The sequence below is a fragment of the Carex rostrata genome, chromosome 24 (genome assembly GCF_964058835.1).
Source record: "Carex rostrata chromosome 24, lpCarRost1.2, whole genome shotgun sequence".
In the NCBI taxonomy this organism is placed as follows: Eukaryota; Viridiplantae; Streptophyta; class Magnoliopsida; order Poales; family Cyperaceae; genus Carex; species Carex rostrata.
The window spans coordinates 2,340,394-2,412,482 of record NC_135941.1 but is presented as its reverse complement, the minus strand read 5'-3'; the positions used below and the strand labels follow the sequence as shown (position 1 = coordinate 2,412,482).

The 72,089-nt window shown below is 34.9% G+C and overlaps 3 protein-coding genes, 1 non-coding gene and 2 pseudogenes across 6 annotated transcripts; 1 reads left to right on the top strand and 5 right to left on the bottom strand.

Annotated features, from left to right (window-relative positions):
* Positions 1–28,156: 28,156 nt before the first annotated feature.
* Positions 28,157–31,012, bottom strand: LOC144575825 (hemerythrin HHE cation-binding domain protein). Its single transcript, XM_078326070.1, has 3 exons — positions 30,236–31,012; positions 29,395–29,549; positions 28,157–28,682 (listed from the first exon to the last, which is right to left on the bottom strand). Exons 1-3 carry the CDS (start codon positions 30,876–30,878, stop codon positions 28,347–28,349), a joined length of 1,134 nt encoding a protein of 377 aa, XP_078182196.1. The 5' UTR covers positions 30,879–31,012; the 3' UTR covers positions 28,157–28,346.
* A 5,829-nt stretch (positions 31,013–36,841) lies between these two features.
* Positions 36,842–36,913, bottom strand: TRNAQ-UUG (transfer RNA glutamine (anticodon UUG)). Its single transcript has one exon. It is a non-coding gene; the product is annotated as a tRNA-Gln (tRNA).
* A 4,176-nt stretch (positions 36,914–41,089) lies between these two features.
* LOC144575906 (transcription termination factor MTERF8, chloroplastic-like) lies at positions 41,090–42,507 on the bottom strand. The gene has a single exon (XM_078326164.1). The coding sequence runs from the start codon at positions 42,437–42,439 to the stop codon at positions 41,288–41,290; it is 1,152 nt and encodes a 383-aa protein (XP_078182290.1). The 5' UTR covers positions 42,440–42,507; the 3' UTR covers positions 41,090–41,287.
* A 7,576-nt stretch (positions 42,508–50,083) lies between these two features.
* LOC144575267 (polygalacturonase inhibitor 2-like) lies at positions 50,084–50,923 on the top strand (annotated as a pseudogene).
* A 2,504-nt stretch (positions 50,924–53,427) lies between these two features.
* Positions 53,428–56,806, bottom strand: LOC144575910 (putative pre-mRNA-splicing factor ATP-dependent RNA helicase DEAH5; annotated as a pseudogene). The gene is made up of 2 exons (XR_013518554.1): positions 53,980–56,806; positions 53,428–53,888 (listed from the first exon to the last, which is right to left on the bottom strand). The product of XR_013518554.1 is annotated as a putative pre-mRNA-splicing factor ATP-dependent RNA helicase DEAH5 (transcript).
* Positions 56,807–67,505: 10,699 nt separating this feature from the next.
* LOC144575676 (F-box protein At4g22280-like) lies at positions 67,506–70,467 on the bottom strand. Of its 2 annotated transcripts, none has more exons than XM_078325895.1 (4): positions 70,360–70,467; positions 68,998–69,776; positions 68,556–68,720; positions 67,506–67,784 (listed from the first exon to the last, which is right to left on the bottom strand). In XM_078325895.1, exons 2-4 carry the CDS (start codon positions 69,763–69,765, stop codon positions 67,683–67,685), a joined length of 1,035 nt encoding a protein of 344 aa, XP_078182021.1. In that variant the 5' UTR covers positions 69,766–69,776; positions 70,360–70,467; the 3' UTR covers positions 67,506–67,682. The 2 variants fall into 2 exon arrangements, with proteins under 2 accessions (XP_078182021.1, XP_078182019.1); XM_078325893.1 differs by having other exon boundaries at positions 67,507–67,784; positions 68,836–69,776.
* Positions 70,468–72,089: the final 1,622 nt, after the last annotated feature.

Below are 72,089 nucleotides of genomic sequence, written 5' to 3'. Positions count from 1 at the left end.
ATTTTATGGTATGTATTTTTCTTATAAACATTCATATTTTGTGAGAATCATATTGGCCCTATTAGTGACAGCCTGAGTTTCTAACGACTCGTAAAATTAACCATAATAACAAAATTGTGATCAAATTTTTTATTAATATTAAAAAAAACTTTAAATTTTAGAAACTACCTAGGTTTTATCCAAACCGCAATTTTAGACTGAATTACCGTAATTTTTTTTGTGATTTTGGAATTTCAAAATCGCAAAAAAAATTGCGGTTTCAAAATAGAAATTCTAAAACCTCAAAAAAAAAAACATTCGGTTATTAATTTTTCATATTTTTTAAAATTAAATAAAAATATTAGAAATATTTTATATATATCTTTAAAAGTAGATGAAATACTATATAATTTGATTTATTAGAAAGACTGCCACAAATAATCCAGATCAACATTTTTTAGGTCGGATTTTTTGCGGCTGTAAGAAAATTTTAAAATATTGAGTTGTCTATTATTGAAAAAAATAAAAAATATTTTGAATCTGAGTTATTAATCCTGGTTCAAAAATCACTTCTAAATAAATATATAAAATATTGTGATTCTTCTTTTTTTGAAAAAACAAAAAGTTTGTCCGGCACATCTTTGACAAAAAAATCTCATTGAACTTTTTTTATAGATTTTTTTTTTTTTTTCTGAAAATAGAAGAATCCAAATATTTTTTTATTATTTACTTAGAAGTGAGTTTTTAATCAGAATCAATAACTCAGATTTAAAATAATTTTATTTTTTTCCATAACATACAAAGAAATATTTTAATTTTTCTTATAACCGTAAAAAATCCGGCATGAAAATGTTGATCCATGTTATTTGTGGCAATCTTTTTAATAAATCAAATTATATAGTATTTCATCTATTTTAAAAAAAAATATAAAATATTTCTAATATTTCAATACAAAAAATAAATAAATAATAAATATTTCTATTTAATTAAAAAATATGAAAAATGAATAATTGCAATTTTTTTTGAAGTTTTTGAATTTCTATTTTGAAACCGCAATTTTAGACTGAATTACCGCAAAAAAATTGCGATTTCGGTAGAATTCGAAAGAACACGAAAACATGGATAATTTCTGAAATTTCATATATTTTTTGGATATTAATAAAAAATTTCGGAAATTGTGAACTATAAGATATATTGCACTGTGAATAGGGGCGTAACTAGAAAATTTAAGCGAGGGGGGGGGGGGGGGGGGGGGCTAATCTATAAAAGTAATATGTGAAAAAGACAAAAATAAATTGTGGTTAGTGAGAATTGAACTCATGACCTTTCAAGTACCAACTAGAGCACAAACCACTTGTAACATTATGCAACAGTAATATGAAATTAGTAATTGGAAATAATATACAAAATAATTTGTGTATATTCTTTTCAGAAATATACGAAATATTCCAACAAAAAGGAATTTTTTTTTTTATAAATTAGCAAAAGGGTTAAACAAATTAAATTGTGACCAATATTAATTTAGGACGTATGATCTTGAAAATCAAGAATTAATATTAATTTACGACTTATTTACAATATTGAAAAAAATTAGAGGTGAACAATGTAAATATTTTAACATAAATGAAAAGAAAAGATGGAGGTGGCACTATTACCACGTGGCCAATACTAGTTGAAGCACTCACCTTAATTCTCAATTAATTGAAGGACATTCCTTCTTTCTCATGGAAGGAAACAAAAAAAAAAGAAGAAAAAAAGAAAAAAGAACCAAACAAAACTGAAGAAGAACAGAGAAAAGAAAGAATAGAAATAAAAAGGGTTTCTTTTATGTTTCTCGTTGGTTAGACTTGTGAGTAAATCACCGAATGGATGTGCTCTACTTCATTCAGCACATCTAGCTAGTGCAGTGTGTGGTATTTCTCTGTTTCTCGATTTTATTTTATTTTTCTATTTAATAAATATTGATTAAACGGATTTAAATATACAAACTTAATATGGGACAGTTCAATTGAAACTTGTTTAAATAATGTTTGCTAATGTATATATTTGACCGGAACCTTTATTTTTATTCTATGTGATATTTTAATTGAATATGAATTTGATAATTATAGTTGTGTTTTCTTAATTCTGTCTGTTTTGGTTCAAATTATCAGATACCTAGACCATATATTACAAGATTACATGGGTGATTTAACTCTTGGATTTTTGGTTTAGAACTCCAAACTATCCGTACCTTTTTGGTACCAAACTCCACTTGCCTTGAACCAGTTGTTTAATTGTTTTCTACTGCCTTGCTAAAGGGGTTTGTAGGGTATTTGATAATTATATGAAAACTAGTACCTATCTATATGAGTTTTAATTTGGTTACTGGTAAACTCATCTAAGCTTTAAAGAGTATGATTGTAAGAGAATAGTACAGGGAAGATGGAATTTGCAAAAGTATAATGAATTGGTAAATTAACCTTATCAGAGGGGTCTCGGTGCAAAGTTACATGTATACTAAAGATGACGATTGGATTTAAAGAATAAATTGTGAATTAAATTTATAAGCTTTCGGACTTGATTAACTAATCTATTAAAAGGAATAGGCTTTTGTGCCTTTGACTTAGAAGGCAGAAATTTAGGGAAAATAACGTGGACCTGATCGTTTAATTGGACTAAAATAGAAATGTAATAAAAGAAATTTATCAATATATAGATACTATCCATTAATACAAATACTTCTATTAATTAAGGTATAATTACAGAGGAGACTGACAAGGTGACATATTCAGAAAGACTAGATTGCTAGTGACCTCACCTATTGTCCTACGATATCAGGTGCGAGGTTATTGGATTAGTCTGAGATTCATGACTAGGAATTAAATCGTAACTCGCTGTGCATTTTGAATATTTGATTGACTGCATTAATTGATTGAACTGTTGCATCATATGCATAGCCCAATAAAATTGAAACTAAATTACAGGTAAGTCTATTGACTGTCATGTTGATATTGTGTATCGATTGGATGATTCTTATTGCAAATGATTGATTGAGACCACAATGATTGAATTGAATAAATATTAAACACTGTAATCCTTGAACCTCCATATAGTGGAGAAAAAAAGATTAATATATCGTATAATATAGCTAGCTACTAGATTTTACTCCAGGACCCTTGTGCGCATTTGGTAAATGGCCCCAACTGAATCCAGTACCGGTTGGATAGGGGATATTGGATAAATGTTAATTGTGACGGTAAGACTAATGAACTGTGGTAACTGTCTTATCATTGATTTTCTTTCCGATAATGACAGTATTATGATATTGATTTCGTATTGTTTTCGTTAATCAGGTGTCAGGATAGTTAGAACGGTATAAGCCCTGACACGACAGATACATGTTATAGTATCTATCAGTGTTACCAGACTAGAAATTGTAAAGTTAAGAAACCAAACATTACTAGACTTAGTGGTTGTAAAGATTAGGTTCCAAACATTACCAGACTTTATGATTTAAAAGACATTGACCCAAACCATCTATTATGATAAAATTTTTGGAGTTCTGATTTATTTATCTAAAATTTGTTGTTTAATTGGATACTATTATTGAGCATTTGCATTCGTCATTATATAATGAACTGTTTGTTTCTCGTGCGGTGATTTCATTCTGAATATGGATTTTCTTCGAATCCAATAATCTGAGTGGCAATCAGCACTGAGAAATAATTTATTATTTCTCATTCGTTTCCCCTTGTGGGTTACAGGTTTATTATATGAAGATAAAGAGCGCTTCCGGGTAATATTTGACAACAGGGCCACTTAAAGGTATGAGATTTGGGTTTATTATATCTGACAGGGTGCAGATAATATATCTCTAGCATCATCCATTATAAAATATCAGATAATTGTTGTAAATAAATTGGGATGTGGCAAAAATAATGGATGCTATTGACAATGCATAAAAAGATCCATGCCTTATGTTGTGTTAATTGAATGGTAAATAGACGTAGTTGAAATTGTCGCATGCAAGAAAAAACAAAAGAAACACTAGTCATGCTGCTGAGGGTATTTCACTAAATTAATACATGCATGAGGGCCTTTCACTAAAAAAAAATATATATATATATATACATATTAAGTTGTAAATAATAAAAACATGAAGGGCCGGATTTCAAAAATACCACAAATCAGACCCTTCGGCCTTCCTTCTCCTCCTGCGCGATTTTTCTTCTCCTCAGTCCACACACGATTTTCTCTCCTCTAGCGCCTTTCAATCTCAAATGGCTTGAGCGATTTTCCTTCTCCTCACATGATTGAAGCTCAAATGGCCTGCGCGATTTTCTCTCCTCTGGCACGATTGAAGCTCAAATGGTGCGATTTTCTCTTCCGCCTTGAATCGGCACAGGTTAGTGAAATTGAAAATATTTTTGCTTTAAATCTGCTTGAATCGGTGTAAATCGGACGGAAAATTGGCCGATTCCGTCACTGTTCATCCAATTTTTTTGGAATAAATCGCACAAACTTGAGAATTGGGAAAAAATTGGTCCGGTCCCGTCCGATTCCGAGTTGAATCGACCGATTTTTCGAACTATGATGATAGCATCTCCACCTTTCCCATCTCCTTTGCCACATCTACCATGTACCTTCTTGTTCAGCCTTTCCTTGTGCCTCGGGAACATATTGATGTACATCAGAGATGTACCACAAGAGATGCTATATACATTCAATCCCTTTTTCTTTCATCCAATCCAGCAGCTTGGCAATAGTCAGGTTTCCTATTATGGTCCAGCGGTCCCACATAGTCCATCTCATGGATTGGTGTTTCTTCGTCTTAGGTGCAGCTGGCTCGGCCATGGAAAAGAGGGGCAATGCCAGGTTGGCAAAGGTGTTGCAGTAGTCCTCAATCTTGTGGTTCCCTGCAAGGACTTTGTAGAGCTCAAGGCAGATGAGGCCTGTGGCCATGGCTGTGGAGGTAGCGATGGAAGGTATAATTCTGCCGGCAATGAACTTGGCCTTCAGCTTATCGACCTCAGCAATGCTATAGTTCCTTGCATGCATGTTTGCCAACCCAACAATCATGTCCATGTGGTAGTTTTATCATCATCCTGTAAAAAGAACCCGCTCAAATGCATACCATAGTAGAAATTAATCAATTAAATTAAGCACAATATTTTCCTAATACTGAGAACTCGTTAAATGATTCTCAATTCCTCACAGAACAAATATAGGAAACATGCCATTGGAAACGCTACTAGAGTAGTCCTAACACATTCAATTGAAGTATTTTATTAGAGCTGTAAATCTCCTATTATCTTACCATCTAAAGACACTATTAGAGTGCTTCAGACACCTTCAATTGGAGTGTTGTATTAGGGTTGTAAATGCCGAAGTATCTTGCCATACTGAGACACTACTAGAGTACTCCAAACACCTTCAATTGGATTGTCGTATTAGGGTTGTAAATGCCCTAGTATCTTGCCCTATAGAGACACTACTAGAGTGCTCCAAACACCTTCAATTGGAGTGTCGTATTAGGGTTGTAAATGCCCTATTATCTTGCCATATATAAGAGACCTACTAGAGTGCTCCAAACACCATCAATTGGAGTGTCGTATTAGGATTGTAAATGCCTCGTTATCTTACTGTATAGAGACACTACTAGAGTGCTCCAAACACCTTCAATTCGAGTGTCGTATTATGGTTGTAAATGTCCTATGATCTTGCTATTTAGAGACACTACTAGAGTGCTCCAAACACCATCAATTGGAGTGTCGTATTGTGGTTGTAAATGCCCTGGTATCTTGTCATGTAGAGACACTACTAGAGTGTTCCAAACACTTTTTGTTGGAGTGTCATATTAGTGTTGTAAATGCCCCATTATCTTGCCATATAGACACTACTAGAATACTCCAAACACCTTCAATTCGACTGTCGTATTAGGATTATAAAGGCCCTAATATATTGCTATCAGGAGACACTACTAGTGTCCTCCACACACATTCAATTGGAGAGTTGTATTTGGGTTGTACATGCTCTATTATCTTATGATATGGAGTCAATACTATAGTGCTCCAAACACCTTCAATTCTACTGTTGTATTAAGGTTGTAAATGATCTATTATCATGTCGTATAGAGACATTACTAGATTGATCCAAACACCTTCAATTGGAGTGTTTTATTTGGACTGTAAGTGCCATATTATCTTGCCATCTAGAGACACTACTAGAGTGCTCGAAACACCTTCAATTGGAGTGTTGTATTTGGGTTGCAAATGCCCTATTATCTTGTCATTTGGAGACACTACTAGAGTGCTCCAAACACCTACAATTGGAGTGTTGTATTAGAGGTGTAAATGCCCAATTATCTTGTCATATAGAGACATTACTAGAGTGCTCCAAACACCTTCAATTGGAGTGTTGTATTTGGGTTGTAAATGTCCTATTATATTGCCATTTGGAGACTCTACTAGAGTGCTCCAAACACCATTAATTGGAGTGTTGTATTGGGGTTGGAAATGCCCTATTATCTTGTCGTATAGAGACATTACTAGAGTGCTCCAAACATCTTCAATTGGAGTGTGATATTAGGGTTGTAAATGCCCTATTATCTTGGCATTTTGAGACACTGCTAAAGTGCTCCAAACACCTTCAATTGGAGTGTTGTATTTGGGTTGTAAATGTCCTATTATATTGCCATTTGGAGACTCTACTAGAGTGCTCCAAACACCATTAATTGGAGTGTTGTATTGGGGTTGGAAATGCCCTATTATCTTGTCGTATAGAGACATTACTAGAGTGCTCCAAACATCTTCAATTGGAGTGTGATATTAGGGTTGTAAATGCCCTATTATCTTGGCATTTTGAGACACTGCTAAAGTGCTCCAAACACCTTCAATTGGAGTGTTGTATTCGGGTTGGAAGTTCCCTTTTGTCTTGTCATATAGAGACATTAGTAGAGTGCTCGAAACACCTTCTATTGGAGTGTCGTATTAGGGTAGTAATTCTCTTATATCTTACCATCTAAAGAACTACTAGAGTTCTCCAGACACCTTCAATTGGAGTATTGTATTAGGGTTGTTAATGCCCAAGTATCTTGCCATACAGACACTACTAGAGTGCTCCAAACACCTTCAAATGGAGTGTCGTAATAGGGTTGTAAATGCTCTATTATCCTAGTCATCGGGAGACACTACTAGAGTGCTCCAAACACTTTCAATTCGATTGTTGTGTTAGGGTTGTAAATGCCCTATTATCTTGCCATTTGGAGACACTACTAGAGTGCTCCAAACATCTTTAATTGGAGTGTTGTATTATGATTGTAAATGCCCTAGTATCTTACTATATAGAGAAACTACAAGAGTGCTCCAAACACCTCAATTCGAGTATCGTATTAGGGTTGTAAATGCCCTACTGTCTTGCTATCTGGAGACACTACTAGAGTGCTCCAAACATCTTGAATTTGACTGTCGTATTAGGGTTGTAAATGCTCTATTATCTTGTAACCTGGAGACACAACTAGTGTGCTCCACACACTTTCAATTGGAGTGTTGTATTTGGGTTGTAAATGCTCTATTATCTTATCATATAGAGTCAATTCTAGAGTGCTCCAAACACTTTCAATTGGAGTGTTGTATTAGGGTTGTAAATGTCATATTACCTTGCTATATAGAGTCACTACTCCAGTGCTCCAAACACCTTCAACTGGAGTGTTGTATCAGGATAGTAAATGCCCTATTATCTTGTCATAGAGAGTCATTACTAGAGTTTTCCAAACACCTTCAATTGTAGTATTTTATTAGGGCTGTAAGTGCCATATTATCTTGCCATCTAGAGACACTACTAGAGTGCTCGAAACACCTACAATTGGAGTGTTGTATTAGAGGTTGAAATGCCCTATTATCTTCTCATATAGAGACATTACTAAAGTGCTCCAAACACCATTAATTGGAGTGTTGTATTGGGGTTTGAAATGCCCTATTATCTTGTTCTATAAAGACATTACTATAGTGCTCCAAACATCTTCAATTGGAGGGTGGTATTAGGGTTGTAAATGCCCTGTTATCTTGCCATTTGGAGACACTTCTAAAATGTTTCAAGCACCTTTAATTTGAGTGTTGTATTAGGGTTGGAAATGCCCTATTGTCATAGAGAGACATTATTAGTGTGCTCGAAACACCTTCTATTGGAGTGTCGTTTTAGGGTTGTAATTGTCCTTATATCTTGTTGTATGGAGATATTACTAGAGTGCTCGAAACACCTTCAATTGGAGTGTCAAATTTGGGTTGTAAATGCCCTATTATCTTTTCATCTGGAGACACTACTAGAATGCTCCATACACCTTCAATTGGAGTGTTGTATTCGGGTTGTGAATGTCATATTATATTGCTATATAGAGTCACTACTCGAGTGCTCCAAACACCTTCAATTGGAGTGTCGTAATAGGCTTGTAAATGCCCAAGTATCTTGCCCTATAGAGACACTACTAGAGTGCTCCAAACACCTTCAATTGGAGTGTTGTATTAGGGTTGTAAATGCCCAAGTATCTTGCCATACTGAGACACTACTAGAGTACTCCAAACACCTTCAATTGGATTGTCGTATTAGGGTTGTAAATGCCCTAGTATCTTGCCCTATAGAGACACTACTAGAGTGCTTCAGACACCTTCAATTGGAGTGTCGTATTAGGGTTGTCAATGCCTTATTATCTTGTCATTTGGAGACACTAATAGAGCGCTCCAAACGCCTTCAATTGGAGTGTTGTATTAGGGTTGTAAATGTCCTTTTTTCTTGTCAAGTCCAAACACCTTCAATTGGAGTGTCGTATTAGGGTTGTCAATGCCTTATTATCTTGTCATTTGAAGACACTAATAGAGCGCTCCAAACGCCTTCAATTGGAGTGTTGTATTAGGGTTGTAAATGTCTTTTTTTCTTGTCAAATAGAGACATTACTAGAGTGCTCCAAACACCTTTAATTGGAGTGTTGTATTTGAGTTGTAAATAACCTATTATCTTGCCATTTGGATACACTACCAGAATGCTCCAAACAACTTCAATTGGAGTGTTGTATTGGGTTTGGAAATGCCCTATTATCTTGTCCTATAGAGACACTACTAGAGTGCTCCAAACACCTTCAATTGGAGTGTTGTATTGGGATTGGAAATGCCCTATTATCTTGTCATATAGAGACATTACTAGAGTGCTCGATACACCTTCAATTGGAGTGTCGTATTAGGAATGTAAATGCCTTAGTATCTTTCCATATAGAGACATTACTAGAGTGTTCCAAACACCTTAGTGTGCTCCAAACACTTTCAATTGGAGTTTCGTATTAGGGTTGTAAATGCCCCATTACCTTGTCATATAGAGACATTACTAGATTGTTCAAAACAACTTCAATTGGAGTGTTTTATCAGGGCTGTGAGTGCCATATTATCTTGCCATCTAAATACGCTACTAGAGTGCTACAAAAAACATCAATTGGAGTGTTGTATCAGAGTTGTAAATGTCTCATTATCTTGCCATCTAGAAACACTACTAGTGTGCTCCAAACACCTTCGATTGGAGTGTCGTACTAGGATTGTAAATGCCCTAGTATCTTGCCATATACACTACTAGAGTGCTCCAAACACCTTCAATTGGAGTGTCTTATTAGAGTTGTAAATGCCCAATTATCGTGCCATAGACAATACTGGAGTGCTCCAAACACCTTCAATTGGAGTGTTGTATTATGGTTGTAAATGCCCTATTATCTTGTCATATAGAGACATTACTAGAGTGCTCCAAACACCTTAAATTGGAGTGTTGTATTTGGGTTGCAAATACCGTGTTATCTTGCCATTTGGGAACACTACTAGAGTGCTCTAAACACTTTCAATTGGAGTGTGGTATTTGGGTTGTAAATGCCCTATTTTCTTGTCATATAGAGACATTGCTAGAGTGCTCCAAACACCATCAATTGGAGTGTGGTATAAGGGTTGTAAATGCCCTATTATCTTGCCATTTAAAGACACTACAAGAGTGCCCCAAACACCTTCAATTGGAGTGTCGTATTAGTGTTGTAAATGCCCCCATTATCTTGCCATATAGAGACATTACTCGAATGCTCCAAACACCTTCAATTTGACTATCTGGAGACACTAGTTCCAGACACATTCAATTGGAATGTTGTAATTGGGTTGTAAATGCTATATTATAATACCATATAGAGTCATTACTAGAGTGCTCCAAACACCTTCCATTAGAGTGTTGTATTACAGTTGTAAATGTTATATTATCTTACTATATAGAGTCACTACTAGAGTGCTTCAAACACCTTCAATTGGATTGCTGTATCTGGGTGGTAAACGCCCTATTATCTTGCCATATGGAGGCACTACAACAGTGCTCCGAACACCTTCAATTGAAGTGTTGTATTAGGGTTGTAAGTGCCCTATTGTCTGGCCAGTTAGAGACACTACTAGTGTCCTCCAGATACCTTGAATTGGCGTGTTGTATTAGAGTTGTAAATGTCCTATTACCTTGTCATCTGGAGACACTACTAGAACGCTCCAAACATCTTCAATTGGAATATTTTATTAGGGCCGTAAATGCCATATTATCTAGCCATCTAGAGACACTACTAGAGTAATCTTAACACCTTCAATTGGAGTGTTGAATTAAGGTTGTAAATGCCCTAGTATCTAGCCATATAGAGACACAACTAGCAATATAGAGTGCTCCAAACACCTACAATTGGAATATCGTATTAGGGTTGTAAATGCCCTCTTCTCAGGCCATATAGTGTTCCAAACACCATCAATTGGAGTGTTGTATTAGGGATGTAATTGCCCTTTTTTCTTGCCGTATAGAGACACAACTAGAGTGCTCGAGACACCTTCAATTGGAGTGTCGTATTAGGGTTTTAAATGCCCCATTATCCTACCATCTAGAGACACTCTTAGAGTGCTCCAAACACCTTCAATTGGAGTGTCGTATTAGGGTTGTAAATGTCCTAGTATCATGCCATATAGAGACACTACTAGAGCGCTCCAAACACCTTCAATTCGAGTGTCATATTAGGCTTGTAAATCCCCTGTTATGTTGCCATATAGAGACAATAATGGAGTGCACCAAACACCTTCAATTGGAGTGTTGTATTAGGGTTGTAAATGCCCTATTATCTTGTCATATATTACTAGAGTGCTCCAAGCACTTTCAATTGCAGTTTGGTATTAGGGTTGTAAATGTCATATTTTCTTGTCATATAGAGACATTACTAGAGTGCTCCAAACACCACCAATTGGAGTGTGGTATAAGGGTTGTAAATGTCCTATTATCTTGCCATTTAAAGACACTACTAGAGTGCCCCAAACACTTTCAATTGGAGTGTCGTATTAGAGTTGTAAATGCCCTAGTATCTTGCCATATAGATATACTACTAGAGTGCTCGAAACACCTTCAATTAGGCTGTCGTATTAGGGTTGTAAATGCCCCATTATCTTGCCATCTGGAGACACTACTAGTGTGTTCCAAACACCTTCAGTTGGAGTGTCGTATTAGGATTCTAAATGCCCTAGTATCTTGCCATATAGAGACACTACTAGAGTGCTCCAAACACCTTCAATTGGAGTGCCGTATTAGGATTCTAAATGCCCTAGTATCTTGCCAAATAGAGACACTACTAGAGTGCTCCAAACATCTTCAATTGGAGTGTCTTATTAGGGTTGTAAATGCCCCATTATCATGCAATATAGAGACACTACTAAAGTGCTCCAAACACCTTCAATTGGAATGTCGTATTAGGGTTGTAAATGCCCCATTATCTTGCCATCTGGAGACACTACTAGTGTGCTCCAAACACCTTCAATTGGAGTGTCGTATTAGGATTCTAAATGCCCTAGTATCTTGCCATATACAGACACTACTATAGTGCTCCAAACACCTTCAATTGGAGTGTCTTATTAGGGTTGTAAATGCCCCATTATCATGCAATATAGACACACTACTAGAGTGCTCCAAACACCTTCAATTGGAATGTCGTATTAGGGTTGTAAATGCCCTGTTATATTGCCATCTGGAGCCACAACTAGAGTGCTCCAAACACTTTTAATTGGAGTGTCGTATATGGGTTGTAAATGTCCTAGTATCATGCCATATAGAGACACTATTAGAGTGTTCCAAACACCTTCAATTGGAATGTCGTATTAGGTTTGTTAATGCTCTATTATATTGCCATCTGGAGACACTACTAGTGTGTTCCAAACACCTTCAATTGGAGTGTCGTGTTAGGGTTGTAAATGCCCTAGTATCTTGCCATATAAAGACACTACTAGAGTGCTCCAAACACCTTCAATTGGAGTGTCTTATTAGGGTTGTAAATGCCCCATTATCGTGTCGTATAGAGACACTACTGGAGTGCTCCAAACACCTTCAATTGGAATGTCGTATTAGGGTTGTAAATGCCCTATTATATTGCCATATGGGGACACTACTAGAGTGCTCCAAATACCTTCCATTGGAGTGTTGTATTAGGGTGGTAAGCGCCCTATTATCTTGCTATATGGACATACTACTAGAGTGCTTCGAACACCTTCAATTGGAGTCTTGTATTAGGGTTGTAAATGCCCTATTATCCTGTGTTGTATTAGGGTGCTTCAAACACCTTCAACTGGAGTGTCGTATTAGGGTTTTAAATGACTTAGTATCTTGACATATAGAGAAACTATTACCTTGCCATATAGAGACACTACTAGATTGCTTCAAACACCTTCAATTGGAGTATTGTATTACGGTTGTAAATGCCCTATTATCCTATCATCTGGAGACACTACTAGAGTGCTCCAAATACATTCAATTGATGTATTTTATTAGGGCTGTAAATGTCCAGTTATCTTGCCATCTAAAGACACTACTAGACTGCTCCAAATACCTTCAACAGGAGTGTCGTATTAGGGTTTCAATTGACTTAGTATCTTGACTTATAGAGAAACTACTAGAGTGCTCAAAACACCTTCAATTGTAGTGTCGTATTAGGGTAGTAAATGCCCAATTACCTTGCCATATAGAGACACTACCACATTGCTCCAAACACCTTCAATTGGAGTGTGGTATTAGGGTTGTAAATGCTCATTTATCATGCAATATGGAGACAGTACTAGAGTTCTCCAGACACCTTCAATTGGAGTGTTTTATTAGGATTGTAAATGTCTTATTATTTTGCCATCTAAAGAGACTACTAGAGTGCTCCAAACACCTTCAATTGGAGTGTTATAGTAGGGTTAGAACTACTCTATTCTCAGGCCATATAGAGACATTACTATAGTGCTCCAAACACCTTCAATTTCGATGTGGTATGAAGATTGCAAATGCCCAATTATCTTGTCATCTGGAGATGTTACTAGAGTGCTCCAAACACCTTCAATTGGAGTGTTGTATTAGATTTGTAAGCGCCCTATTATCTTGCCATTTGGAGACACTACTAGAGTGCATCAAACACCTTCAAATGGAGTGTTGTACTGGGGTTGGAAATGCCCTATTATCTTGTCATCTGGAGACACTACTAGAGTGCTCTAGACACCTTCAATTGGAGTGTTGTATTAGGGTTGTAGATGCCCTAGTATCTTGTCATATAGCGACTGTACTAGAGTGCTCCAAACAACTTCAATTGGAGTGTCGTATTAGGGTTGTAAATAACCTATTGTCTTGCCATCTGAAGACACAACTAGAGTGCTCCAAATACCTTCAATAGGAGTGTCGTATTAGGGTTGTAAATGGCTTAGTATCTTGCCATATAGAGAAACAACTAGAGTGCTCCAAACACATTCAATTGGAGTGTCGTATTAGGGTAGTAAATGCCCTCTTACCTTGCTATATCGAGACACTACTAGAGTGCTCCGAACACCTTGAATTGGAGTGGCGTATTAGGGTCGAAAATGCTTTATTATCTTGTTGTTTGGAGACACTACTAGAGTGCTCCAAATACCTTCAATTGTAGTGTTGTATTAGGGTTGTAACTGCCCTATTATCTTGCCTTTTAGAGACACTACTAAATTGCTCCAAACTCTTTCAATTGGTGTGTTGTAGTAGGGTTATAACTTCCCTCTTCTCAGGCCATAGAGAGGCATTACTGGAGTGTTCCAAACACCTTCACTCGCAGTGTTGTATTAGGGTTGTAAATGCCATATTTATTATCTTGCCATCTATAGACATTAATAGAGGGCTACAAACACCTTCAATTCGAGTGTCGTATTAGGGTTTCAATTGCCCTATTATCTTGCCATTAGGAGACGCTACTATAGTGCTCTGAACACGTTCAATTGGAGTGGTATATTAGGGTTGTAATTGCCCTAGTAACTTGCCATATAGATATACTACTAGTGTGCTCGAAACACCTTCAATTGGAGTGTCGTATTAGAGTTGTAAATGCCCCCATTATCTTGTCATTTGGAGGCACGACTAGTGTGCTCCAAACACCTTCAATTGGAGTGTCGTATTAGGGTTCTAAATGCCCTAATATCTTTCCATATAAAGACACTACTAGAGTGCTCCAAACACCTTCAATTGGAGTGTCTTATTAGGGTTGTAAATGCCCCATTATCGTACCATATAGAGACACTACTAGAGTGCTCCAAACACCTTCAATTGGAATGTCATATTAGGGTTGTAAATGCCCCATTATCTTGTCATATAGAGACATTACTAGAGTGCTCCAAACACCTTCAATTGTAGTGTCGTATTAGGGTAGTAAATGCCCTATTACCTTGCCATATAGAGACACTACTACAGTGCTCCAACCACCTTCAATTGGAGTGTGGTTATTAGGGTTGTAAATGCCCAATTATCTTGCAATATGGAGACAATACTAGAGTTCTCCAGACACCTTCAATTGGAGTGTTTTATTAGGTTTGTAAATGTCTTATTATCTTGCCATCTAAAGACACTACTAGAGTGCTCCAAACACCTTCAATTGGAGTGTTGCAGTAGGGTTACAACTACCCTGTTCTCAGGCCATATAGAGACATTACTAGAGTGCTCCAAACACCTTCAATTTTAGTGTGGTATGAAGATTGCAAATGCCCAATTATCTTGTCATCTGGAGAAGTTACTAGAGTGCTCCAAACACCTTAAATTGGAGTGTTGTATTAGGTTTGTAAGCTCCTTATTATCTTGCTATTTGGAGACACTACTAGAGTGCATCAAATACCTTCAATACGAGTGTTGTAGTAGGGTTGTAGATGCCCTATTATCTTGTCAACTGGAGACAATACTAGAGTGCTCCATACACATTCAATTGAAGGATTTTATTTGGGCTGTAAATGCCCTCTTATCTTGCCATCTAAAGACACTACTAGAGTGCTCTAGAGACCTTCAATTGCAGTGTTGTATTAGGGTTGTAGATGCCCTAGTATCTTGTCATACAGCGACAGTACTAGAATGCTCCAAACACCATCAATTGCAGTGTCGTATTAGGGTTGTAAATGACATATTGTCTTGCCATTTGGAGACACTACTAGAGTGCTCCATATGCCTTCAATTAGAGTGTCGTATTAGGGTTGTAAATGACCTAGTATCATGCCATATAGAGATACTACTGGAGTGCCCGAAACACCTTCAATTTGATTGTCGTATTGGGGTTGTAAATGCCCTATTATCTTGCCATCTGGAGACACCACTAGTGTACTCCAAACACCTTCAACTGGAGTGTCGTATTACGGTTGTAAATGCCCTAGTATCTTGCCATATAGAGAGACAACTAGATTGCTCGAAACACCTTCAATTGGAGTGTCTTATTAGGGTTGTAAATGCCCCATTATCGTGCCATATAGAGACACTACTAGAGTGCTCCAAAGACCTTCCATTGGAGTGTTGTATTAGGGTTGTAAATTCCCTATTATATTGTCATTTGAAGACACTATTAGAGTGCTCCGAACACCTTCAATTGGAGTGTCGTATCAGGGTTGTAAATGCCCTATTATCTTGCCTTTTGGAGACACTACTATATTGTTCGAAACACCTTTAATTAGAGTATTGAATTAGGGTTGTAAATGCCATCTTCTCGGGCCATAAAGAGACATTACTAGAGTGCTCCAATCACCTTCAATTGGAGTGCTATATTAGGGTTGAAAATGCCCCATTATCTTGTCATATAGAGACATTACTATAGTGCTCCAAACACCTTCAATTGAAATGTTGTATTTGGGTAGTAATTGCCCTATTATATTACCATTTGGAGACACTACTAGAGTGCTCCAAACACCTTCAATTGGAGTGTTGTATTAGGATTGTAAATGTCATATTATATTGTCATATAGAGACATTACTAGAGTGCTCCAAACACCTTCAGTTGGAGTGTTGTATTAAAGTTGTAAATGCCCTATTATCATGTTATATAGAGTCACTACTCGGGTGCTCCAAACATCTTCAATTGGAGGGTTGTTTGAGGGTTGTAAATGATCAATTATCTTGTAATATGGAGACAGTACTAGAGTACTCTAGACACCTTCAATTGGAGTGTTTTATTAGGTTTGTAAATGCCTTATTATCTTTCTATCTGGAGAGAGCACTAGAGTGTTCCAAACACCTTCAATTGGAGTGTTGTAGTAGGGTTACAACTATCCTATTCTCAAGCCATATAGAGACATTACTAGAGTACTCCAAACATCTTCAATTTCCGTGACTAGAGTGCTCCAAACACCTTCAATTGGAGTATTGTATTAGGGTTGTAAGCGCCCTATTATCTTGTAATTTGGAGACACTACTAAAGTGCTCCAAACACCTTCAATTGGAGTGTTGTATTGGGGTTGTAAGTGCCCTATTATTTTGCCATGTGGAGACACTACTAGAGTGCTCCAAACACATTCAATTGAAGTATTCTATTAGGGCTGTAAATGTCCTATTATCTTGTCATCTAAAGACAGAGTGCTTCAGACACCTTCAATTGGAGTGTTGTATTAGGGTTGTAAATCCCTATTATCTTGTCATCTAGAGAAACTACTAGAGTGCTCCAAACATCTTCAATTGAAGTGTTGTATTAGGGTTGTAAATGCCCTATTATCTTGTCATATAGAGACATTACTAGAGTGCTCCACCTTCAATTTGATTGTTGAATTAGGGTTGTAAATGCCCTATTATCTTGTTGTTGGGATTTGGTGGTTATACCGGTAAAACCCTATACTGGCTTAAGTGCAAAAAAGGACCGAAAAACAAAATTTTACATCTAACTTAAGCCGAGGATCTATCTCCATGATTGATTTTTAAAACTAAATTTTTAAAAACAATTAATTAAATTAATATAACATTATACATTGGTTACAAATTCGAATTGGAACTGCCACTGGATTTGCCTCGTTACTGCTGCTGCCGCTATGAACAAGAGCACCAGACGCCCAGTGCATCTATCAGTAATCCTCCAGGAACAACCAGAGAGCAGATCTTGCCAGAAATACTCTACATGCAGCACTTAGCTTAAAATAGTTCTCTCGCGCTTTGCAGATACTATGATTCACAACTTATGTGTAAAAGCAGAGTTACTGCTAACTACACAAGATTACAACCGCTTACCACTCAAAATATATACGTCTATACGTATATATTTCTTTCCTCACTCAAACACTATTTTAGAGGAAGAACCGAGAAAGAAAGGAACCTGGCTTCTGCAGACGATCAATCAGCTTTCCAATCTTTCAATGGAAATGGTATATCATGAACTAACCCCTCCACCCCTATTTATAGCCTCACTAGGTCGGTTTTGGGGTGTGTGAAATGACCAAAATGCCTTCGGGCCCAAAAAGGCCCATAATGAATAGTACAAGGCCCAAAATGAATAGTTTTGGTCCTGATAAGGCCCAGAAAGGCCCAATATGGATGGTTATTGGACCCGGACATTTTAGGCTTTGATTTGGGCCCAATGTGAATAGTATTAGGCCCATAATGACCCATCATTAATATTATCAGACCTGGGCTTTTGGACTTCAACTCTTGGGCTTTCTTAATTATATTCTAAATATAATTAAGGCCCAAATATACAATTCCATATATATAATTGTTCTGAACAATTATATTTCATTTGCGGTTGTAACAATAATTACACAATGTGTCATACACGCTTATAATTTTAATATGTGTAAGCCTATCATCTTTATGATATTTCTATATTAATTATAACATTTATAATTAATGTTTTTCCATCTTATTTATTAATTATAACTGTTTATAATTAATAATAAGATTCTCTTATTCGGTTCCTATGCGGTGTGATCCGATATGATATGTGTTATGTTGGCAATAGAGTTAAAACTATTTTAACTTCTATAGATCATAGGTGGCACGTGGGAGTACAGTATGACCCCCAATTACACATATAATGTTGTCCATTACAATATCACGATCCTGCAGTAAACTTATTAATTTACTTGTGTTAATTCCATCGTCTCATAGCAACAGATTAGGTTCAAGGTAGGTATGTGTCATCCTTGCAAACTTAATCTTTTCTTGATCTGGAGTAGATTATCATATATGATTAATCTCCATTAATCATACCGTATACGGAATTAACAGTACATAACCCGTCCCCTCTCTCTCTAGCGAAGTCGCGCTGGCGCACGCAGTTGTTGCTACTCGCGAGCCTGCGATGTCCTCTCTGGCTCTCTCGAGTCTCATCCCCACCCACCCACCCTGTCAAATCGCCGAACCCCTCTCTCTCACGATTTCAACCACTCATATCAAATCGCTATGAGTCTGTGACTACGAGTCTACAATGTCCTCTCTCGCCGATGTCACATGCTTGATCGTTTCTTCAACTACTCAAGCTTTCTTATTATATAAGTTTTCTTCTCCTCTCTTACTTTGAAATAAGTTTGATTTTTCTTCTGATTTTTCTCAACCTCTGAATTCGAAGTAAGTTTGAAATTATTTACTCCCTAGCTTTTGGAAAAATATTGATTTATTGCAACTATTGATAGTATGGTGAATGCCTCTGATGCTCGTAACTCGGTCTCTTCTGTTTCCTGCTTCCAGTTCTCTTGTGCCATTTAATTTTTAGAAGCTAGTAGTACTAATAAATCAATATTTCCAGCTCTCTTGCTTCCAGCTCTCTTGAAAACTTCAATTTTCAGAAGTTTAAAATTATTTAAACATGTTCGAAGTATGACTTTAATTTCCAGCTCTCTTGAAAACTTTAATTATTTAAATCAATATTTCCAGCTCTCTTGAAAACTTTAATTTTTAGAAGTCTGAAAATTATTTAATTTTTAGAAGTCTGAAAATTATTTAATTTTCAGAAGTATGACTTACAAGATTTTTTTTTTAGTATATGCTTTGTGACCTTTGTCAGTGTATCATACCAATTACCAAAAGCAAGTCAAAGTGATCAGAAAGCCAAAGTGAGAGAAAATGACTTGAAGTTGCTTTAGGGTTTATATGTGCATATTCAGAGTAATATTTTATTAAGTTAAACTTGAATGCTAATGCCATTTATTTATCTTCAATATTGCTTCTCATATATTGTTTATTTTTTTTTCATAGATGTCTGAACAAGTAACTCAAGCTGAACAAGGGACTCCAGCTGCCCAAATTGAAAGCAGTACGTAGCCATCTTCGGTTGATGCAAGTCATGCAACTGAAATTGAGAGTTCTAACTGCACAAGAAAGAGAAAACCGATAGAACCAAGGTCTCAGGTATGGACAGAGTTCACAAAGTTTAAGAATCAAAAGGGTAATGAAAAGGCTAGATGTAATTTTTGTGGAAAAGAATTCTTTGCTGATACAAATAGAAATGGTACATCAAACTTGAAAGCTCACATGAAAAAATGTAAGGGAAAAGAAGAAAAGAAACAAGCTCTTATATCATTTGAGCAAGGGTCTATTAGTGAAAACACGGGTACAATTGGTAGTTGGAGGTTTGATTCATATGCTATTAGAAAAGGGCTTTCTTGTATGATAATCTTAGATGAACTTCCTTTCTCCTTTGTTGAAGGAGAAGGGCTTAAAAGGTTTGTGTCAATAGCTTGTCCTAAATTTCGCATACTGAGTCGATCCACTATTACTAGGGTATGTTTTGATGCTTTCATAAATGGGAGAACCAAATTGAAAAATTACTTGAGATTGAACCAACAAAGAGTGTGTCTTACCACAGATACATGGACCTCTTTGCAAAAAATAAACTACATGTGTCTCACGGCTCACTTTATCGATAATGATTGGAAATTGAATAAAAAAATTCTGAATTTTTGTCCAGTTTCGGGTCATAGTGGTAAAGAGATTGGAATAGCTATAGAGAAATGCTTGTTTGAGTGAGAAATTGATAAGGTTTTTACCGTTACTGTTGATAATGCAAGTTCAAATGATGTTGCAATTGATTGGTTAAAGAGAAAAATCACCAATTGGGGTACCGGTATCTTAAATGGGAAGCACCTACACATGAGGTGTATTGCCCATATCATTAATTTGGTAGTTCAAGATGGTTTGAAAGAAATGTCGGATTTGGTTGCTCGAATCCGAGCTGCTGTAAAATATGTGAAACAGTCCCCAAAACGGTTATATAAATTCAAAGAATGTGTGATAATGGAAAAGATTGATAGTAAGGCATTATTGTGTTTAGATATTCCCACTCGATGGAACTCTACATATTTGATGTTGGATGTAGTTCTAAAATTTCAGAAAGTATTTGAAACTTATGCAGAGCAAGATCATAATTATATTTGTGATCTTGCTAATGAGGGTGGGGAGATGGGGCAAAATGGAAAAGGTATCAGTGCACCTACTGAATCATATTGGAAAAATGCTGAAAAAATAGCAGTTTTTCTAAAACATTTTTATATTTTAACTAATCGAGTTTCTGGATCATTTTATGTAACTGCCAATGTTTTCTTCCGTGAAATCACTAATGTTGAATGCTTGTTACAAAGTTTGAGAGGAAGTAATGACAAGGAATTAAGTGCAATGGCTGAAAGAATGGCTGGAAAATACAATAAGTATTGGGGTAATATTGAGAAAGCTAATTATTTGATTTATGTTGCGGAGTGGGCTCTAGAAGATTTATGATCCTCGACACAAATTAGAATTCATGGAGTGGGCTCTAGAAGATTTATATGAGAAAGATAAGAGTGAAAAAATGATAAAGAAGATCAAAGATGATTTAGTTTTGTTATTTGATGAGTATAAGAGGTTATATGGCTCAATATTAAATAACAAAAGATGCAATAATGGCATTACATCATAATTGAATCACGGTAAGGAGGATACAGAAACACAAGTGATGGATTCGAGGTTTAAGAGGCACAAATCTGAAACAAATGCGGGAGAGAGCAAGAGTGAGTTGGAGAAATATCTTAAAGAAGATCTAGAAAATAATGTATCAGATTTTAATATTTTGGGATGGTGGAAGGTTAATGCCTCTAGATTTCCTATTTTGTCACACTTGGCACGCGATACTCTTGCTGTTCCTGTTTCAACAGTGGCTTCCGAGTCGACTTTTAGTACGAGTGGCCGCATACTTGATGCATTTAGAAATTCACTGACCTCAAGAATATCAGAAGCTCTCATATGTGCTCAAGATTGGTTTCATTCAACATTTCCGATCGGTGTTGAAGAAAATTTGGAGCTTCTTGATCAGCTTGAAGAAGGTAATTAAAATCATTTATTTACTAATTCAATTTATAGATACTCTCATATTTACTATTTTTTTGTATTTGTGTTTTCAGAATTTTCCAAAGTTGAATTGGAGAGTGTAGCTCCAACTAATAATTAGAAAGAATGGATTTATGGCTGGTCGCTATCTCACTGGTGGTAATTGATAAAATTTCTATTATTAGTCTATGTTTTTGTGCTAATTAAAAATGAAATTAGCTTCATGTGATTTGATGTTAGACTTGCTTTTGGTAATTGGTGTGATATGAAGTTAAACTTGTTTTTGGTAATTTGTGTAATATGAATTAAGTTAAACTTGCTTTTGGTAATTCGTATGATCTGAAGTTGGTAATTGTTCGTAATAGTCTATTTTCTTTCTTTGTAATTTTATTATTTTTATTTTCTACAATTTATATAAGAGATACTAACACAAGTTTTAACTCTGCCTATGTCGAATGATATAGTCGGTCCCAAGCCCGAATAAAAGATTAGAGTTATATAAAAACTTGAAGGTACAATTGAATTACTTATTAATCAGATTTTGGTCTCTTCTTTACCCAATTTTAGTCACTAATTATTAATTGTTAGATGTTTCCCTTTAATTGCATAGTAAATCACAATTCACAAATTTGGTATAGGCACTCTAATTATCCAATTTATTGTCAGGTGGATCTATTGATCAACTTTTTTAATAGATTATACCGTAGGCATCCTAATTATCTAATTTATCATCAGGTGGATCTATTGATCAACTTTTTATGGTATGTGCAGCTTAGCAACCCATTCCATTCTAGCTTATGAACTATGCCAATTTACTGACAATTCAGAGGTAATAGGGGTCGTTTTTGAAAATTGTTATGGGTCAATTATTTGGTTATGTAGTTGTGGGTTATTTGGGCGGAAATGAACAGGTGTTTTATCTAAGTTATACTTAGTAATAGAAGCTTAGAGCTACGAAAGGATTAATAATCTCTCTTAAACATTAATTAGGTATAGATAGTGATTGCAAGTGATGACAGGTGTATTTAGCAAAGCTGAGACAGAAGAGATGATTATGGTTCAAGGATGAAGTAACAATAGAAGCTGATATGGAGTGTTTAGGAGTTCTGTTCTTTTAAATATCTTAGTTTCAATCAATTTGGCTCTTTTGGTAATTTGGCATTGTAATATCTTGTTTCAATCAGTCACACCAATTATTCTTTTAAATATATTTTTTTATAGCTCTTTTGGCAATTTTGGCACTGTAATATTATTTGGAGACTATTTTAAAATAATAATTGGTGTATACAGTATACTTGTATTCTATGTTTGTACACCATAAACATGTAAAATGTGTTGTACCGAAATAAAGTTTTGTAATTGTCACTTTGTCAGTGTATGCAATTGAACATTTTTATGATTATAAAACAATTGAAAAAAAGTTCGGTTTGAACCGAACAAACCAAACTAAAAGTTTGGATCGGTTCAGTTCGGTTGTGTTTTTGAAACTGAAATACAAGTTTGGATTGCATAGTTCGGTTCGGTTTTAACTGAACCAAACTGATGAACACCCCTAGCTACACTAATACTATTCAAAATGTTTTGAAGTAGTGTGCAAGCATTCGAATTCGCAAAGGCACGAGGATTCGATCCACTAGCATTGATCTCCTCCTGCTCTCAACAACACCTTGGTGTACGAAGCTTGAGGTTTCATGTTTTTGAAGCTTCATCAAAGGAGACTAAGGCACAGGCAACCGTTTCATGCTTCACTTGTTTGGAGAGGTATGATTCATAACACTTTGCTAGATTATGTGCGTGACATGATCAATAAACTGCGTGTGATTGATTGCTTGTATATAGTAAAATCTGGTCTAGATCGCTATGAAAATTTTGAAATATACCTAGCAGCCTAGATCGAAATCCAACAAATACATCATCCTTGTGGATCGACACCCCGATCTATACTATAAGATAAGTTCGTGCGCTTGCGAATTAATAGTAAAGTAGACAATTAGAGTTCATAAATATTATTAGCTTTGATTTTGACCCATCAACCTCCAATACCAAAATCATTAAAGATTCGATCAATGTTTTAAAATACGGTTTATATGTGGTATGTGGAAGTTCACTTCATATCGCATATACGATATGCAGCCGCATATATGGATTTTAATGCGAATTTATATATGTAGATTTTAAAATTATAATTCTTAAAGAGTTAAAAGTATGGCTGAATTATCATGCTAGAAGCAGCTAGATAGTAGATACCATACTGAAATAACTATATGCGGACACACAGATCACTTTATTGAAATTTTCACTTAAGAATAAAAAGTAGCATGAGCTTTACATCTAAATGGAGCTTTCCAGTCAAAATATATCACGAAGATCTTTTAATAATTTGTTCAAAACCAATTGAAACTAGCAGTCTTAGTTAATAGACCCAAATCCTCCGGCCCAGTAATTATTGTCCTCTTATTCGAGTTATAAGTTATCGTGTTGGAGGTATACTAAAACTACTTTTGTAATTATCCAATTTCAGTAATATAAAATGAATTTTTGCCTTTTTTTTTAAAAATAAAAATAAATAAGTGATCTTTTAGTCTCACAACTTCAAAATAAAAGAAGAAAGCTCCTTACAAATCTATAAAAGAAGTCATAGACCGAGGAAACCACTCAACTGGATGGATGGATAGATCTAATTTTTGTTACTTAATAATTAATGAAATAATAATAAATAATAAATATTTGTGAGGAGGGTTCAAATGCACCCAAATTTTTGTGCACCCAAATGCATCATATCTTTCAAATTTTTTTTCTCCGTTTTCAAAGTCCGAATAGTTAATCCGAACCATTAGATGCGATATATATATTAAGATGTGCTTGGAGACCAAATTTTACATTTTTTGAAATTTTTTTACTATTTATTAAGCCACTTTGAAAATCGCTGATTTTACATTTTCTGGACCATTGGATTAGCGATTTTCAAAGTGGTTTAATAAATAGTAAAAAAATTCCAAAAAAATGTAAAATTTGGTCTCCAAGCACATCTTAATATGTAAATCGCATCTAATGGTTAGGATTGACTATTCGGACTTTGAAAACGGAGAAAAAAGATAGGATGCATTTGGGTGCACAAAAATTTGGATGCATTTGAACCCTCCTCAATATTTGTTGCATGGAGTATTATGTGGTTTGTTGAACTGCATATGCGGCCATATATGCAAAACCGCATAGAAGGGAATATATAATATTTTCTCATTTTCTATGTGGTGTCCAACTGCATATGTATATGCAGTTGCAAAAGCAATCACATAAACCACATTTTATTACACAATGTGACAGAGGATTTGGTGAATTTGAGTTTCTTCGAAGAACATTTCCTATGAGAGTAAAGTGTCTAATATGGTTATTCTTGAAATATCAGTATGCACATTTTTCTTTTTATTGAGGTGCTCGTAATATTTTAAATTTTGCTTTTAGTTAGGGCCTTTTCAGCTGACGCTATTTAGTAATCAATTAAAGCTTTTGTTGTTGTCCACTTGACATGATGTAGTATTTTCATATGTGATATTGATTTTTTTGGGCTAAACACAAAATGATAAGTAAAGCCTGTTAGTGTACTTGTAGTTTAAAAATAATGTCAGGCCCTATACAGAAAAAAAGATGGTGCGAAACATTTTCTTCAGATGTGAGCTGTTGTTCATTTTCGACTTTTTGTACTTTTGATATTAAATAGCATTTTGCTGAAACTAAATTAAATGACTATAGTTATTTGATCACAGTAGTTGTTAGATTTGAGATGGTATCCAATGACCAGGGGACCCGTTTTAACCCTATTTCGATCTGTAAACGTCAGATAAGATAAAGTAGGACTTTACTATTGAATTTCTGGTATAGAGAAAATAAATAGATACAAAGCCTAAATGAGCCATAAATTAAACGGATCCGTTTAAAGCAAACGACACACATTTATGTTTTGGAAATTGCACATATGTATTTAGAGGTATTACTATCTGATGTTTGCAAAATATTATCTAACATTATATAATACTTGTAAGATAATTATCGTAGTAATTTCTAAAGCATGTATCATTTTTTTATGCAAACAAAACCAATAATCAGTGGGAAAGTGTATCCTCTGTAGTATCTTAAGGTGGGGTCCACTACTTTACGGTTTCAGATTAACTTAAAACGGTGCCTATTTGAATAGCGCATAGGAAAGTATTATTTGGACTTTGAGATTCGCACAAAGTTAAAAGAACAGTTTGGATTATCTCACTTTACGTAACAGTGTAGTAATACAGAGGATACAAATTCTAATCAGGGGTAGGTTAAGTTTGAAGGGCATTTTTTTCATTTTTTTGTATTTATGTATTATTTTTATATAATTTAGAGTAAATGTTATGGATATTGTAAATTTTGATCACGTTCATAGCATGAAAATTTTATATAATTAATTCTCAATGTGTGTTTTGACCCTCATAATTTGGAAGTCTGACTCTGCCCTGACTATAATAACACATTTAAAAGAAAATGACATGCATATTAGATATATTTTTTTAATCTTGACACATTTGAAGTGATTAAATCATCAAAACTGAAAGTAATGATCCAAATATTATATATTACGTGTAAACTATTGTTAGAGCAACTTCTAAAGAATATAAATTATTACAAAGAAAATAAAAACTAGTTCTAATATATATTTACAGCAATTATATATTAGCGGTAAAATGATCAAAATGTACAGTTATACCTTAACTATTATCCGATAATTGCACAAAATAACTTAAAAGAATTTAGATAGAATACATCAACTTTTAACCAAAAAAAACTGCAGTATAACCTTTATTGAAATTTGAATGCATAATCGATGTTTTCGATTAATTTTGGTGTCCTTTTTAAGTGATTAAATTATCGAGATACACTGTTATACCTCGAATATTATCAAATATTCACAAATAATATAAGAGTAATTTTGAAGGCGCACATTCTTTTTTTATGCAAACAAAACTATAGTAATGCATTTACAACATATTATTAGATGTTTTCATTCAATTTTGGACGCATTGAAATTGATTAAATCACTAAAACTGACTGTTTTACTACAAATAATATCTAAAACATGCAAAAAAAAATATATATAATATTAAAATGATTTCAAGAAAGTTTATGAAATTTTACGCAAAAAATAGCAGCAGTGTTTGTTGGACGGCTCTCAAGTGAAAAATATTTATATTACGCAAAAAATAGCAGCACCATAAATGTTTTCTTAATTATGGAGTCCTTTCGTGCAATAAACTGATAAACCACCAAAAGTGACAATTATACCTTAAATATTATCTAATATTTGCACAAATTAATGATTAGATCTATTACGGACCCATACATTAAATTTTACGCAAACAAAAGCCATAATAAAACGTTTAAAGCAAATTAATGCACATTTGATGTTTTTGTTTACAGCAAATTGAATGCACATTGAAACTGACAGTTATGCTCTCAATAATATCTAAAACCTGAACAACTTCGAAAGTATATATCCGTTTTTTTAAACAAAAGGAACGGTTATTTTTGGGTCCATAGCAGGAGCAAATTTTAGATATTTTTTTAATAATATTTTTATCAAAATAATATGTGGAGAACCCCTATTGTATTTATCTTTAGAATAATTAATATTAGAATTTCTAATCGGCCAAATCGGATCGAAAACTCATATTTTATTAGCAAAAACTTGTTTTTCACTAAAATAATAGAAAAATTAGGTAAAATAAATAATTAATTAATATGAGACATTATTGCTGAAATTATTATTTTTCTTTTAGTGTTCAATAAGTTAAAATCAATTTCAAACCAATTTTAATAAAAATGACAAACTTCACAGCATGAACTGTCTTTATTTTTTTAATAAAAATAGCATGAACTGTCTTTATTTTTTTAATAAAATTAACGAGACAGTAAGCTTGTCTTCATTTCGTCTTAGTTGACTAGCGACCTCTTCAAATATAGCATGGATTGTCTCCATTTCTTATGTATTGATTTCTCTAGTACTACGATGTAGGTCGCATATTAATAATTTGGGCCCACCTACAGCGTCATTCTTTCTAATGTTTTTCTGCCCCGCACTTTACTGAAGAGTCTGAGAACCCTTCTTCTCCAATCAGCATTTTAACCCAATAAAAATTGCAAATTTCTCCCCCAAATCGGACGTGGGTGGTAAGTCGTAACACTTCACTTCTCCTCAAAAATTGCTTCAAATCATGAGAATCATCTCCAAACCGGCTCCAAACGTCAAGAATCGGTGAAGAATTGCTTGATTAAGCCAGTTTGATCCAGTTTTTCATTCTATGATTTTTAACATATAAATTTTTTTTTGGGGCCCCATTGGATTTTGGGGCCCGGGGCCATTGCCCTGGCTGCCCTGGGTCAGGGCCAGGCTTGGTTAAACCCATCCCCCGTATTATGTCAGGAAAATATCTTTGCATATTCCAAGTCTTATATTAGAAAAATATCTTGCCACATTAAGTTAATACATGAATCCTACCAGTCTAACTTTTAACGTCTCAAAAACAATAAAAGTTAAAACAAAAAGATACCAGTACAGCAAACACAAAGATTAAAGGAAAAATAAAACAGCCAGTTTCAATTTTATTTACAAGCATTTTCAAATCATTTCCAATTCCAAGTCGCATTTCAAAATAAATTCATGCCGTAGACACAGTTGCCAAATTTATCCTATTCCTAATATAGGTACAAACAAAGAAAAATGCACTCCAGCAATTCCACAGAACCATTAGATTTCACTTCCTGAGAAGGCTATCAAAAATAAATGAAGATTGGCAAGTCCCCTCCAACAGAGATGTAAGAGATTGCAACATAGAAGCCAGCTGTTGTGGGTCCCGAGTTGACCGGCAGATGAGGTCAACATATTCCATGGCCTCCTGAGGTAGGAGTCCGGCAATGAAAAAAGGAAAGAGACGAGAATGAGTTAATTCAGTCGCACTGACAACCTGGCCCACCCAGCCTGAGTTGGACCAGTTTGATATGTCACCTTCTATTCTCTGCATGCGGTAGACCGAGTCTATGAGTGGGAAAAGCTCCTTTTCTTCTTCTCTGAAGTGCTCCTTGCAGTGTTCCTGTACAATTTTAATAAACATTTCATTTTACCAGAATTTAAGTAATAAATGATTTTTCAATAAATATTTAACTGGACATGATAAGTCAATTGCCATATGTTAGGTGGCACATTGAGGTTGGAGTTTTGTTAACATCCTATAAGAGCATAAACCTACATTTCTCTTCTTACAAGCAAAGAATGGAGGAGGCTAGGTCATGCATACCTAAAGAAAGAAAGACTGCCAGTTTACAAGCTAAAGGGAACAGAAACACTTGTTTAACCAAGCATCTAACCAACTATTTCATGCAATTATCCAATATATCAATCAATTTGCTTTTTTTGCGGAGAATGAGGGGCCACACTTTTCTTCCATCATTCCATGGAGAAAGTGTACCAGACTACCAGTAGGTGAACACCTAATAAAGGTGAAAGGTGAAAGGTGAAATAGGCACCTTCTATGCAAATCCTCACTGCTTGAGGGTCCCCTCACCCTTTTCTTACTGGATGCACTTTCCTTTTATTTCTTTTTCTATTATACACCTTATCTGTATAGTGTTTTTCCCATAGCTTTTTAAGACAATGATGGAGAAGAATAAGGTACATTACTGAAAAATTGCATGCTGTGTTCAGATAAGCAACCCATATAAAAACAAATTATGGAAACTAATAATAATGGAATAGGAGTAAGCTGGTACTGCAGCGGGTTTAAAAAAAAAAAAACAGAAAAGAACCTGGAGGTTTTTAAGCCTCTGAGAGAGATTGAGAAGTGCTTCTTGGTGAAGGGAAGTCCCGGCTTCAAAGGACAGCAAGGATTTGATAAACTCCTTTATTCCATTTAACATGGGTAGGTCCCCTGCGTGTTGCTTATTTGCCTCTTTGCACACTCCTGGATTTCATGATTAAACGATCTCACTAAGATACCAACAAAGATTTCTGTCTCAGAACCTATTTGGGAAGTTCCCCCCAGCACTGGCATTAGAATAGGGAGTCTGGTCCCTTTTATGGTTACAATTTTGTATCTCAGGAAATAAAATATAGAGCTATACTTATTGAAAAGCCCTTTATTTTGCAACACCACATTCTTCAGTTAGAATTGGATAGGAATTATACACACTATGCTGGGCTATTACTTGAAAGTAATAAAGAACACCAGATAATAATATATAAAGTGCAAACAAGTCCACTATAAATTGATCAGTATAAATATTGATAATGATAATTAACTGCCCCAGAGTCTGATTTGTTTGGATACTTCCAACATTTCCTTTTTTTAATGCAATGCTTTTTTTTTGTTTGCCCAAGTCCAATAATTGAATTCAGCTGGTATAAAGACTGGATAAGGAAAAGTAAATGCCGGATAAGGGGTCAAAGAAACAAATTCAAAACCCTACTAAGTAATGCTGCAAACAAAATTATCGTTCAAAAAGCCCTTGAAAGTCAGATCAAGCTATGAATTGGGGATTCCTAACCCGAAAGAACCAAAATTGTACAAACCACAAGGAAAAGCACCAAGCTTTCATATACAAATTCCAACTAATTGTTGACAAAATTGGAAAAAAAGAAAGAACAGACCTTTATATGCTGCCCTTTCAAGCACAGGGAAAAGCAAGCTCTCCTCCATTCTGGCGTGCTCCAGCATCACCTCCATCAGTTCCCCATACCACCGGCTTATTCGTCTCCCCTCAGCCGCGGCACCAGTTTTCTTCCCCTTCTTCCCAGCTGCAGACATTTCCTTCACCGCCCGGCTTATCCCCTCCAAATGCCTCTCCATACTCCTGTGTTGCAACTCCACTGCCAACACCACCTCTTCAGCCGGCTCCAATCTCGACACAACCCCATTCGGCTCATTTGTAAATTTCTTGTCAATGCACTCCAACAACTCCTGCTCAGAGCCCGAGATTACATCTCCACCTAACCCGCCAAAACGCAACAGCGGGCCCGGTAGGATAGGGCTTTCTCGAGGGATGAATTGAGGAGAAATGCCCTTGTAAAGGAGAGTGAGCCGGAGGCGCAATGTCAGTGGGCAGGCTTCGGGCCCATAGAGACGAACAGGTGGGTCCTCGGTTGGGTCGACAGTTGGATCTGGTTTAGTAGCGGCTTTATTGGATTTGGCTTTGACGATTTCAGTTGGTGGCAGAGGCGGCGATGGGACACGTGGAGGAGAGATGGGGTGGCGGTGCGGCTGGCGGTGGGGTTCAGGGCAGCAGTTCCCCATTGTAATGTAGGAATGAGTTGTACTTGGAGCTTTATCTTTTATGCGTTCCTTCTCTCGCACTCTGTGTCAGTGGAGCAAGCGAGAAGAGCAAAGGGGTGAGAAAGGGTAAAGGTTGAGGCAATGAATATTTTATGGAGGGAGAGAGAAAGGAAAGCTAATAAATAAAAACTTGGAAGAAACCTATGGTTTCCCGGCTTCCCGCCTTAGCATGTGCTGTGTCACTGAAGCACTATTGGCACTGGGTGCGTGAATAGAATTCTAGATCCCCTGTAGTACCTCAAAATTTGAGTTCAGATCCTGACTGTTCGATCTGATCAGGCAAGAATGATAAAGGGGCTCGTGCATTCCATTTCGGGCCGGATTGGCACGAATATGATCGAACGGTCGTGATCTAAACTTAAAATTTGGGTTACTTTAGGGAATCTGGACCTGCGAGAACACGGGTTGAGACCAGAAGTGGATCTAGATTCCCCGAGTCTACAACTGATGTGATATATTGTGGGGCTTTACTCTGACAGATAAAGCATTGCCCTTATAAAAGTGGACCCGAAGTCAGAAATGCGCGGGACCACTGGTCGGGTGCTCCACACATGACGTAATCGTCATAACATTTTTACCAGAGATGGCAGGGGTTTTTTCCATTTTTTTTTTTTAATTTGGTGACAGGGATTTGGATCAAGGTTCCGGACCCGATGTGGTCGTGATCGGACTCTGACGAGATCATAACAACATGGTCGTAGGCACGTTATGGTTTTCTGCGGCTCTAGTTGTGTTACGTTTGGTGGTCTTACACGGTCGCAAAATAGGGATTAAAAATTGAGCGGATACAGCGTCTCCGTCTCTCAAATTGACTTGCAAAATCTTACGTGGCGCTTGCTTTTTTTCCTTTCATCGATGCATAACTCCTTTAGGATCTGTTTGACTGCAATGGGAATGAAAATAGTAATAGGAAAAATTTTCGAACTGAGATTTATTGTTTACGTGGAAAAAAAAAATTTCAATTTGAGTGAATTTTATTTTTTCCACGTGAACAGTATTTTGTGGAGAGCAGCCGAACATGTCCTTAATTTTTGAAAGCTTTCATTATTCGAAAGAGCATTTGAAAGCTTTCAAATGAACACGCTGAAAAAAAAGAACATTTTCTATTCGCTGCAAAATCATCCCCTCTCTTCCCTCCGACATTTTTATTTTTACCCAATTAAAAAAATAATTTAATAATAATAACCATGATTCAAGAACATTATTAAAACTACCCGACCCGTGGAATTTTTCCACGGTTCCAACCTTTTTTTTTTTTACAAAACAGAATTTTTTATTTATTTTTAATTTTTTTAATTGAAATATTAGAAATGTTGAATATATTTCTTTAAAAATAGATGAAATACAATATAATTTAATTTATTAGAAAGATTGTAACAAATAACTCGGATCAATATTTTTCAGGTCGGATTTTTCATGGTTGTAAGAAAAATTAATATATTTTCTTTATGTGTTATTGGAAAAAAATAAAAATACTTAGATTCTGAGTTATTGATCCCGGTTCAAAAGTCACTTCAAGCTAATCCAGAAAATATTGTGATCTTTCTAATACATTTAATTTATAAAAAGTTGTATCTATTTTTGAAAAAAAAAACTTTAATTTATTTAATAATTGTTTTTCAAAAATAATTCTCAAAATAGATATAACTTTTTATAAATTAAATTTATTAGAAAGATCACAATTTTTTCTGGATTACCTAGAAGTGACTTTTGAACCGGGATCAATAACTCAGAATTTAAGTATTTTTATTTTTTTCCAATAACACATAAAAAAATATATTAATTTTTCTTACAGCCGTGAAAAATCCGGCCTGAAAAATATTGATCCGAGTTATTTGTTACAGTCTTTCTAATAAATTAAATTATATTGTATTTCATCTATTTTTAAAAGAAATATATTCAATATTTCTAATATTTCAATTCAAAAAATAAAAAATTATGTTTTGTAAAAAAAAAAAAGAGGTTGGAACCGTGGAAATTCCACGGGTTGGATAGTTTTAATAATGTTCTTGGATCATGGTTATTATTATTAAATTTTCTTTTTATTTGAGTAAAAATAAAAATGTCGGCTCTTCCCTTCACTGCCAAAAGCCCAAAATCCACTTCCGAAAAAACTAGTTTGTCTCATTACCCTTCACAGCCTCTAACCAAGTTTTCAATAAAAAATAGAGAGAGTTTCAATAAAATAGGGAGAGAATGGTGGGAGAAATAAATGGAAGGTCCCCTCCTCTTTAAGATTCATGTAATATAAACTTTTGCAATTAGTGTTATTTCAAGAATGTAAGTATGTAACTGCTTTGCAATTAATTGCTCATTTCAAATTGACAGTTGTTTTGAAATTGATTTGCAATTTCAGCGTTGGAGATGCTCTAATAATTAAAGGTACCTACAGAGGAGACAGGATTATTTGTGCTTTGAGATGCATGCCAATCCATTTAACCATCCGATTCAATTCTACTCAGTCAGGTAAGCTGAGGGGATACAAATTTGTGATATAAAGTAACATGTTGTCATTTTTACTTTTAAGGGTCTGTACGACAGGACCTTTTCCCATGAGATTTGTCAGTAAAAATTTGAGTATCAATATACTAAATATAGTTTAATTTGAGTATTACATTAGTTATCAATATACTAATTATAATTAACTGTATAATTGTCTGTTCGGCAGCTGATCCCTGAGGCTAGGTTCATATCTAGCCTCCGGCGGTGGATCCCCGAGATATTCCCAACCCACAATCTCAATATAACATTCTTTCCATAGTGAGCTGTACGGTAAAATGGTGGAGTATGGGATGCGTTTTGGGTCAATACAGGTAAGGCTAGCGTTCAGTTCAGTACATTCATCTCCCCACAAGTTCTCCTCATTGATATGCATAGTTTGACCAAATTGTGCTATAACCATATCAATAAATAAAGGATTCGAAAATTCTGGTGGGAAGTGAGTGATTTTGATGAGTACCTTAAAGAGGTCGGGCTGATTGTTAGCTTGTTTAGCCATATCCCATGACCCATGGTTCCATTCGCCAACCTGATTCGTGACACATTGCCTCTCCTTCCGCCATTTATTATCATACATTAGTTACAGCCACTTACCATACATTAAAAGGAATTAATATTTTAACTGTATAATTAACTGTATAGGACAAAAGTACTTAAAAAACAAACAATACTCATATTTTGTAAGTGCTTAACTGTATAAGCATTATTTTCACACTTAATTGTAAATTAAATTTATTTATTTATGTTCACTTATTTAATATTTTTGAGAAACTCTATATACAAATATATTGATCATAATCAGTCATTAGTATCAATATACTAAATATAGTTTAATTTGAGTATTACATTTTCTATAAAAAATAATAATAATATTCTAACAAATTTCCTATGCATTTGCCGAACACCTATATTCTAAAATTTCTCATTAGTTAAATGGCTTTGGTTTTGACAAATTAAAATTTTCATTCTCATAAAAAAAATTCCCATAACCACAAGATTTCCTTGTTTCCGAAGAGGCCTTAATTAAATATAGTTTAATTTGAGTATTACCTTTTCTATAAAAAAAATAATAATAATAATATTCTAACAAATTTCTCATGCATTTGCCGAACACCTATATTCTAAAATTTCTTATAAGTTAAATGCAAGCTTCTAAATAGCGTTTATAGCGGTGTAGCGGGGAGACAAAAAAAAAAAGCTTTAGCGAATAGCGGAGCTATAGCGAAAGCTATTATAAATAGCATTTTTATATTTCAAAAATTATATTTTATATTTCTACTAATAGTAAAAAGAGTGATGCTTCTATGGACATAAGGGCCTATTTGTAAAATGAATATATTTTTATTTTCAAAGTTCAAACAGTCGATCCGAACCGTTCATCTTGTTCTCCATATTAATATATCTTTAGAGACCAAATTTTATATTTTTCTGAATTTATTTACTATTTATTAAGATGGGTATAAAAAATATCAAATTCAGACCATTGAATTTTGTACCCATCTTAATAAATAGTAAAAAAAAATCAGAAAAATGTAAAATTTGGTCTCCAAGCACATATTAATATGGAGAACAAGATGAACGGTTCAGATCGACTGTTTGAACTTTAAAAATAAAAATATGTTCATTTTACAAATAGGTCCTTATGTCCATAGAAGGCTTTGCCTAGTAAAAATGTCTCATCAAGAAAAAAAATATCAAATTAATTAAGAAGTTCTAATATTATTCATATTAAACCAATATAAAGTTCAAATTGTCATTCAAAATATTCCTAATTCAAAAACTATCGATATATTTTATATTCAAAATATACCACTACCATATATTAATGCATGATACAAAATTTAATTGATATAGCGGTATAGCCTGCACATGTTCCATTGTATTGATATAGCTTAATAAAGTAAAAAAAAAAAAACCAATCTAGATATTAAGGCCCATTAAAATTGCAAAATCATGTTTTCAGAAAAAAAAAAATTGCAAAATCATAACCCATGTAGCATAGCGGACCGCTATTGCCACTACGCGCTATAGCGGACCGCTATTACTGCTATAGCGGTCGTAGCTTGATTAGCGCAGTTTTAGCCCATAACTTAGCTTTCTGGGTCCAAAACCGCTATAGCTAGCTATTTAGAAGCTTGATTAAATGACTTTGGTTTTGATAAATTAAAATTCTCATTCTCATATTAAAAATTCCCATAACTACAAAATTTTCTTGTTGCGAACAGACCCTAAAGTATCAAAACTTTTTTTTGCTTTATGATATTTAATCTGTACCAATCTGTCATACCTTAAATATCCATTGAAAAATTAGGTCCATCTATTGTAGTGTCATCTTATATGACAACAATTAATTATAATATTGCATTAATTATCATATAGAATTAATGATATTTGTGTAAAAGAAACTCCAGTATATTACTTTATAGTCAGGTTTTCTCGCCTACAAATTAACAATTAGTCACTAAAAGAGACATAATTGGACGAGAAATTGACAACTGATTTCACTAAAAAGACATTCTGAACAAAAAAAAGACAATTAATTTTCTAATAAATTGGAAGTTCCGACTAGTTACGGACCAAAAAAAGTACGAATAATTGGAATTTGAAAAAACACCTGAGAGTAGATATACTAGAAGAGGTACAGTTCATATCCCCAAAAGTAATTCAATTTTTGAGTTTAGATCTGAATCCGGACCATTAGATTTGTTCTGCCACATATATTGAAGAGGTCGGTGTATTTCGCTTCGGACTGAATTAACTTAGAATTCTGATTGAACGGTCCAGATCTAAACTCAAAATTTGAGTTACTTCAGAGAAGCGAACTCAAAGAAGCATGCATAGATAGATTATCTAATCCGGCAATCACAGAGATTGACATTTTCACCACCACAAGGGAAAAAACAAGGAAGAAGCGTAATGCTTCAACATAGAAAAATCTTAATATTTTTCCAACTTGAAGTCAACTTTAGTAATTTTTCCTCTTTATTGGCCCATTTTGATTATAAAAATATTTGTGAAACTATTTAATTGCCAAAGAAAAATAAGTACGTAATATGGACAAAATCTTAAACATTGATTAAAATAATTATGTAGCCTAATCTATTAGTTATAATAGCACCGAGCTTTTAATCCACAGTGGTAATAGCTTCAGCTATAGCGGATGTAGACATGTAGTTGTGCTATATATGTTAAAAAAAGTATAGCGCAACTAACATTTTATGTTTAAAACTTTTAAATATTAAAGAAAAAATATGATCGTGATAGAGTATTAAAACTATGAATATTGGATTCCCTCTCTTAAAACATACTGAATAAAATATAATTAATTGCCGAAATTTTGACTTATTTATACTATGGCCACATTTACATTTTTCTCTTAGAAGTTTGTAAAAAGAAAAAAAATTATTAAACTATTTTTTTTTTTTAGGTCCCACCGGGATTCGAACCCAGGTCGCCAGATTCAAAGTCTGGAGTGCTAACCACTACACTATGGAACCCTTTGGTACGCATTTTATTTGTTAATACTTAATATTATTATTGAAAACCTCATGCAGTATAGATTCATTTAAAAGTAGGGTTAAAATGCTCCATTAGTTTTGTGCCCCATCATATTCCAAATAATTATCTCTATTTTTAAAGTCTAAATAATCGATCGAAACAACTCAACATGATCTACATTTTATGGATAACAAATTTAATAATTTTTATAAATTTTTACTAATTATTTAGAGAGGTAAAAAATCACTATTTTTGAAGTCCATAATCTTCTAAAAAGAGATCTTTTTGTATCTATGTTAAAAATAGCAACAAAAAAAAGTCAAAATATATAAAATTTTCCATTCAAGCACACTTTTATATAAATATCATATTGAGCGATTCAGATTGTTTATTGAAACTTTAAAAATAGAGATAACAATGTTGGAGCATGATGGGGCATTTTAACTCTACTCTTGATTTGAAAACAACAATATAGAGATACGTAGTCCTTAAAAGAAATACTTAGTACTAGTGTTTTTAAATGTAGTTTGCATACAATATGCAGAAGGTCGCCGCATACCGCATATGCAGTATACGACTGCATATGCAGATTTGATACGTGATGGTGTCTCCATATATATAGATGTTTCATAATTCATACATATAAATCAGAAAATAAAAATAAAAAATGGACGTCTCAATATTTTTAAAAATAGAGAATAGAAGGAACACAAAGTAAAATAAACAAAAGAAGAAGAGAAAAAAGAGAATGGTTGTGGCTGTCGAATTCGCATCCTATGAGATATCTTATATTTTGCGTGACTTTTTGGAAAATCTCAACCGTTGCAATACGTTCTATGCGAATCTTAAAGCCCAAATAATACTGGCCCTACGTCACCACCGAATAGGCACCAGACACATCAGTCACGCAAAATATGAGATACCTCAGAGGATACGCACTCGTGGCTGTCAGCACACATGGCCTGGGCTAATTTATTTTTTTAAGAATAATAATATAATTGTTCCATTAAAAAATTGAAACAAGGCTTTAAACGCTATTAAAAAATAAATTAAAACATAACGTGTGCCAACTGCTAGGAAGAATTGTGGGCATTATATATCAGTGGAAAAAAAAAACATAACGTGGGCCAACTGCTAGGAAGAGATACAGGGGTTCCTCCGAACAATAAATCTTATACCAATCAGGGGTGACAAGATTCGCTAAAAATACACGCTGTGCCTCTCCTTTTTCCCCTCCGAATGATAACTCTTTCCCTCCGCTCTCTCTCCTTTTCTCCTCTTCTAGAGTAAGTAAGAGACGAAGGCAGCTCGTCGTTTTTTAGTTTTTCCTTTCCTTTCCTTTAATGAAGATCTTCTACCCCTCTCTGGAGCACAGCCTTAGTCCCACTAGGAAAGATAACTAATAATATGTATAGGAGTAGAACTAGATTGTTTTTAAGTTTATCAAATTTTGTTGTAAATTCAACTCTAAAATTTATTGAATTGACTTCAAAAGACGAATTTGAACTGTTGAAATCCGTCTATCTTATAGGTGATGCGCGTACATGTGAGAATTTAAAATTTTTGAATTAATTTTATATAGAGTAAAATGGTCAAAAAAAACGTTCAAAAAAATAAATGCACTAAAATTAATTTATAAACCTTTTAATTTTTACCGCTTGACTTTATACTAAATTAATTCGAAAGTTGTTTTTTTTTTAGTAGAACACTAGGGTGTTCTTAAGCTCACCAAAGTGTTTGGTGAGCTTAATTCCAAAATCCATCAAATTGGTTTCAAATGACGAATCTGAATCGTTGAAACCCGCATACCTTACGAGTGATGCATCTACATTTGAAAATTTTAAACATTCGAATTAATTTAGTATAAAGTCAAGCAGTCAAAAAACGTTCAAAAAATGAATGTACTAAAATTAATTTATTAACCTTCTAATTTTGACCGATTGACTTTATACTAAATTAATTCAAATGTTTAAAATTTTCACATGTGGACGCATCACTCGTAAGGTAAGTGGGTTCCAACGAGTCGGATTCGTCATTTAAAACTGATTTTATGAGTTCTGAAATTAAGCTCACCAAATACTTTGGTGAGCTTAAGAACACCCTAGTTCTACTCGTTTTTTTTTTTTTCATGTAGACATATCACTTGTAAGGTAGACGAGTTTCGACGATTTGGATTCATCATTTAAAACTATTCTCATAGTGTTTAAAATTCTGATAGATTCACAAAGGGGCTCAATGAACATAGAAACACTTCTACTCATATGTACATTACTTATCAGGTATTGGGTTGTGGGATAATCAATTGCGGTAAACGTGGGGGATAGCGGTGATATAGTGATAGAAGTTAGACCTACCTGCTTAGTACAGAGTTTTCTTTTTGTTACCATTTTAAGATTTTAATGTTTCAAAATTCTAACCGACTATAGAATATAGATTGTTGAGAAATTTATAAACTACCATCTACTGATCTACACACCATATTGGATCTGTGTGGAACCCCTAGGTTCTGTGCAGATGGTATTTCTATAAATACGTCATTCCAAGCAGATGATAAAATCACATTTGCAGGGTGGAAGCAACGAAATCTTTTTGGTAATTTTTCTTTATATTTTAATTTAATTTATTCATAATTTAGGATTAGGTTTATTGTTTAGGGTAGGCCAAATTGGACTTGGAATTGTCTGAAAATTATATCAAATTATACCAAATTTGTACCAATGATCCATACAAAAATAACAAAATTACCAATTTAGTAATTTACCATATTTGACAAATTGTACACCAAATTGAACCAGATTTGAACCAAATTAGATTTGAAGAAAATGTAATGTCCCCCGGGCTACAGTCCCCAAAAAATCCCCGTGTATAAAAGCCTTCATTTTTTAGCTTAGTTCTAATGCGTTTTTAACTGTCACAACTGCCATAATTTCAACTGCTATAATTTCAAGTACAATATGTATGTTTACATAATAATATGTGTATGTTTACAATATAATATGTGTATGTTTACAGGATATTATGTGTATGTTCACATAAGGTGGTCCCCAACAGCTGTCACGCGTTTTCAACAGCTTTCACGCGTTTTTATGTTTACAGGATTTGTTAAATTAGTTTACAGGATTTAATATTAATGTTTACAGAATTTAGTATTGATGTTTACAGAATTAGTTGGAAATATCTGAGAATTTTTGAGGAACTGGAATTGAAGGACTGTTAGCTGCTTCCTTAGATTTGAATTATAATGTCACTGTATACATCACAAGTATACAAATTTTTCTATTGAGAGTAAGAAACAGATAACTGAATCATTTACCATTACAAATCGGTCAATCAGAAGGCTATTTTTCTTACATATGCTACATATTTTTTTTATAGCATATATTTTTTTAATAAAGAGTACAATGATAACTTTAAAGATTTAAATGAGTTTTACTAGAGTTGTACATACAAAGTGTTAGTTCACTTGTACAATTGAAGTCTGATTAAGGCTGTTTCACCCAAAAAAAAAAACAATTGTAAATAGGGATGTGTACTTCAGAGGGCATTGCAGCCTTCTTTCTCTATTTGCATAGTTCTGAAAGCTGAATTCACCAAACAAATGAGGCAAGGAATTGTATTGGTACATGGAATGCATAGAAGAACCATGTCAAATCTAATGCATCACCTCCCTTCTGGTTTTAAAAATTTCAATATTTTTTTTCTTCTTTTGCTGTTTTGTCTTCCTTATGCTCAACGTCTAAGAAGGATGGTGTGCATAGGGCCAATTTGTCCTGGTCTGGTAATACACAGCACCATGGTGGTTGATCAAGTGATACACTCTATCAAAGTCCTAATTTGTTCAAGTACTATACTTGAATAGCCTATTAACATTGATCAAGTACTATACTGGTAAAACAGACTGCTTGAAGACGAATATTTTGTGTGTTAATAGTTAGATTGCTAAGCCAAATATCACTTATTGTATTAACAAAAAGAACTGACACACTATACTGTCAGCCGTTCTGTTTTCCTATCAGAAGCAAAGAATACATTAAAACAAGCAGTTCATCAATTTTCTTTATTTTGGATAAATTTACCCCTAGAGTGTGAATGTAAGTTGTTCAGGTCCGGTCAAAAATTGGTCATCTCAAATACTTAAATTAATTGTACTGTAAACAATGCACAGTGGCTTTATTTTCACAATTATTCCAACATTACTGACAAACAACAAAGTCAAAATTGGATTTAAAAACAAGATTTCCAATTATGACAAGCAACTGAATTGACTTGCAGTCATTTTAGCATGTCAGTAGTAAGTTCTCACTTGTATGGAAAAATAATGAAAATAAAAATAAAAGGGAAGGAATAAAATAAAAACCTAACTAACAAGCAAATCAATTTGAGATACTGGCAAACCATTCCTTAGCTGAAGTTTTCCCAGAAACAGAGTCAATGTAGGCTCGGTGCAGTCCTGGAATGGTTTGTTCATATGGAAGAACAATCTTCTCAAGAAACTGCTTCTCATTTGGTTGTGCAAAAGAATATAAACCTCGTTTTCCCTCTGGCAATCCTTTTTTCTCCAGAAGCTTCCGGACAAGGCTGCGGGGGATCAGCCGCTTCTCCAAGCTTAATGTGAGCAGAGCTGTATTTCTGATCACATGCAACTTATCACAGCCTGCTTCCTTTATCAGAAATTGTACTTTAGAACCTATATTTTCCTCAGTTTTTTGCAATATAGAAGGGTTCGAACAGACAAGACTGGTCACCTCATCTTGTGAAAACCCAAGACTTTTCAAGTTATGTAGCCTGGCATCTATGATGCTCTGGTTCACACTGCTTACAACAACTAATGCATACACAAACATCTGTGATGAACGGGCAATGCCTAATTCATCAGCTCTCTTAGCATACATCTTCAAAGTTTCAGCCCTCGAGCTCATAAGTCTAGGTTGATTCTTAATCAGCTGGGCAATTTGACAAAGAGATAAGCCGCATTGCTCTTCAAGGAAGGACAAATTGGGCACAATGACCTTTTCCAAGCTACTCATGAGAAGCTGTGGGAACCTTTTGAGGACCAGAGAGAGATTCTCTACCGAGCTGAGAACCCGAATCCAGAAGTCGACTTTTGGTGCAAAATTCGATTGGAACACTCCAGGGGAGCGGGAAACGATAAATGAGATGACTTCAATGGAGATGCCGACCTCTTGTAGCTTTGCCACATTTGGTCTCCAAATCTTCTCCACACTAGAGCAAAGGATACGAGGTCTTCGCGAAACGGACGTTCTGATGTCGGATTCACTGATGCCCGTCTGTCTCAGGAACTGGAGCACACTATCGGGCTTATCAGGTGATTTGAGGTGCTGGATCTCCTTGGAAACCCGGATCGCCTCGTCTGACGGGAGCCCGCACGATTGGATGAGGTATTCAATGGAAAAGTGAGGGTTTAGGAGCGGCGCTGGAGTGGTAGTGGTGGACAGGAGGCGATGAATGGAGGAGGCGTATGGTGTGGTGAATTGACGGATGTGATGAAGCCTACTCAGAATCATACTCTCACTCTTAGTAATTAGAGAAGAATGTAAGGGTTTTGATCGAATTTGACTGCGGAACTGAGTAACTCAATTCGAAACTAGAGATGAGATACTGGTTCGTTGTAGTGTAGACTGTAGAGAGGAAGTTGCAAATGGAGAAGGCGAAGGCCAGGTTATGCTTGTGTGAGAAAGAGAAAAATAAACCTCCCTTTTATTTTTTTATTTTTTCACTTAGAAATATTCGGGGAAAATGGGAACTTCAAGAAATTGCAGCTAATTGAGAAACCATCCAAATTGTTAGTTCTAGATCCAACGTGTCAGTTTGCAGCTTATTGAGACACGAATTTAATGCATCTGAACCATCCAATCAGAATCAGCACGACTATTAAAGTGGCCTCGTGCATTCTATTTGAGATCAGATCTGAATTCCGATCGGACGCAGGGGCGGATTCAGGAATTCCGCCAGGATAGGGCACTAAACAGGTTCAAATAGTTAATCGGATTCAAATTCATTAACTAAGCGGGTACTAAATAAAAAACAATCACCGTGATAAAAGGCAAAATAACAAGGTAAATTGGTGTTATTTTATGTTTACTAGTATAAGTTTATTGCATTGAATTTTGAGGTGAAAAATTATCAATAGAGCCTGAATGAAACTCTAAACCCCTAGATCCCAAGACATAATTAGGGAACTAAAGAAAAATGAAAATATTAGTACCAGTATAATTGTCTATACTGAAGCCTGGAACCATTGTGTTGCAAAAAAACAGAAATCTTTGGACCAGTTCTAAATAATCAACATTTACCCAAGTGCGAATCAAGAAGTTTATTAATTATTCGAATTCCTGATAAAGCACTAAAATCGAGTAAATTCAATTGATATAGAACTAAAGTGTGAAATTCAAGGATTCAAGCAATAATTCACCAAACCATTTCAATTCTACATGAATTATGCAAATATTAATTCAATTGATTAATTAAAACTATAAATTGGGATCTTACAAATGAAGTCAATTTTTTTGGTTTTACTCTCTGCTCCCAGCAGCGAAAAGTAGCAAATGAAGTCGATTTTTTATTTTATTTTGCTCTGTTAAGCGTGAAGAACCGGAATTTTTATTAATAGGAAAAATATTAATTAAATATCGAGGTTAGAGGAAGTTTTTGAATTTTTTTCAGAAATAGAGAAAACGGGATGGGAAATCACGGTCACTGGCCGTTATGCTTTATTCCGGCCATAGTTAGTGCTTAATTATCCCCCACTAAGCTCAATAACTGGTGAATCGGGAAAAAAACCAAAAAAAAAAAACCGGTCTGTTATGGCTTGAAACGGACAGTGTCCGTGATGGGACGCTACGGCTAGGTGATACACAGCGAAAAAAATAAAAACCAAATTCTGTCCGTGATGCGTAGTAATGGACGGAGAAAAAAAAAAAAAAAGGGGCCGTGATGGGCCATCACGGACAAGTGAAAAACATAATTCGGTCCCTCCCAGACCTCTCTCGCTCTCATTTAATTGTATGTCTACAAGGCCGTTATGGGGCATCACGGACATAGGCTGTTATGGGACATCACAGACATAGGCCGTTTTACCCCATAACGGACAGGTTTTTTTCGGTTTTTTGTCCGTCCGGTTCAGTTATTAGATAATTAACGGTTCAGTTATTAATTAAGGTCTAAACCTAGCCGTGATAAACCATAACGGCCATTGGCCGTGATTTCCCGTCCCGTTTTCTCTATTTCTGAAAAAAATTCAAAAGCTTTCTCTAATCTCGATATTTAATTAATATTTTTCCTATTAATAAAAATTTCGGCGTGAAGAGGGCGGAGGTGCGTGCGTGCTGGCGCGTTTCTCTCTGACAGCGACGACAGAAGCAAATAGGAATCGAAGCAAATAAGAATAGAAGAGACGGTCTTTGTTTTTTTGCTCTCTGACTCGGAACAAAAGCAAATAGAAAGTCTTATTTTATTTCTCTGTTGTGTACAAAACAACGGGTTTCAAAGTCTTATTTTACTTGTGTGATTGTATCGCTACATTTAATATTTTTTTTATCACGTTTCATTTCTCTAGCGAACAAAACAGCGGAGCGGACCAGCAGCGGAGCATGGGCCTTGCTTTGTAAATATTTTTGGGCCCAGGGGTAGGCACAGTAATAATTCAGGGATAGGCACTTGGGCTAATTTATACTGGATCAAAAAAAAAAATTCAAATTCAGTGCCTACTCCTGGGCTTTTATGGATCCACCCCTGATCGGACGGCCGTGATCATAACAGAAATATTTTGTTACCTCCGAGGATATAAATTCATTGAGACACCATCCAAATTGGAGTGCGTACGTCTGAGATATCTCATATTTTTCGTGACCGACGTGTCCGGTGCCTATTCGGGGATGACGCAAAGGCCAGTCTTAATAGAGCTTTATGATTAGCGCAGAACGTATTTCAACGGTTGGAATTTCTCAGAATGTCATGCAAAATATGAGATATCTCAGAGGATACCGAGTCTCCAAATTGTCCGATTACCCTATGATCGGAATAAAAACTAATGAGAATAGAATTCAATTCAATAGAAAAGAAACGAAACAGATTAATTTGGAATTGAATTTTATTGATCGGAACCAATAAGTATAATGAAAGAATTCAATATTGATCAGTTCAGAAAAAAACCAACCAATAAGCTTAATTTACAAATAATGTCATCCACCTCGATTGAGAAAAACAAGAAGATAGAGTGCTAATTTCACCATGGCAGGAGGAGAGATAGGCTCCAGTACAGAGATTTGATGGAGAGACGGAAGGAAAGGAAGAGGGTTTAGCACACTTTCTTTGCTCAAGCACGGAGAAGCTTGGCAGTGAGGCCAAAAAGAAGGAGAAGTCGAGAAGATCGATGGCGCGCGCGGAATGCGAAATGAGAGAAAGACGAGGGTAGGTGCGTATTTTCATCGAGGCAAAATTGTTTCTTGCCAAATCTCTACTCTGTTGACACGATTTCTTCGTGTGAGTTGTGCCTCTTGAAATCGTGTCGAAAGAAATCGTTTCCCTTGCTATTGCTGGTTTCGATCACGAACGCGACACGATTTCTATTTCCATTTCGCGTTTTAGGATTTGAGGTCTCTTTCCGATCAGAGGGTAAATTGTAGGGTCCGGACTCCTGATGGTAACTCCAATTTGAGTTTGGATTCTGACTGTCCGATCAAAATTGAATTCACCGACTTTTTCTAATATTCGTGCGAATTTTGATCGGATAGTTTCAAACTCAAAGTTTGAGTTACCTTATATGATCCAAGTTCTTAATAAGTTAGCGATAAGTTACAAGAGTGAAGAGTAAACTAAAGCATCCATTTTAAAATAAAAAATAAAAATATGATGATACTCTTCAAAAATCTCAAATTATGTATTTTACATTTCTAAAATTTGTAATATCACAGTTTTGTGCCTTCCATTTTTTTTTCTTTAACCTGTGTTGTTTTCTTTCGGTGACTTTTTTAACAAAATTACTGCTAAGTTCTCAACGTCTCTGTCTCTCTCCACTCATCAAGGTCAATTTCTCTCAATTTCTGATTTTTGTTTCGTCTCTTGACTTTGGGCTATTTTGGTCAACTCTTGCAAATGTTCTAAATTCCAAAGCAATTTAACAAAAGCATGTAAATTTCTGTATTTACATTTTTACTTTAGTGTGTTTTTTTTGTTTCTTTTTCAATTTACAAAAAGCTTCCTCCTCTCCTCTTCACTGACAAGTAGATGGAGAATCTCGCAGTCACAGGGCTTGCAGCTAATCGACCATGTAAATTTCTGAAAATTTACCTCCTTAGATGTGGTACTCAGAGACTCCCTCTAACTGGTGGGGCCAGGTCTGTCTGTCACACCCCGGAACAGGGGGTCGCGCAGTTTTGTTTTAAAATGCGGTTTTGTTCATGTAGATTTATATATATATATATATATAAATTGTTATGTTTATGTGTGTGGGCCCGATTCTATTAGTATGCGGGGGGTGGCAGGGGGGCGGCAGCCCCCTGCGAGCGTTGTCTGAGGTTACGAAGCACCGCTCAATAGAGCACGGAAAATTTTATTTTGGAGAAGTCAAATTGCATGAAAATCCTTTAACCGACGGTCCAGATTAGTCAAATTATCATATGATTTGATTTAAAACAAGTTTGGTTCAAAACCGATTTAATTTGGCTAAGTTATACCCAAAACAGTATTTTTGGGAACCCATTGCGGCCCGCAATAGGGCTGTTGCGGCCCGCAACCCTTCCCAAAATTTCCAGCCTCTGCAAACTACCTCTGACTCCATTCATTGCGGCCCGCAATGAATTTATTGCGGCCCGCAACAAGTTCCAAAATTTCCCAGCCTCTGAAGGGAGCCTCTGCCTCCATTCATTGCGGCCCGCAATGAATTTATTGCGGCCCGCAATGAATTTATTGCGGCCCGCAATGACCTGGTTGGCTTGTTAAGCTGCGAATTTTTCTGTCTACTCTCATTGCGGCCCGCAATAGGGTTATTGCGGCCCGCAATAAGGGTACTAATTTTCATTCCTTTGCCCATTTTCGTGAAATTTCACCCCGTTTTCAAACCCGATCAAATCCCCGTATAACTAAACAATTATTCCCCATTCACTAGCAATTTTAATGACATTTAAAATGCAATTTCAACATTTAAATCATAACAACCATTTAAAACATACCGTTAGGGTTTTATAACATAATACGGTTCGATAACAACCTATACATCAAAATAACCGACTACGGGTTCAACTACACATTCAAAATGGGTACAAAAAGGGTTTGGCATAACCTATTAGCTCGGCCTATACTCACGAGTCGAGCCCGAGTCCCACTTCACTCGCGTTTACCTGCACATATCAGTTCAAAGGGAAAAATTCCCCGAGGGGAGGGGGTGAGAAAACCTGTCATCCGTTTTCTCAGTGCGGAATTTAAAGGGCTACTGGATTTGTGCGAAATCCATCACCAGAACTAAATACACTAGCAATAGGGCATCTATTTATTCATTTACCAGTAATAATAAATGCACATGTACCGGGAATAGATTCAAACGGATTTCAATTCACATCTCATCAACATCAATCAACGAATTTTCCAGAAAGATTTGGTTTCACAGATATAATATATATAAGTCTGGTTATGAGGTACAGATATCAACTATCGATCACCTCCGGCTTAACAGTTCTATTTTCTGGTTTCAAGTCATACAATCTCATCAATTCATCACTTAAAATAAACATGGGCATATTCCGCGAATATGCAACAGAATAACACTTTTCTCAAAAAGAAATCACTGACACTTTCACTGAATCACTGAACCACTGAACCACAGTTCTACCTAAAATTACACTGCACTTCCCTTACCCAACCGGTACTGGGTTCACTAGGGCCATTCTCCAGATGCGCATAAGGGTCCTGGATGAAAGTCTAGTAGCTAGCTAGACTTTCCACTATGATACACTGTTCACTTCACACAATCAATCCAAGTCATACTGTGGTTCCACTCACTTATTCAAAACGACAGATCAACAATCGATAAACCGTACCAACATGAGAATCATAACAGTTATACACTTCAATCACACTAATATCACAATTAATGCAATGCGGCAACAAATGCTTTCAATCAGAGATTCAACATGCTATGCACAGTTTATTTAAATCAAGCAATCAACATAAATATAATAATATGCACCGTTATTTAGTTCTACGAATAAACCCCAAAACAGATCCCGTGAACCCCCGCACCTGGTTACGTAGGGCACGTAGAGGGTCCGCGATCTCGCGACTCGGTAAGCTCGTCAATCCCGCTAGCCGTGCTCGTTAGGATCTATACATAGGTCAATTTATTAAATTCCGGCATTTTTACAATTTAAACCCTCAAATCAATTTTTTTGGGAAAAATCCGTAAATTGGAATTTGGTTGCACTTTGGAACACGGAATCAGTCAATTTACACTATATAAACAACAAAGGCACGGAATAATCAATTTGGTACGATTCTACGGGTTTTCACCGAAACCCTAAAAACAAGGAATCACGAAATGAGAGAGAAATAGGAAGGGGAATTACCAATGGAACGGATGGATGTGCGAGATTTGAGCTCCTCTTCCTAAATCTCCGTTTTCGCGCAATACGGTCACCGGGGTGCCTCTCTCTCACTCTCTCTCTCTCTCGTTCTTTCTCTCTTGGCGGAAACAAAGGAAAGAAGAAAAAAAAGATGGGGGCAGGAAAGGAAAGGAAGGAGGGAATGACAAGGGGCCCCCACTTGTAAGTGGTATTTTTGCAAAATAAACCCTCCACTTGTTCGATATTGTTTAAATGATTTATATAACTCCAATTGCTCCTCTCTCTTAACACAATTAATCGTATAATTATTTTTCACCATCCACGTCACTAATTTCGTATATACGTATATATATATTATTTGATTTAACCACTTATTATTTTAATTAAATCTGAATTTTAAAAGTTCACGGTGTTACACTGTCAGATCGCAGTTAACCGACCATGCAAACCTGCGCCTGTGCCTATAGCATGGCAAATCACCGTCGGTGCTCTAGGTTCTTCCATTTCATTTGTGTATTTTGTTATTGGTCCATAAAATTTTCTCCGATTTCAGATTAGTAAGCTTTTGTCCTGGACTCCATCTTTGTGCAATTGCAGCTGGGGTGGCAGGAATTGAGTTCGGCAAGAGGATTATAAGTAAGGATTGAAACTCAAATCTTGTCTCTTCTCTTGATGTTTCCAAATTTTGTTCTTCCGTTATAAGTTTACATGATTTGTTTGAAATTCAGTAAATTATAACCAAGAAAAGTTATGTTTTTCTTTACTACGTACTTTTTCTATATATGCAGCTGTAAATTGGGATGCAAACACTTGTGTCATCTATATATTTTGGTAACACAACTTCGCTACCTTATCATGATTTAGAATCTTTGGTACTGGTCCGTAAATTAAACATTTATTAAATTCATATTATAAATTAATGACATAGTGTATACTACATTGTAGTACGGTAACAAGCCATGACCATTGACAAGTAAGAGTTGACATTGAGCTTTTTCTAATCTCTTTAGACTTCATAAAGCTTTGTGCTTGTTAAATCTCCAAGCAAAGTTGAATGGACTTCTTATGTCCAATTCTATCCGTTCGGAGTCAATTTTTCTTTTGTACGTAGTTGAGTGTGTTGACTTGAATTATTTTATAATTTCTAGCCCTGATTTTATGGTATAGTATATCGGTAAATCTATGAAGCTACAAATTTTAGTATTTTACATTGTATATAGTTTGAATGCAATTCTGTAATGTGGTTCACTACCGACAGGTCTTATGAAAAATCACTTGATATTTTGGTTGCAGTTAGGCCTAATTAAGTAAAATAAAACAGAAAACAGAATTGAACCGCACATATTGGAAGACACAGAGAGACAACCATATACACGCCAAAACATACATAAACTTTTACGTATTGCAGAAGCTTAATTTTCTCAAATTCAACAAGTTGGCTTTTAATTTCACTTTGAATAGTCCTTAATTGATAGGTTTGTTAAGTACTAGAAAACTCATATATAACATGTACCAGCACTGGTCGTGTTAGCTCTCTCAACTTGCAAAACTTAGTCGTCACCACCTCCTTTCCAAAAGCTATCTGTAACTTAATTAACCGAATTACAAGACCTATATCTTGGTAATAATACAGGGTTTCATGGTGCCATTCCTTCATGCATTACCAAACTTCCCAATCTTTGCCTTTTAATTATAACAGACACATCTCTCTCCGGCTCCGTGCCCAGTTTTTACAACCATGCCAATATCATAGGCATCAATCTTGCACGTAACCAACTATCTGGTACAATTCCACCATCTATTTCTACGTGTCCAAACTTAAATGGTTTGGAACTTTCGTCAAATTACCTCACAGGTACCATACCACCTGGGCTTGTTCATGGTTCGCGTCCCTCACTTGTACTTAACAACAACAACTTAACTGGCGAAATACCAAAAAGCTATGGATCAGTAGATTTCCAGTTAATTGTCGTGGGGAATAACCGACTCAGAGACGATGCTTCTTTTTTATTCAGCAAGCAAAAGAACACAGTTAACATTGAATTGAATAATAATGACTTTGAGTTCGATCTGAGTCAGGTAAAATCTCGGATTCTATATATGGGTTTGATCTAAGCCACAACAATATATATGGGAAAGTGCCAGAGTCATTTGCCAAAGCTGCTGTGTTGTTTTATCCAAATCTGTCATTCAACAAGCTCTGTGGAGAGTTACCTCAAGGTGACCACATGAGCCGATTCGATGCTGCTGTTTTCTCAAACAATGCATGCCTTTGTGGGTACCCACTGCCACCATGCTCCGTTTTGCCACCTGCACCTGAACCTGCGCCTATATCTGGACCACCATTTTGATTCAACATTGAGTGCCTCTTCAGTGTGCATTTGATCAAAGAAATAAACCATTCTCATGTCATGTTGTTTTGATGTACTCCAAATAATAATGTGACTTCAGTGTTTTAAAATAAGCAAAATGCATTTAGTGGTTATTTTGTGAATTTTTGCTCAAATTTGACTATTGCCTGTTTTGTAATTAAACTTGGATACAATAATTAATGTCGTGCTAGTTTTTTTTTTTTTTGATATCAAAGGCCCGTAGGCGCAGTTACAATTACATCAGGAAATTCATAATTGTTTTTATCTAAACCTGATATCTACCCTTCTATTTCAAATATCTTAAAGTTTAAAACAAGGAAAGGTGTGTCCCACATAATCCCATCCATAAATCCTCCCATTTTTCGCTAAGTTATCCGCCATATCATTTTGGCTTCTTTGAACATGAACACAATTAAACAACTTATTTTCCTGCATCAATTGCCAAACTTCCAAAATTTCATCAAAAGCACTCCAGTCCGCATTCAATGGTGGTTGCCTACTTGAGCAAATTGTAACTAGCTCCAAGCAATCCGAGTGGAAAGAACATGCCTCAATCCCCAAACCAGTAACAATCAGAACAGCCTCTTTAAGTGCCAAAGCTTCAATTTGCAAAGGGCAGCAGCCCTTAACAGCTTTTGATTTGTATAAAATCAATTCTTCTTTAAACCACACCACCACTCCAATTCCCCTGTTCCACCCGTCCATCCAAGACCCATCCGAGAAACAGACATAGTCGTTTTGAAAATCAACCAAAGAGGCCGAGGGTCGTGCTAGTTGACAAAAATGCACGTAGAGTGCAAATTATGCACACAATATTACAACCTACAGCTAACAGCTTTGATGTCCTATGTTGAAAATCACTATTCGCTGTTGTCAGTAGTCAGTCAAGCCTAATTTGTTTTATAGCTTCAATTCAACACTAAAATCTATAGACAACTCCAACAGCTTGAATTCAACCCAGCTCAACAATATCATGTACCAAGTTACCAGTAAGACCGCTAGCCAACAAAGCATATAGCCGTATATCAAATTGCATAACAACGCTCTTTCAGTGTTGCAAACATCAAGACTCACCAAGCAATCAGAAAGTTCCAATATTTTTTACCATATGTCTCAATTTTGATGGATATGCTATATGCCTATATCCCTGCAATGCCTGACAATGGTGGGCCCCACAATTGCAGGGGATGGAATTATTTTGTATCAGTATTCTATGGGTTTGATAGCAAAGCATTAATTTGTATCAGATACCGACGTCGTCATCATGCATTTGGATCAGATACTGACCTTTAAAAGTTCAGTGTCTTGAGTCTCTTGACCCTCATTTAATATGTAAAAACAAAATACATTTTATAGCAGTTTTCGATTGTTAGATCAGATCTGATTCATAATAATCATATACAACAAGATGTCATGTATTTGGGTAGCACACTTTTGCTATATATCCTCTCATGATGTAGAAGCTTGGCCCACATATATTAAACACTGATTAAATTCCATATTATCGATTATGAGACAGTATTTACTACGCTTTCTAGTTTCTACGCTGACAAGACGTCTACTCTCAACGAATACCAACTTGTTATCTCTCGTTATCTGAAAGAAGAAAAAAACATGAAAAAGGAGTAAAATTTGTTTTCTCTTTAGCTTCACAAAAAATTGTGCATTTTCATTACTTGTCCAAAATAGATTCTTTTTTTTTAAAGTTTCGAGTTCATATTTAATCTGTTCTCTCTGACTACTTGCAATTATAATTTTTGAACAAAACATCAGTAACGTACAACATATTGATCAGTTTGACTTAGTATTTCTTAATGACTAACTAAATATTATTAAAATTTTGTCAATTATATTAGAACCTAATTAAAGAATTAGATAGTGGAATGTACTCTTAAAGTAGTCTAATTTGGGCCCCATCGTCCCCGCTCGTGGTATAAAATTGGAACATGCATGGTCTAAATAATTTTAGTTCACTGTCAATTCGGAGTCAATTTGTGTTGGACTAGCAATGGGTCGAGGTACATATATTTTAATTAGCTAGTACTATTGAATTAAAATAAATTACCACCTAAACTGCCAACAATGCTTCAAACATATATAATTACCCTTAGACCAACATGATCTTTGCAGTCTCGTGCAATAGATCTCGTTCTCGATCATACCCATACCCTACTCGATCAATTCTTTAGAGACTTGTGCTTTTTGTTGTTGATTCTGCTGAGTCTCATGCAATGAGTAATATTTGTTTTCTCTTTAGCTTCACAAAGCATTGTTTATAATGTACATTAACACCCCTTATGCCAACAATTCTTTATAATGACAGCAAATTAAGTTCTAAACACCACGACGAAAATTGAAAACTATCCATCTGTTGTTTTCTGAAAAGATCCAAATTTTCCACAATAAAACATTTTCATACACTAAGTACTCTACTGTCATGCAACTATAAGATCAACCAACTTTTTACCGACTGAACCACAAGAGCTAATCAACATCAAACGAACAGCGACAATCAAGTCCAAGAGCCTTACAAGAAAACAAATTTACCACAAAAATTGTGTAGAAATTTATTGAGAAATTTCCAAGTGTTCTCTAGTAAAGTGACAAATCTATATATATATATCAAATGTCAAGCCCGGCGTTTGCTGAGACGCCATGAGTTGGGCTCGTGGTACCTATCATACAATGGCTTGATCCTTTCCTGGCGCTTTCTCTTGCTCACTTTTGTTGGATCAGCCGACTTGTAGAACCTCGGTGCCAGCTCCACAAGCCACTTGGGGTCAATGACGGTGACCTCCCGCATGAATTCTCTTGTGGTCATCACTACATCATTGTATATCACCCAGTCAGGTCCCCTCTGAAAAAGGGCACTGCTCGGGTGAATGTTCACGGGCTGGTTCTCGACAATCGTTCGGTAACCGCCTTCTTGCGGGTCCTTCCTAGCTGCGTGGATGAAGAAACCGGCAGTGATTGCCTTTTGCAGTTTTGTGAAATTTGTGCCTGCTGAAACCACATTTAACTTGTACCTGTATGTAACAGGCAGCAGCACAGGTGAGTAATTGACCTAATAATAGTGAGAATAAACATGAGACGAAGAGGAAGAGGATTTGTACCTACCTGTCCATAATAGTGAGTAATTGCTTTCTGATATCCTGGGCCCACCTGAGCGACCTTAACTGTATAAAATTCTCGAAACACCAAGGGCCTGAGAAATTCTTTGCCTTCCATGCCTGATAAACTGCAAGCAAGGTCAAGTGGTCCCCTTCAGGTTGAAAGAACTTGGCTCGTTTCTGATCAGCCTGAGCCTGTTTCTCTCTTGGCCGGTAAAATATATTATTTCCTGTTGTAATCATGGCTATAATGGTCAATATTTCATCACTGCAACCAAGATCCACACTTGCCAAAAGCATCTTTGAGAGAGGCGGTTCTAAAGGAAATTCAGCCATTTTTCGACCCAGTTTTGTCAAAAGCCCCTCTTCATCTAGTGCACCAAGGCTGTATAGCTGTTTCATGGCCGAGATTAGGGCTTGAGGTGAGGGCGAGTCCATGAAATCAAACGACAGAAGGTCATTTATGCCCATAGCCTTCATGGTTAGAGTTGTTAACCCCAGGTTGATTCGTTGGATTTCAGGTATAGCTGTAGGTGGCATCTCATTTCGGTATGCACTCTCTGTATATAGTCGGTAACATTTTCCAGGACCGACCAGCTCTTTGTTTGGCTGAGGCCTGTGAAATAGGTGTAATGACAAGCGAGTCAAGCCCTTGTTTAGGGTTATATACATTAATTTTTGCAAAACCAGGGTCAACCACATAAAAGATGCCGTCAATGGTCAAAGAGGCCTCAGCAATGTTGGTTGCCACCACCACTTTTCTCTTACCAGGTGGGGCCGGGTCGAAGATCCGTGACTGCATCTCACTTGGCAAAGCACTATAAACAGGTAAGATAATTAATTCTGGCACATTCTTTCCTAACCCTTTCATTCTCTCATAGAGACACTGACAGGCATGGTCAATCTCCTCTTGACCTGTCAGAAAGAGAAGTATATCCCCCTCTGGCTCAGTCAAATGAATCTGTAAAACTGTACTTATAGCCGCATTCAAGTAATCAGTCTCGGGTTGCTTCGTGTATAGTATCTCCACAGGGAAAGTTCGACCTGGTATCGTGAAAATATTACAATTAAAGAAGTAACCGGAAAACTTCTCTGCATCGAGCGTGGCAGAGGTGACAATCAACCTCAGATCCTTTCTACACCTTATCAATTGCTTTAACAAGCCAAACAGAACATCAGTGTGTATAGTTCTCTCATGTGCTTCATCAAGCATAACAACCGTATACTTTGATAAATTTTCATCCACCAAAATTTCCCTCAGAAGCCATCAGTCATGTACTTGATAACAGTCTCTGGGCCTGTGCAATCCTCAAATCGAATTGCATAACCGACCTCTTCCCCTAACCTGCATCCAAATTCTTCTGCCACACGCTTGGCCACAGACATGGCAGCTACACGACGAGGCTGTGTACACCCAATCATTCCATTAGTAGTATACCCTGCCTCAGCTAAATACTGGGTCACCTGCGTCGTTTTTCCTGAACCTGTTTCACCAATCACCACTAACACCTGGTTATCATGCACTGCCTGAATTAGCTCCTTCTTGAGCTTATAAATAGGCAAACTCTGCCTCTGCTCCTGAATTGAGAATTTGGACCTTTGACCAAAAGTCAGTGCCTTGCCATACACATCCTTTTTCCAGTCAGGCTCAGGCATGTCATAGGCTGACACTCCGACACCTCGAAGCTCCTGTGCAAGATGCCTCTCTCCATTTTCTGGGATTGGATCTTCCCAGGGTCTATTCAAATCTTTAGGTATTGAATCGAGCATATTTCTCTGCTGCTGTTCCCTCATCTCTCTTCTCTCTTTAATCAGTGCAGACTGTGTTGCAGCTGCACGGCTTAAAGAGCCTTCAGGATTCTTGAATATTTTAACAGGTGACATCATCTCAATAGAAAACCTGGTTTTACCTTGCAAAAAAATGGGTTCATCTTCATTCAATTCAATTTCTAGTTCCTCTTCTGCACCTTCACCTTCACCTTCTTCTTGGTACAATAATAGCCTGCCTCTTTCTTCATCAAACATGGGATTATCCCGCGCATCTAAAACACCTGCGGCCATTAATTGTTTTGCCTCCCATATCTCTGAGCTTAAGTTCTTGAACGGCCGCTGCCTTGAGTTGCTACCAGGGCCAGACGCAAGATCTTCTTTAACGGTGTTTTTAGTTGCATCATTCTCTGAGTTTTTCTTCATGGGTAGCAAATCCTTACCTGTTTTCTGATCTACATCTCGCATGGATAAACTGAGCTTCTGGCCAGAAATAGATATTACCTTCACAAAAACTTCTTGGTCTCGTTTCACCACTTCTTTCGCATTTAAGACCCTCCGGGCCGCAATCTGGGAGATATGTACCAGGCCCTCCTTCCCACGCAGATCACTGATCTGTACAAAGCACCCTGATTCAAAGACCCATGTGACCCGGCCCCGATAAACAGTAAATAGCTCGGGCTGAGGCTCATCAGATATGCAATTTCTGTCATGGCCATCCCTATAACCCTCTTTCACTTCATTGTACTTGCTATCCCTATCACTATCCCTTCGATGTTGTCTATCTCTAGAATCAGCGGCTGCTTTACCCTTAGAACTCGAACTCTGTTCTGGTGGAAAAAAAGCATGTATAACAGTATGAAGGGTATGAATCAGATAGTCTGGCATGTCAGCGCCATTCTCCTTCAGCTTCTTGTCGAATTCCATGATAGAAGCGGAGGATTGACCCAGGTCGGTAATGAACTCCGCTAATACCTTGTCGGCCTTGCCGAAGTGCCTTTCGATCTCGAAGCAAACCATAGAAATGAGAGAGAGGTGATCTAACTTCTTTAATAAATCCATCGAAGAAAAGATGATCGGAGGTTTTCACCACGCGATTTTTATTCTAGGTTTTACGCGACTTCGATCCGTTGCTCAGGTGAAGTGAGGAAGGATGAAGAAAAGAGATGGACCTGAACCCTCAAGGAAGCGTTTTTTCGGCTAAGCTTCTGTTTCTGGGCAAATAACTCATATTTTAAGCTAATTAAAATGTTAAAATTAAACTACCACAGTAACCACACACATATATATATAATTAGCAACGTCCCAACATATATATATAGTTAACATTATAATTTTTCTCATTCTTTCTATATTTGTACAAAAACTTATCTAAACAAAAAAATTTAAACAAAATAAAATCTCTATTTGCATTCATAAATATATACCATACTACCATAGTAAACAATACGGTTAACTACCATAATTAGTTCAACAGATGAACACAAAAATAATTTATCTAGTTATACATTGAAAAAGAAGTAAGAGAATTTTGATACAAAAGTGAAAAGAAATAATGAATTTTTTTATATGAAATAGTTTCTCGTGTATATTTGTTCAAACAACTTAATTTAAAAATAAAAACGACACATATACCTGCACACAAGAGGCAAAGCAGAAGAAAAATAAATTCCACCGAAATGCATCTTTAGAATTGTAAATTCTTATTGCTTATTATCAATGCCAATTTATGGTCGATAAAAAAAATCATGAAGAAAAATCTACAATTGACTACAAATTAGACTCGAATTTTGAATTGTTTTGATTCCAAAATATTATACATTCAAAGTTCAAAAGTAAATAGTTTTAATTTTTTTTATGTTGATATTAATTACAGATAAAATAAAAAAATTATGTTCAAAACAATAATATGGGAACCAACATTTCGTCTAGTGATAAATACAATACTCTCAATGTGAGAGGTCACATATTTGAAATCCGGATAGGAGATATCTTGTAAATATTAGTATAGTTGGATAACTTGATCTCCAACTTTACTAGAAAAAAAATTATACTAAATATTAAATAAGCTTGTATAAGTAATCCTTTTTTTGAGTACTAATCAAAACCCATAAAAGAGGACGATCTGGTTTTTAGAGCAAAAAAACAACAATTATAAACTCTAAATAATGAAATTAATATGTTCTACAAATTCAAAACCTACAAAAAAAATCAACAATCATATTGTTTTTATGTGGATTAAATTGTTAATTAATCAACTTAAGATTCGTTAATCTTCGAAGTAAAAAAAAAATGTTAAGAATTTGTAAAATATCATCAAAGCACTGCTATTTTTTTTTTTTTTTGGCAATACGCGTGTTAATAAAATTTTGAAAAACAAATGCACATGTACAGACACCAAATGACCGCTTAGTATAAATCTTTCTAAATAGAGTAGAAATAATAGACAATTCTATTTTTTTGAACAATATTTATTGTATTTTAATATCAATATATTAAATTTTTGGATAAAGTAACTTAATTTATACCTTTCCTTCCTCTTTCTTCTGTTGTCTCCTTGTCTGTCCTTTCTTGATCATGATCATAGTGCAGGTAAAAAATGATTGCATTTCTTATTTATGATTTTCATAAATATAGACCTGCCATTTGCATTAATTGCTAATACCTCAAATGTTTTTTTATTATTAATAATTTAATTTAAAATAAGGAGATTGAAAGAAGAATTTATTAAGGACAAAGTTGGTACAAAAGAAAAAAAAAGTTCTCTCAAATTATAATATTGGAATTCTTGCTTTTTAAAATAGCACTCTCCTTTAGAAAAACTATTTGAGTGAGTCTATGGTACTATGCATATCACGGGTTGTTACTGTGCTACGGCTCTATATTCGAGTTTTCAAATCCTAACGGTCGATCCGAACCGTTCATCTTGTTCTCCATATTAATATGTGTTTGGAGACCAAATTTTACATTTTTTTGAAAAAATTTTACTATTTTTTTAGATATTTAGAAAATCACTTGATCTGAAAATTCTGGACCATCCAAAAACAGTGATTTTCAATAAATCTAAAAAAATAGTAAAAAAAGTTCAAAAAATGTAAAATTTGGTCTCCAAACACATATTGATATGGAGAACAAGATGAACGGTTCGGATCGACTGTTAGAATTTGAAAACTTGAATATAGAGCCGTAGCACAGTAACAAATCGTAATATGCATAGTACCATAGACTCACTCAAACTATTTCATATCATTTTAGTAATCCCTTTAAATTTAGAAGCAGCATGATTCCACCTAAAACCGGGTGATGATATTAACACCACATTTTATTTTATTAACACAACAATTTAAAATATTTGAGTGGAATAGACAATTTTGTCCCCTCATAAATATCACGGTTGACATATCTTTTCTTTAAATAACTATGATAATTTATTACTAATTGGTTTCCATAACAGTTCGTTCTTCTCTTCCTACTTTGTAAACCTTTAAAAAGAGGAAAAAAATCTAAAAATTTAAGCATTAAGTGATAGAAGAATGAACCAATTTATTATCTTGTTCATCATTTTTTTTTCAATAAATTCAATAAATAATTTGGTATATTCATTTTTATTGATGTAGAACGAGACAATTATATTGCTTGAAGTTCATTTAATTATTCTTCTAGTTATATACTTTTAAATCTATATGTGTATCTAAATAAAATTGAAAGAAACAAATTATAATTCAGTTTTGTTATTATATAAATCAAACATATCAAGAATAAATGAAGAAGAACATATATGCTTGGACAAGATTGAAATTAACTAATTCAATAATGACGTTGTTGAAGAATCAGTTACTTTTTATGGAGAAAGGATATTAGAGGCTCAAGAATTACATATGAGATATGAAACTATGTTTAATGAATTTATTGTTTAATTGTTTTTCTTTTGGTATAAGACTATATCATATATATGGTAATTAATATACCTACTATTATTTTCACAAAATAAAAGTAAACAAAGAAGGAAATATAGGAGACATTAATATACGTGAAAGATTTATTTTGAAATGGAAATATTTAATGAAGGATAAATTTGTCTAAACAATTAAAATATTTGAATGTGTTGTGTTAATAAAATAATTAGTGTTGTTAATATCATCACCTCCTAAAACCATCCAACTTTATCATTAGTAACCTTGAAAGTACAGCTTAGGTTCCGATCAGAGAATTTAAGTGGATATATATAAAAGATAATCTGGATACTAATTATTCTCATTTTTTCTATATTTGTAGAAAAAACATAAAATTTTAAATAAAATAAAAGCTATAGAGAGCAACTAGTTGCGCGCTGCCTGATCAAAATCCAACGGTGAAATTTCTAATGGGATCTTAATTCTTAAGGTATTTTTTGATCTGGTCTGTTGGAATTTGATCAAATGTGGTGCCTTGTTTCTTATTTGTACCAACTACCAATTATATATTGATCCGTTCACACAGGCCTTTTTTTTTTTTTTTTTGATTAAATTTGTAGAACTCTTTTGGTTTACTCAAATTTGTTTACGTATTGAAAACAAATTAATAGGTTGAAGCAAAATTAAAGAAATTGGACCAACTAAAATAATCCAAAATAAAGGACCTATATATATATATATATATATTGCACAAAAATAATAGAGGCGGAGGAAATATGCAAATAAATCACACATGGATTATTGCCCTCTTGATCTAATATGGATAATTATTATCATGACATTTATAGTATCTAATTTATAGTTATTGCCCAATTATAATTAGGTTCAAACTGTAAATAATTTAATTTTTTAGATTTTGGCCTAGCTACTCTTGCTTAAAAAAGTTCAATCACACATGTAAGTAATCTATTATTAAGGTACACAAGGGTATTTGGGGACATCAGGATATATTGATGTTTAGAGTATACATAAAGGTATTACTTTAAAATTAGATGATCCACCAGGTATAATATAGATCAAAGTTCCAAACAAATCAGCACACTACAATATTATTGTGATAGTCAAAATCTATAGAACTCATAAAAAAAAAATATTAAATGCATATAATAGCCCAACTCTGTGTGTGTAATAAAAGAGACGATTAATGTGATAGACATTGTACATCTGTGAAATTATGGGTACAATTAGCTAGTGAGGTAAGTTTACAAATTTGTACACCATGCCAACTATCTGCCATAAATTTATTACAATATCTTATGTTCATGAGATTACCTTCCAATTAATATCATATAAAAAAATTATAAATTAGTGAAAACTATCCAGATTTTTTTTTTTAATTTCTCCTATATAAACCTAGAATGATTATATCGTTAAAGAAATTGGTTTGAAGGTGATTGACTTATTTTTATTATGGCTCTGAATAGCATTTTGGTTTTATTATTATTGTCTTGCAAAATTGTAGCTGGCCTTATCAAACATATAATCGGTATTTTATATTTTATTGCTAAGCATACTATTTATTTAATTAATCTCATAGTTTTTTTTATCTGATTTATTTATTTATGTCTAATTCTCTAGCATGCGAGAATTCAGGGGCAGATCTAAGCCACCCTTATGTCACTAAGCCATCAATACGATTTCAAAATTTTAATTATAAATATTGATATTTAATTAAATTCTTTTTATTTAAAAGTTTTTATATAGTTTAGTCCTTCTTCTCATAAGATGATAAATATGTGTTTGTAGACTAGTGATTTAATTTTTAGTAACCACAAATTTTTTTCCCCTTTTCGCATATTATATATTTTATAATTTAGTTTCTCTGTTCAATTTTCTAATTCTGGCCCTGTGCGGGATATCAAACATATAATGAAGAATATTACAATGGTCAAGCAAGGATTCAGGGGCGGACCCAGAGTATAACAAGGGGGCAACCGCCCTCCTGGATTTCGAGTTTTAGTGATGATTTATCGGTACCGATTGATTTTGTCTTCCCCTGAAATTTTTTTTGCCCCCCTCTGGATGTTTGATTTGTAATTCGGGTTAAATTTAGTGTTAAAATCAAAATAAATTTCTTGAATTATGATTGGTAATTAGAATTATAAGTTAAAGCATCATAAATTATAAGTCAGAGTATTGAAAAATATAAGTCAAAGCATTGTTTTTTTATCGAGTACTCAATTAGTTAATGAGTTTAAATCAGATAAGTTATTTAAACCCGATTCAATATTTTTTGTCCCCCTGACAAAAATTATGAGTCCGCCCCTGCAAGAATTAGTACATGGGGCACCTCTAACATGAATTCTAACTCGAGCTATGAAGTTTCTCATAACTCTCTTGAACGTCAATATATGGTGACTGCACAAGTTTGATAAAAGCAGGACTAAAAATAATAGAAACTTTTTAATTTTGCCTAAAAATATTGCATTTTATTACTGAAGTACTTGAAGATAAAGTGACATTAATTATATCATCAAAATATCATAATAATTTTATCATGTTGGCACCGAGTTACCACCAAAGTGTTATATAAGCGCCACATGTGTACTATATATATATCTTAAGAAAAATGTACATAATAATTGTACAAAAAAATGGTAAATATTTAAAAAATTTATAAACTAATGTGTTCGGATAATTATATGGTCGAATAGAGGTAAGACCGGTTCTTATCTTACAGTCTCTATGTATCCCCCCCTTAACTGTTACTCCCCCTCAAACTAGGATCAGTATCCTTCCAGGTACCACACTCATTAAAATGAGCTTCAAGCCGAGCGAGTAGAATTCGGTGCCTTTCTAGCTTTAGGGGGTTTCGTTTTGATATTTGAATCAAATTAAAACTGACGACTCAAATTCTCACTGTGCTCAGTCAGGTAGTGCATTGGATCTGAATTCATCAGACCAGGATGGATGACTGTCAAGCCAAACGGATGAGGGCAAACCAAACATACTTTAGATTTTTGTCATCTCTACTGGTGTTTGGATGTACTGAGAATAGCGCTATTCTTAGAATAGCAGTGTTATTCTAAATCTGATCCATTCAAACATACTCACTTGCTATTCTGAACAGGCTGAATAGCGCTGTTCTGCTATTCCTACAAAAAGTCGGAATAGCAATTGGTGCTCTCTCTAAATATTCAATCCCTCAATTGTTATTCTAAATGTTCAATCCAAACAACATTTTTGCTATTCCGAATAGCACCACATCAACACTATTCTCACACTCTTCGAAAAATCACTCTTCTCATCTATTATTCTAGATATTCTAGAGTACATCCAAATGTACTCTAGAAACTAACATTTGGTCTAGTGGTAAAGACATATGGTCTCCATGTGAGAGATCTTGAATTCGAAATTCAAATGAAAAAAATCTTTTGTTGTAATAACAAATGTATTAAATAGTTGAATGACTTGACTTTTAACTTTTATTCAAAAAAAATTGAAAATATTAGAACCACATAGTTTAGTTATGTAATTTTTGTCTCTATACGAAGAAACACATGTTCAACTTTTAAAAATAACATTTTAAAGATGCTATAGAGAGAACAAAACCTTTAATAAGAACAATAACACATTGCAAACTTCCAAACTTGTGATCCATCACATTTTAATCATTTAGTTGTCATACCACAACCGCTAGAGTTGAAGAAATTCCTCAGTAAATATATGTTAAAATAAATCAATTTAAGTTTCCTTTGATATATATGTTATATTTTTTTAAGTATTTAGGAAATTAAGTTTAACACAAAATAGTTACTTAACATATAATCATGAAAATTATAACAATAGTTCTTTTAACACATATAGTTATGATTCTCAATACGTTTAGTGATGATATGAATGTCACATCGATGATCATCATTACACTTTTATACCATCATTAGGTTCGTCTTAAGAATTATAAATATATCAGTGTTACGTTAACTATTAAACGAAACAAAAAATATTAAAAAAAGGACCTAAAAGTTTACAAAAAAAAATTACTTATTTTAGAGGTAGCTAATGTAATATCAAAAACACATAATCATCCAATCATTTTTTTTATTATTAATTATATGTAATTGTAAAAGGAAGTAGCTAACCGTTAAAGGCAACCAGTTAATTATGTACATTTATATTAAAAAATCTAAATAAAATGGACGTATCTAAACATGAATACTAGGTACTTAAACAATGAACTTGACACTTTTTTTTCGAGCCAAGGATAATTGAATAGGGTATTCAAACGGTTTGGTTTTTTTTTTTGTTTTTAATCAAACCAAAAAGTTTCAGTTTAAATAGTTCAGTTGTTTAGTTTAAATGAATCGGTGTTGAATTTTAAAATTATTTCATTTTAATATGGATCGGTTCGGTTTAAATTTTTTGATATAGAGTAAATCAAATTGGCCTAATTATAATGGTTTAAATATGGTTTATATTTATTTGATTCAGTTATGATTTTCTTCCTTTCATTTTGGTTTGTATATTTTAAAACACATGCGTATTTTGTATGAAATTAAATAATATATATAATATTATATTGATATTTATTTCTATAAAATTACCAATGTATTAAATTTTGACTTTTTAAAAGTCAATCTCTCTTATTCGATCTAATTAAACAAATCAAAATTATATTCGTTTTAACCGATTCTGTCTTATTCGGTTGATTCTGTTCGAATTTTAAAAATAAAAATAGAGTAGTTTATATTGAGACCGAAATGGCACCAACCTAAAAACCATATTCGAGTTAGGCCCAATACAGCCCAATAAAAAAACTACCGGATTAACTAGAGCATTTATTAATCTTTCAAATATAGTAAAAAAATAAAAAATATATGGTAAAAAAATAAAAAGATCCGCGTGAATAAATCATTCAAATATAGTCAGTGATAATACTAATAAAAAAATACAGCCCAATTGTATCCAGATAAGAAACATGATGAAAACACGAAAAGAATAATAAATAGATCATTCAAACAAACTCCGACATCCGAATATACGATCGTTCCCTCGCTGTTTATATTGAGACCAGATACTCTAAAGTAACTTAAATTTTGATTTTAGATACAGACCGTCCGATCTATATCTGGCCCAAGATGAAATGCACGGGACCTTTAATTTTCGTGTCAAAACAGATCTACTCCCAAAAGTTGAGATACTTTTGGTGATGGTATGAATTAGTTTATAAATAGGCACTTTCTGTCTAATTACAATCAGGCGGTTTCCCCCTTCCCTCACCCTCCCCTCCGCCCCTGCCTCCTCCGCCAATCTGAATTCCTTTCAAATCCAGGGGATTTGAAATGGTTCAAGTTAGCCAAACCCTCGAAATGGAGGTCTCCAGTCCTGTGAAGAAACCGCGCTTGACGATCGCTGTCACCCCATGGCGCGAATTCATGCCTCCAAAACCAAAACCCGACAACACGGTGATGGAAATCTTTGGTGAAATAGAATTCATAGAGCGAAATTCCGGAATTACAACACCCTGCCCCTCCCCTTCCCCTATCTTCACCCCAACCCCTACCCCATTGCTGTATTCTCCCGACCTCTCCCAATTTGACAACGAGGAAATTCAAATTCAAGAAGTTGAGGAACCAAATCCTGAAAATATTGAGCCTTGTCAAAGAGAAACGTGTCTAAGATGCAATTCAGTAGTCGGTTCAAGGGTTTTGGGTGCCGAATTTCCTGCACCAATTTCAAGTATTGGGAGAAATGGGAAGCCACGTGTGTATTATCAGCCGATTAAGAAAGATGGGAGGTTGGTGCTAAAGGAGATAAGGATACCGGGTAATCAATGCATGCATGTATCCCGCGAAAACGGGCGCCTCTTGCTTCGGTTTGGCAATCCCAATAGTTCTGATGCACGATGCTAAAATTCAGTTTTACAATATATGTTGATGACAAATGGGGGAAGACTAATTTATGAAGAAATGAGTTTGATTTGTTTGCAAGAGGGTTTTTAGTTTCTGCTTCATGGTTTGAAAGGGAATTTATTGGCGTTAGATTAGTTTGGTAATTAATTACCTTTTGATGTAGATGTCAGTTCTTCTGTGCATGGAAAAATTTTGGAAAGAAGAGAATGAAAAGAATATTCTCTTGTATGAATAATGAAAGAAGAAAAGAAGTTAGGTTTCTGACTCCTTTCTTAGGCTTCTTCATCAAAAGTAAATGAGAAATCATATGGTTATATTTGAGTTGTCTAATTTCTTCATTGTTCAAGGAATGCACAAAAATGCTGATTGTGTTTGCAATATGTTTTGAGTATGATTGGTATGATATTAGGAGCAAGGTGATGCAATTGTTAACAAGTCACAACCAAGCTAGTCCATTTCTCTGTTGTATTTGATTGATTTCAACCAAGGTTTATATTCTAGTATTGCTAGAATTATCTACAAAATTACACACTGCTGTTTCTTGATACTCTACCTCATACCACTGTGGCACTGTTATTGCGATTGTCATTACTTTTTATTCATTATATTCTCTTTAATGTTATTACAAATTTCTGGTGAATTTGTATTCTATATGTTTGTTTGGAGGTGCATCCAGTTCTTAATTTTAGATTTTGTTAAAATAAGCAAGCTATAATTCCTATATGTTTCAAATAAATTGCATGTTATTTGAGATTTACTATGAAATGTTACTATATATGGAACCATTATAAATATTTAAATAAACAGTCTCTACTAATTGTACAAGTATATGTGAGGATAGGGTTTTTTTTTTAAAAAAAAAAACAATACATAGAGGATAAATTCTCTCTTGTCATAGACAAAAGGAGGTCTAACATGAGTTACGGAATGGGTTATTATCATATATTTTTCCTGCTTTCATACATAAAAATAGGATTAAGATTTCATTAGCTAATTTGTTTTTTGCTCTCGATTTTATCAAAAATGCTCAAGATAGGCCCAAGTCGGGCTGCTCTCTAAATTCAGGCAAGACCAGACAGTTTAGATTTTAAAAAGACTAATTTAAACAATATTTGCATTTTTTGCATCTCTATCACAGTTATGCCTATTATGAAAAACCGAGCCTGCAGTAAAAGTAAAAATTCAGACCTTAATTTCAAAATTGCATAAAAAAAGAACCAACTGTGATGATCAAATCATCCAATTCCTGGTAAGTCGTTATCTATGCTTCTAATGTATAGTTTCTCAATTTCCTTTTTGTAAGGTAAATGAAACAACATAAGAAACACAAATTATTAAATAAGCAAGTAAAGAAGACAACAACACTCATTATCACACTGCAAAAACAGAATAATCTGAAAAGAGTATGAATTCAGCCACCACACAGTTATCAAATATCATCCTTCCACAAATTACTACTACGAGGAAATGATATTCGTCTCACGTCTGGTTTTCAGATGTCTATCTACTTGCTTCACTAGCTCGGTAATGTCAGAATTGTTCCCCAATCCATTGATCTCCATAAATTCATCATTCTTCCTGACATTAGTTTCCATAATGTCAACACTGTTCCCCAATCCAAGGCTTATCTCCATTTTGTAATGACCTGGCCATGCCTACATTAAAATTTAATCAAGAGCTAGTTCATCAACTAATGCCCCTAATTAATTAGGAAGGACTCATCCCTTAAAAACTAGTACTGCTGATGCAACAGGTTCTGGTAAGAGAATTTGTTTGTTCAACAAGGGCCCCTAAGCTGAAACTTCAAAACTTGTGATTTGTAACAGGTTTTGGGAAGTTTCCAACGGTGTATTGGTACAGGCAGTTCAACAAGGGCTTCAAGTTGAAAGTTTGGAACCTTTAGAACTCAGTCAGGCTTGTTAGTGTATTTATTTATTAATACTAACCAGCACTGGCTCTTTTTTTTGCAGTCCTTTGTATTCATCCAGGTTGAACTTGAACCCCAATCCAGTACTTGTAGGGATTGATTTCCTTGAAGAATACCAGATAGATCCAGACCGTCTATTTAAAATTGGATAATAGATATCAAAGCATGATATTCCATGGGCTCAATGGATAAATGGGGAGGGAGAATACAGTTAGGGTGGATATAGACCATCCAATCTAAAATCGACGGTCCAGATCTTTCTTGGTCTCTCCAATAGATTTATCAAATTGGAGAGAGATTCCTTATTCCTTTCCTGCCAAAAAATATATATATATACACACATATTCCTAAAAGAGCAAAATTACCAAGCATTTCAGAAGTAACATCTCCAGCTATTATTATATAGTACTTTTCTAGTCATCACTAGATAGAATCAGAGTTAATAATTTAAATATAGACAATACAAGTTAGATTCCGTACAAGTCTACACAGAACTCCAAAGCCACACAATTTTGCTCATTATTGCCACAGATAGATGCAAAAAGTCTATCCAATTAAAAAACTACTGACTGGTAGATATTTTCTTAAGTTCCAATAAATAAGAACATGCTTGCATATGTGTTAAAATTTTTAGAGACTTTGAGATATATGTTACATTTTAAGCAAGCAAAATAATAATATATGAAGTATGTCCAAGAGATTATTGCCCATTGAATATTGGTTCTCAAAATAATTGAAACAATAAACAATCTGAATTTGAGAGTTATTATTATTAACCTTATTGATAGAAAAATGCACTAAAAATAGGTAACCTATAGATCTTATTTTATTTCTTGAGAACCAATAAACTGGATAGTAATTAATCCTGCTTCACAATAGCAATAAATAAGAACATATATAATGTTGAAAAATCACAACAGAACTGCCTCAAGATAGGAATAAAAAAAACTGTGTTAGCACCAACTGTATTTTGCAAGAATGCTACAATTAAGACTCAAGTTGGTCTTAGTGAAAACCATCAGATTATTTGCACTACATCCTGCAAACCAACAAAAAATTATGTACTGAAGAGTCACATACATACCTGGCAATGGAGCAGAGTCAGCTTTTCAAGGTTACGCGCATGGAAAAGGAAACAAGCTACCACATCAAACTCACAAGTCATGCACCATTCTCCAATTTTCAAGGTCTTTAAATTATTGAAGGTTGAAAATTTAGTGGTTCCTTCCTCCAATACATCCTTCATTTGCTAAAAGAACAAAAAAAAAATACAAGTCAGTCATATTTTCCATACTTCTTAGTTCTTGCAATGAAAATATGCAAGTCCAAAAATTAGCATTGAAAGTTACAAATAATAATCATACCATGACACCCGATTTAGGCAACATTAACTCCAGATAGGTTGCATTTGAAAGACCCGTAAAAAACAGAGGGTCCTCATCGTCAAACTTATCGCAATGGATGCATGCTTGCAGAAGAGACTCCAGCTTTTTGAACTTTATTGTTCCCATAGTCCAAGAAAGTACCTCTAAGTACAGCAGACTCGGAGTTGAAATTGTGATAGCCGGCTCAATTTCATTGTGACAGCCATCAAGTACCAGACGTTTCAATGTGCCAGAAGATATGTCACAGGTGTACAAATGGCAGTTGGAGAGCACCATTTCTTCTAAAGCAGGCAAGGCTGACAGCTTTTGCATTACCTCATCTGCGATATCTATGGTATTAAGGGTTAATTTCTTGAGGCAGGGAAGGTTTACAGAGCTCGGACTTATAGCTTCAAATCCCAACTGTAATTCCATCTCCTGCAACGACTCACAGGAAAAGATAGAATCGGGAACTTCAAAATAATAATTCTCTGTGTAAATATGGACAGATAGACACTTGGGTTTCGACTTTGCAACAGTATCAAGCCATGCAGGGGCACGATCGGGGCTGCTTTCCGCCTCATTCCACTTGAGTTTAAATGAATCCAAATGTATTGATGGGTCACGGCGTTCAAAAACACCATCAACAAAATTTGTGAATTTTTCTTCATATTCACAGATTTTCTCTTCGTATTCTTCCAGATTTTCTATGGTATAATCATCTAGGCAGAATTCGTCAAAATCAAAGTCAAGAACAGGTACAGCAGCCCACAGGTTCCTTTTGGCTAGCAAGGAGGTCTGGACAGCCTCCTTTGTGCTCAGCGAAGACAGAATCAGGATCAGCAAATTATCTGACATCTCACTTATCCTATCAACATTTGCATGTGCAATCTTTCTTCTCTTTTTTGTACGGCTTTCAGTTGGATCCATAACTCCTGCTCCTGTGTATAATTAAGAAAATAAACAATTAATGACTAATTAAGTAACAATTAATTAGCAAAAGAAAACAACAATTAATAATAAAATTACTCATTAAGTAACAACAACATCCTGAAAACGGGTGTATTCTCTACTCAAGTACTCTATCTTTGTCTAATCCTCAGGGCTTTTTTCTTCTTCTGAAAATAGGCATAAATGCCCTTCCACTATATATAGAAACCTTACAAGTCCTAATATAAACAAGATAAGTAAAAAAAGTTGCAAAACTACCCCGAAAAACCCAAAATGCCATTCTTGGTATAAGAAGCACACCCAGCATCACTAATCAGATACTGTACTCAGTGACTGACCCATCAAGAGCAGTATCAAGATTTCAACTTTTATTTAAATCATCATTGACCTGGCAATAATCCTCAGGTTTGCTTGTTCCTTTCAAAAATCTGTTACTCCATACATAAAAGGCTTGGATCTAAGCCTCTAAACTAATTTCCACTCTTCCATTTGACCAGTACAGCACAACCCTTGCAATCCAACTCAAAGCGTGGCTGAGAGACTGAGAGAGAGAGAGAGAGAGAGAGATCTTACCCGAAAAACGCTGAAATTTAGGCCGAGGAGAGAGCGAGAGAGAGGCGATGACGGACGGACGGACAAAGAGATTCTTCGAAAATTTTAGCGCGGCGCGCGGATAGGGATCGAAAGGAGCGAAGGCGCGGAGCGAAAGCGCGGAGCGAAAGCGCGAAGCGATTGGGATGTTTGAAAAGATTTTGGGGGTTTATGTTCTTGTGAATTGGGTTAAATCAAGAAAGTAAAGTGGCTAAATATGGAATTCAAATCGTGCAACTGAAGTACGAATCAGAACCGTCCGATCCCTACGGGCACAAATATTAATGAGCCTCGTTATCTTAAAAGTTAAATTTTCCAAAAATCATTTGTTCAGTCGGTGTCGGTGCTACCGTGCTAGTCCGGGTAATGAATTATCACTGAGCGGGCCCGAAACAGAGCCTAAATGTACAAGCAAATTATGTTAAACCGGTCCAGTTGGAACGGGCTTAAGATCCATTTAATAGAACTAAAGGCTAGAGAGCGGCCCTGTTTAGGCCCAAAATAATCTATTCTGAAGCACGAAGATGAGTTTACTAGCTAGAATTTAATGTGCAGTATTTTAACAACATTACACATTTAGGGCCTGTTCGGTAGCTTCTCATCCCATGGTTTTCTTAGGAAAAATGACTAAATTATTTTTTTTTTCCCTTCAACTGTTCGGCAGCACCTTTGCAATGCCAATTTCATTTTCCCTAGAAGGGTTTAGTTCCCAGCAGCCTTCAACTTTTATGAAGGGAAAAAAAATTGAGTCTTAGCTCCGTTTTTTTTCCCAACTTGCATGGCTCTCTCTAGCTTAATTAATTTGAAGTTGTTCAAGTTCAAAAATTCTTGCTTCTAATAATGCTCCAATTATGTAGGACAAACAATACTTAAATAATTAAAAACATGTGGGTAATATGAAGCTAAGAGTCAATTTAAGTAAATAAAACTAAAAATAATTAAACAAAACATAATTTAAAAATATAATACAAAGGCTAGAATTAATTAAACAAGCACAATTTAATAATATAAGAAATTATTACAAGCATAATTAAACTAGCAACACTTAATTTTAATAGATTAAGCTAATTTTAGATTAAGTTCCTATTCAGAGGTCTAACATAATCAGTGATTAGTATTAATACACTTAATATAGTTTAATATTATTATTACTTCTTCTATAAAAAGAAAAACAAATCAACATCCTAACAAATTTCCCATGCTTTTTCCGAACACCTACATTTACAAATTTCTTATGGGTTAAATAACTTTGGTTTTGACAAATTGAAATTCTCATTCCCATATTAAAAATTCTCATTCCCACAAAATTCTCATGCTACCGAACAGGCCCTTACACTCCCTTTGTGCCTCTGAGCGGGGAATAATTAACATCTGGATATGTAAAGTTTTAAAGATCCCGGTACAGTAGGTAACGAGTACCGTGAGTGTATAACAATTTTGTCTAATCGAGATTTTTTTTTTTTTTTGGAAAATAAAATAATGTCCAACCCCTTTCATAATTACAATCGAGAATTTTGTTAATTGATGCTCATGAAAAGTGATTATTGTAGAATGTAGAGTAAAATCTAAATTTTTTATAGCTCTAGAGTTTTTTTTAATACGGAATCAGTTTAAAGAAATAATATTTATTTCAGAATAAATAAAATATTTGTAATGATTATTTCATAAAAATCTTATTATCAAATAAATTTCAGACATAATTTTTTTTCAAC

Bases quoted from the DNA above. Each gene is read 5' to 3' on its own strand.
- LOC144575825 (XM_078326070.1), bottom strand. From the start codon at position 30,878: ATGGGGAACTGCTGCCCTGAACCCCACCGCCAGCCGCACCGCCACCCC. The intron at 29,550-30,235 runs GTCTGTTCTTTC...CATGAAATCCAG, and splicing joins TGAAAGGGCAGCATATAAAG to GAGTGTGCAAAGAGGCAAAT. The intron at 28,683-29,394 runs GTTCTTTTCTGT...AAAATTGTACAG, and splicing joins AGAGGCTTAAAAACCTCCAG to GAACACTGCAAGGAGCACTT.
- LOC144575906 (XM_078326164.1), bottom strand. From the start codon at position 42,439: ATGATTCTGAGTAGGCTTCATCACATCCGTCAATTCACCACACCATAC.
- LOC144575676 (XM_078325893.1), bottom strand. From the start codon at position 69,765: ATGGATCCAACTGAAAGCCGTACAAAAAAGAGAAGAAAGATTGCACAT. The intron at 68,721-68,835 runs GTATGATTATTA...TTGTTCTTTTAG, and splicing joins TGCCTAAATCGGGTGTCATG to CAAATGAAGGATGTATTGGA. The intron at 67,785-68,555 runs GTATGTATGTGA...ATTTTTTGGCAG, and splicing joins TGACTCTGCTCCATTGCCAG to GAAAGGAATAAGGAATCTCT.